Source organism: Theropithecus gelada, chromosome 13 (genome assembly GCF_003255815.1).
Source record: "Theropithecus gelada isolate Dixy chromosome 13, Tgel_1.0, whole genome shotgun sequence".
NCBI lineage: Eukaryota > Metazoa > Chordata > Mammalia > Primates > Cercopithecidae > Theropithecus > Theropithecus gelada.
In genome coordinates, this window is record NC_037681.1 from 66,918,229 (window position 1) to 66,990,317 (window position 72,089).

Genomic DNA, 72,089 nt, shown 5'->3' on the forward strand with positions numbered 1-72,089 from the left:
TAAAAGATAACAGCAGATGCCAAGTTTTCCTGTTATTGAAACCAGGGAGAATTTTCCCCCACCCCAATGTAGAAGGTTGGAATGCCTTCCACCTTCCGTAATGACCCTCAGTGAATACAATAGCAGGTTTCAGTTCCTCAGTGTAGACTAACAACAAACGTCAAAGTTCCCAAAATTCCGTTAATCAAATGAACTATTTGAAAGACCTAGGCAATTCAGTCCAGTCTGCCACCATCTGATGGTACCTCTTGACCCAAGGATAGCATGTAGCATATGGAAAAAGAAATGAACGGCTTATCCTTCAAGCAATCTTCTATGAATAATTATTTCTTTTTTAAAAAATGAGCTTCTGATAAGAATAGAGCTGCAGAGTTTGAAGTTATACTATCAGGCAAAAACTGGAGATTCACACAATGTATTGTTCTTGTCAAAGGAAGACTGGATATGCTTTGGCCATAAGCCAAGTAGAGGGTGGGGGCTAATGTCCTCTTTTGCCAGTTTAAGGAGTCTAATCAGGATTGGAACCAGCATGAAAATTCACTGAACCTCCACCAAGAAGGGGGCCAACAAGAGCAGCGATGATTCCCACAGGAGCTAGTTATGCATCTATTCCAACCTGTGGCAAAGTTCCAAATGCTGTATGTCATAGAGATCACCCTCTAGCATGTTAGCCTAGAAAATGTTCAAAGTAGCTATTACCAATTGCCCACTAAGACCACAAAACATTTAATAAAGCACCCAGGACATTCGAATCCTAATACCAGTTCACAGCTAAAAAATATTGTATGGCCTAACCAAAATGAGCTACACATGATTACCTTCATAAGTCATAAAATGAAAGTGCTATTGTGAGAGAGAAGGGGGAAGACTGTACTGATATTTTTAAAAGGTTTGGATATCACTATGAATTGTTATCATTGAAAATAGTTACTCATCCCCACAAAGTCTTCTGATGATGTGAAAAGAAAGTTCTAAGGAATTCTCATTTGTTTTTTTCCTTTTTGCCCCACTGTCTATAGCTCACTCAGCTTACCCATTGAACCCTGAGGGTCTGTTTCCCTTTTTCCTTCCCACACAAACATCACAGTAACAGTCTGGCCTTCCCAACCCACCACTGGAAACTTCAGCTGAACTGGTCATATATCAGTCAACTCTAGAAGACCAGCTCTGATCCCAAGAAACTGTGACATTGCCTCCATTGGAAGTTACAACCTTCACCTGCCAACCTGGACTCATCCCATAGGCAAGTGAAGGAACATTTCTCCTCTTATTCATCTCAAGCAACAAATCTGGGACAAAATTCAAATTAGCCTTAAGGTCCTTAAGTGGGAAGGATTAGTCTTATAAATTAGTTTATAAATTCCCCCATGACACATAATAGAGTACTGCATACACTAAAGGAGCTTAACAATAGTTGCTACCATTTGTCAAACACTTTCTTTATTCCAGGAGCTGTACCTGAAGCTCTACATAATTGTTTCATGCATACATTTTGTCATTCATTCTAACTCTCCTAGAAAGGTATTATCCCCATTTTTAAGATGGAGAAATGGAGGCTCTGGCAAATGCATTGACTCATCTAAGACAATACAGCTAGTAAGTAGCGGAGTAAACTTTGATCCAAAGACTGAACGGTGACAAAACCTAAACTCTTTCTACTCTATAGGCTGCCTCCCTATAAACATTTCATTCCTCCAGTGACCACTGTATCAATGATGGAAGTCATAGGTGGGTCAATGACTTCCGAATATATCACATAAACTACCTAACAAAATCCAGCAACAGTATGGATCTTGAAGTAGTGAATACCATCACAGAAACATCTTTCTGTCTGAGATATTATAGATAGGATCACTACTCTGATTGAAAAACTGGACTAGATGATCTCAATATCTAAAATAAAAAAGCAAAGACTGGAGTCATATTCTGATCAACAAGGCCAAAGTTAAATTCCAGGTTCCTTTCATTTCAGAAAATGCCCATTAAGTGCCTCATATATGAGATACTATGTTTCAGAAGACAGAGACAAAAGAAAAGACACAGTTACCAGTGTGGGAGAATTATTATTATTTAAGCTAGATATTGAAGAGAAATAAGCTTTTAGAAAATTGGGGTAGAAAAAAATGGAAAGTTATACCTAGTAGCAGATGAAGGGAATAGGGGTATTCAAACACAGGAAGGTGAGAAACTATAGAAAAAGTTTAGAGAAATAAAGATACTTCACAGAATGTAGTGGAAGGGAAGCACTGAAAGGTAAATTGAAGCCAGGCTATAGAGGACTTTGAATGACTAAAAAATCTGGATTTTAGTTGATTGCATTGGAAACCACTGAGACTTTAGAACAAGAGAGTGATTTGTTCATGGCTGTGGCTTAAGTAGATCAATCTGAATCTTCAATAAAATATTAACAAATAGAATCCAATGATGTATAAAAAGAATTATACACCATAACCAAGTGGAATTTATCCCAGGTATGCAAGGCTGGTTCAACATTTGAAAAATCAGTGTAATCCAAGGCATCAATAAGCGAAAGAAAAAAAAAGTCATATGATGATATCAATTGATTTAAAAAAAAAAAAAAGCAGTTGACAAAATCCAACACCCATTCATGATAAAACTCTCAGCAAATTAGAAATAGAGGGAAACATCATCAACTTCATGAAGAACATCCTCAAAGAACCTACAGCTAATATCATATTTAATAGTGAGACACTGGATGTTTTCTCCTAAGATCAGGAATAAGGCAAGGATGTTCAATCTCATCACTGTTTTTCAACATCGTACTGGAAGTCCTACCTACTGTAATAAGATAAGGAAATAAAGGGTATACAAATAGGAAGGGAAGAAATGAAACTGCTTTATTCACAGATGTAATGTAAATAGATCAATATGGCACCGAGTATAGGATAGTGTGTGGAACTAATAATTCCTTAAGCTCATGCTGGTGTAGAGACCTGCCAGAGCCCACATTAAAAAAATGAAAAACAAACCAACAAGTAAACAAAGCCAAACTCCCAATTTAAATAGCAACCTTGAGCTGAGTTGATGTGGATGCTGAGGCACCTGGGTAGAATGGACAGAATTGTGCTAGATGTCAGGGATCTATCTGTTGTGTTTAGGGCAATTTGATTGCACTCTCCCCACTCCTCAGTCACCCCAAATATTGATTTCTCTTCTGGGTATACGAGGGGGACATGACATGATAGCTGAAGTTGTGTAGTAGTAAGCTGCTTTATAATGGCAATGTATTGATTTTATCTTCTTCCTTGTCTTCTGGAAGGCTCAGCCCAAGCAACTAAGATAACACTAGAAACAAAAATGGCCATAATACAATCTGACGTTTCCATATTTCCTTGATGGTTTCCAAGTGAATTTGCCCTTCAATAGCCTTCAAACTAAAGCAGAAAGTTTCAGAGCAATTCAATTGATGAGAATGTAGTCGAGTGCCAATAATATGTAAAACCCAATAGAGAATAAAAGGAAGTTTAGACAAGTATAGTGTGGGGAAAGAGAAAAAGCAGAAGATTGAGAGTCAGGTGAAGCAATCTGAGTTTTGAGTCTTGCATCATTACCTTCAGTTGTGTGACAAGCAAGTCTCTTAAGCTCTGAGCTCTCAGCTTTCTTACTTTTGCAATGAGAATAATACTAACCTGAATGCTGTGGGGATGAAATCAGAAAATGCACATGAACTTGGTTGGCTGCAAATGGCTAAAGAGATGTTCAGTTTGTTTATCCAATTGGTTAAGGCCAGTTGGCAAAGTCTACACATGAAAGCATTAAATATCCAAAGGAGATGAAGAGTACAGGAAGTGTAAAGAGCAGAGGAAGAAGTCTGTGGGCTGGAATGAACAACAAAGGCATCCCAAAAGATTTGAGACTCCAGCCAAATCTTAAAGGATTCAGAGAATTCAGAAAGAGGAGGCAGGGAAGAGAGTCACTGTCATAATGGAGGCACTCAAAAATAGTTATTAAATGAGTGAGTGAATGAAAGCATACAGAAACAAAAGAACAAATTCGAATACCTAAGAAATAGTCTAGAGGCAGTATGTAGACCAGAGTATAAAATTAAAGATAGTCCTTGATGTTGCAGAAATTTTGTTTAAATGAATTTTCTACGAGTGCCCATATGAACACTAAGGTATTTTCTAAAGATGGGCATTTCTGTTCCAGTAATCTTAGATCACATTGTAGAAATCACACTGTGGCTGGTTTGACCCCTGTACTGTACTGTGCTATCTCTTTGACCTATCTATGACCTGCACATTTTGGTGAATACATTTCCTGTAGCCCCAGTGGGACAAGATAGCTCTTGCACCTCCTGACATATTTAGACACGTATTATCTTAACGGCCACTGTTCTTTCTTTATAACCACCATATCACCTAGATTGTTAAAGTCAGCTTCCTTCACAAACCACAGTGTAAAAGATTCTCATGGGAAAAAAAAAAAAAAGGTGCCAAGGTATCTTATGACTTTGGTGCTTGTGTTTTCAAAAGGAAGCTTTCAGGTAAGAATAGTAAAAGGGACTTAGGAGTAGGGGTTTCAGGGGAAATGCAGAGGGAGAGACAGAGCAGGCAGAAGAGGGGAGCAGCAGAAATTGATAGAAACAACCATACAGATCTGGACTCCAACTTAGGACCCTGTCGTTAAATCTCTCTGTGATCTTGGGCAGGTTGTGACGTCAGAAAGTTGATAGATGTGCGATCTCTAAGGATCTTGCCGGGTATTCTAGGACTGCAAGTAAAAGAGACGCTATTTTCTTTGCTAGGAAAAGGCAAGTCAAGCCCAACTCTTCTGGGGCTCTATTATCCTCCTCCCACCCCACCCCAATAACCCAGAGAAGCAGCTGGCCCCATCATTCAGAAGGCAATGGATAAATTTGGGTTGAATCAGTAGGTCTATTTTTTTTTTTTTCTGTTATTTTCACTCTCCCAAGCTTAAGTGGAATTTCTCAAGTTCTAACCCCAGAAACATCATTATGAGCACCACACTTTAAGCCAGACATTGACAAACCAGACTTCGTCCAGAGAAGACTAGCCAGAATGGCAAAGGTTTGAGAATTTTGTCTAATGAGAAATAAATTAGAAAATAAGATGTTCAGGCTAGGCAGGAACAGGCTTGGGAGAAGCCCAGCCTCGGCTATAAGCAGCTGAAGCATGGGCAGAGAAAAATCAGTATGTTTGGTGTTACTCCACAGGCAGAAGGAGGGCCACCAGAGGAAGCTCCAGAACAGCAGATGACACTGCCACTAGAAAAACTTGCCCACAATTAGAGCAACCAACGTAGCTCATGGGGCAGTGACCTCCCTGTCTCAGGAAAGGTTCTAGGTCAACAGGCTCCATGCCCATCTGCCAGGAGACCTCAGAAAGTATACAGTCAGCAGGACAAGGGATCGAAGTATCCTTTCCAAGGCCAAGATTCTAGGATTCCACCTCAGAGTGGACTGTGAAACTTGGCAAATGTTGGTCATTTTACTTTCTGTTTTGTTGCAACTTGCCTAAGTTATTGTAAACTGAATCCCGTGATGTGTGACTGTATGTTACTGCTTTTCCATGGATCTTCAAGGGAGCAGGGACATCAAAACCTTTGGTTTAAAGTTCCCGTAGTTTCTGTCTCCTCTCCCAAGCGGAAGTCCCACCAGTGTGATCAGGAATAAACCACTTCAGGCATGACATGATCATTATTCCAAAGTTCTGTGAAGCCCATTACTGGCTTTGCAAAGTGAAAAGTGCAACTTTGGATTTTTCTGATCAGAGTATTATAGAGAGGAGCCCACCCTTCTCTTACTATACAGAGAAGAGTAAAACACAGTCACCTTTCCATAGCATCTGAGTGGACCTAACACAGGGCAGTGAAAGTGACGCAGAACCATCTTCAAAGCCTCCAGAAGCACACGTGACCTCAGGTGAGACATCCAGGAGGTGGGGAACAACTCACAGTGGCCCGTTTTAACGGTTTCAAGTTTCTTTGCCCACTTTCTGAGTCCCTTAAATCCTGGCTTTTCTTCCTTAAATTGTTCCCTAATTTGTACCCACAACATTTCTCTTCAAGAAATCATTAAATTTAACATGAAAATACTGTTTCTAATAGGAAATGAACAGAAACAACCTAGCTCTCCGAAGAGGAGTATTTTATCCAACTCTGAACTGCTCACACATTATGCAACTGTGAACAAGGCTCATTTAAAAATCCATGAAGCTTCTTATGTTTTCACCACAAAATATATTAAGCATTGAGGTGCTGGATATGCTGACTAGTTTAATTATTCCACATTGTATTCATAAATCATAACATCATCTTATTCCCCATACAATTATACAATTGTCAACTTGCAGTTAAAACAATAAAATCCAGCCTGATGTGGTGGCTCACGTTTCTAATCCTAGCATTTCGGGAGGCTGACGTGGGAGGATTGCTTGAGCCCAGACATTTGAGACCAGCCTGGGCAACATAGCAAGACTCCATCTCTACAAAAAAATAAATAATTAGCCAGGCCTGGTGGCATGCACCTGTAGTCCCAGCTATGTGGGAGGCTGAGGTAGGTGAAGCACTTGAGCTTAGGAGGTCAAGGCTACAGTGAGCTGAGATTGCGCCACTGCACTCCAGCCTGGGTGACAGAGCAAGACTCTGTCTCAAATAAATAAGTAGATAATCAATCCATGAAGCTACTATATAAAAATGCCAAGGTGAAAATGGAAAGAGAACTATGCATATTATAGGGTTGTGACCCCATAAGATATGCATACATGTGTACAAATACATAAAAGGAAAAACATTTTAAAGACAAATGGTTAAAACAATATTAGGGGAAACTTATTTGAAGGACACCTTCCCTTTCTCCCCATAGACATCTATTTTAAATTTCCATTAAATTCTTAAAATTGTTTGCATAGCAAGTAATAATTTAAACAAATATTTGATTACTTCGCATTACGTTTTTTGTTTTTTGGTTTTTTGTTTTTTTTTTTTTTTGGCCAGCATTACCTTTTAGAAGCTGGTTTCCTTCCCCCAGAACACACTCATGTGTAAACTGGGGATGGTTTGGTTCATCTGATTTTTATTTGAAGTTGCCACAGCCTGTTCACTCTGAAGGTTACATACATGGGAGAAACTTCATAATAAAATGACAGTCAGCCTACTGCTTCATTTTCTTAGCCAAGAAAGGATCTAAACCCTTCCCATAACAGGAAGGGGCATGCCAGCCCAGGTACTTAAACCAACATTAGCATTCACCAAAAAATACTGGTGCACCGCACCCCCACTCTCCCAGTGCTGTGAGCTTAGGCTTCCTTTGGGATATAGCTAGTGTTCTGTTTCCTATTCAGACCTTCACATCCAGCAGACCCTGCACCCCAGTTCTGCGCCTGGAATGGGACTCCCAATTGCCATGTGCCCAGCTGAGTTCCAGTTAGAGTCAAGCTCCCTCGACCCCATCCCTGTCTTCTGGTGTCCACGATTCTAACAAGCAGGCACATGGCCATAGGCGGCCTTCAAGACAGCACTCCTCCTCAACAGTGTTCCTAAGTTATTGTCCCCCTAACTCATCCCACAATATGACAGTTGGTAACACCTTTAAGGAAACCTAAAGAACTTTTACCAATGACCTCAATATTGCAGATCAAGGCCAGGGCATACCTCCCTCTCCCCGACCTCCCTGGAGAAAACAGTGCCTAGAAATACACGTGCAGGGGCCCCAGGCTGTGCACATCCCCCGCAGGCCCGATGCCACCTGTTTGGTGTTCCCAAAAGCTTTTTCCAGATGGAGCCACAAAGGCCTTTCTAGTCCCTTAAACCCTAAACCTTAAACATTAACTTTAATTCACCTGGTTTATATATCGTATCAATTTTACTAGAGTTGTTGAACATTTTGTTATATGAAAAAAGCCACCTCGTGTTGGCCTAATAGACCATCCAGACTAATACTGGCCCTCTGATACCTGTCCCAGCTCTACTCAGCCTAAGACTGGTCCTTCCCCAAACTCCCACCCACACTGGTTCTGCCTCTGCACATGTCTGCTTCCTGTGGGTCACTCTCTGAGCAGCAGCCCTAAGTCTCTGATTTGTCTCTAATTAGCCTTGCTGTCTCCCCTTTACTAAACTGAAAGCTCCTTTTGGGAGGGCCTGGGTCAAGGACCAGAGAAACAGGCACTGGATAGGGGCACATAGCAGGTACTCACCAGGGACTTGTGGAATGAAACTGGAACAGAGACATTACCAAACACTCCAAAAGCCCTGAATAGTCTAATAGGAATGTCATCCCTGAACTCACATGGAACACCCAATTCAAGTAATTTGCAGTGTCTTCCCATTACTGGCTTCTGAAATGTGGCTGGTAGGCATAGTCCCCTCTGCCAGATCTTCTATGCATATCTGAAATATAGACAAGTCCTCTAACCACAGAGGAATGTTGAAAGTTGAAAATATTATATAGCACATGTTGGCTCTGCCTCTGCCCTCCAGTTACCCACAGCTCCTGGGCACCTACTGCCAGTTGAGCCCACATAATCCCAGAGGCACACACTTCCTGAAGGCCACTCTCATGTCTCCCCAGCTCATCCCAGTGTCTCCAGGTCTCCTGCTGCTTTAATAGCCAATGACCCCTTGAGTCTCCTTTCGGGCCTCTTCCTCCAACCATGGCCATGTTTTCTTGCTTACATATTTCTGAGCAAAAGAGGTAAGAACTCGTCCCAGCCTCCCTCCACATTCCAACAAATGACCATATAGAACTGAGGAGACCCTTAAGTTGATTTTCCCCTAATTAAAGTGGGACAGACTAAGATGTCCTAAATTCAAGTTGTTCAAGATTCTGGGGGAAACTGCCCCATGTGCATTACACTAGAGGCTCATCCCTCAGCTCTGAACCCCTTCCTGGGTGCAGAAGTGGGGATGGAGACCCAGGGAAGCGTGGGGCCTCCCAGTCACTCAGGTGACTCTGGCTCCACCCTTGTCATGTGCCTTGAAGGGCCCCCCACAATGCGGGCACTCACAGCAGCCCACTCCCATCTTTGCAAATATCTGGGAAGCACGTATTTCTAAACAAAGGAAATCCAGAGAGTCAGGCTTGAATATCTCCAGATGGACACTCATTCCTTGGAAACCTCCTCTCTGCACCTCAGCCTGAAAGGACAACTTTTCCCCTCAAGAACTTAGCATTCCTGAAAAGAAGTTTTCTTCAGAAACTTGAAAGCTAATTCAGTTGCAGAAAAATATGTCTGAAGTTTTCTGCATGTGAATACACAAACATGAAGGTACACACTCATTTGAAAAACTGGGAGGAAAGGCAGCCCAAAGAAAATCTGCATATTGTTAAAAATGTAAATCAAGGCCATCATGATGGCTCATGACTGTAATTCCAGCACTTTGGAAGGCTAAGGTGGAAGGATTGCTTGAGGCCAGAAGTTCAAGGTCAGCCTAGGCAACATAGCAAGACACCATCCCTACAAAAAAAAAGACGAAACTTCACCAGGCATGGTGGCATGCGCTAGTAGTCCCAGCTATGTGGGAGGATCGCTTGTGCCCAGGAATTCATGGCTACGGTGAGCTATGATTGTGCCATTGCACTCAAGCCTGGGTGACAGAGCAAGACCTTGTCTATTAAAAAAAAATGTAATTCCAATTTCTTCAGGTCTACTTAATATTCAAATTCAGTCTACTTAATATTCAGTGGTATGTATCTTTCAACAAGTTTGTCGCATTCTTCTAAATTGCCAAATTTACTGACATAAATTTGTTTATAATATCCCTTATTATCCCCTTAATAGTGATATCACCTCTCTCATACCTGATACTGATTATGTTTTAAGTTTGGCAAGAGGTTTATCATTTTTCTTGACCTCTCACAACCAGCTTTTGATTTTTTCTATTTATTGGTTCTATGTATTTTTTTCCCACAAATTTTCACTGTGATCTTTATAATTTCCATTCTTCTCACATTTTTGGGTTTTATTTGCTCTTTTTATTCTGCTTTTTTAAGGTGAAAGCTGAAGTCATGATTGGAGATCTTTTCTAATACAGGCATCTTTCATGCTGTAAATTTTCCCCTAAGTACAGCTTTAGCTGCAAAGCAAATCCTACATTATCATTTTCTGTTTTAAGTACTTTCTAATATATTTTTTCTTTGACCTATGTATTATTTAAAAGTGTATTATATAGTTTCCAAATATATATATATTTTTGAAGATTTTCCAGATCTCTTTATGGATTTTTAACTTAATTCCATTGTGGTCAGAGAACATACTTTGTAGGACTTGAATCCACCTAAATATATTGAGACTTGTTTTATGGCCCAGAATGTGTTCTAATCTTCATAAATTTTCTACATGAACTTGACAAAAATGTGCATTCAGTTGTTGTTGGGTGGAATGACCTAGAAAGTATCAATTTGGTCAAGTTGGTTTATACTGTTGTCCAAGTCTTCTATATTCTTACTGGTTTTCTATTTGTTTGGATTCTTCTATTCCTCCTTGAAGTTCTATCAGTTTTTGCCTCATATATTTCGAAGTGCTGTTATTAGATACATAAATGTTTAGGAATGTTGTCTTCTTGATGAATTGACTCCATTACTATGAAATGACTATCTCTGGTAATATTCATTATTCTGAAATCTATGTTTGACAATATTAGTCCTAAAGTTGGTATATTTTTTTCATCCTTTTAAACCCATTCATATCTTTATATTTAAAATATTTATATCAGTCTTTAAATATGCAGATTAAATATTTGTGGTTAAAATGGGTTTCTTGTGGGTAGTATGTAGTTAGTTGAGTTTTCCGTTTTTATGCAATGTGACAATATCTGTCTTTTTATTTGGGAACTTACACCATTTCCACTTAATGTGATTATTGATATGATTGAGTTTAAAGCTATTGTCATGATATTTTCTATTCATCCCATCTGTTTTCTTTTTCTGTCTTCTTTTGGATTATTTATGTTATCTCCTTTGATGGCTTTTTTGCTAGACTCCATGGTGGTTAGAGTTTATAGTATGTATGAAATAAAAAGAAATATGTACATATTAGTCTCTGACCCTGGTTTCTGATGTGGGAACTCCTAAAACCCTTGTAATGTCTTAAGCAATAGGAGTGCTAAGAGCATCTTTTGTTCTAATATTTGGTCTTTGACCCAGGTTCCTGACACAGAGATCCTAAATCCCTTGGAATTTCCTGGGCAATAGGGGCATCTTTTGTTCTAATGAGGTGACCCTTGGTGGGCTCCTGGATGGGGGTTGGTCACCAGAAAGACCACACCAAGATTAGAAACCTGGAACTCTCAGCCCCATCCCCCATCCTCAGGGAGGGGAGAAGAGTTGAAGATTGAGTGAATAATTAATCATGCCTATGTGATGAAGCCTCCATATAAAGTACAGGCTTTGGAGAGTTCTGGAATAGTGAACATATCCACTTGCTAGAAGAGTGGCACACCCCAACCCCACAGAGACAGAAACTCCTTCACTTGTGACCCTTCCAGACCTCGCCTTATGTATCTCTTCATCTGGCTGTTCTTCTGTATCTGTTGCAATGCCCTTCGTACACATTTGTAAATGTATTTTCCTGAGTTCTGTGAGTCATCCTAGCAAATGATAAAACCTGAGGAGGGGATCATGGGAATATCCCTTCTGTCTGTAGCCAAGCCAGACAGAAGTTGTGAGTAACCTGGGACCCACTACTTGTGATGGGCATCTGAAGTCAGAGGCAGCATTGTGGGATTGAGACCTCTAACTTCAGGCAGACACTGTCATAATTTAATTGAATTATAAGACAGCCAGTTGGTGTCCAAGGGGAATTGGAGAAATGCCTGGTGTGGCTGTGATTAAAATGGGTTTCTTGTGGGCAGAAACCCATACACACACACATCTGGTGTTAGAAGTGTTATGACTATACAGAAGGAAACATTTGTTTTTACTATGCAGTATGCTTCTTCACTTTCAAGGGTTGATATACTACTTCACATATAGTAAAAGAACCCTACAACAGCATACTTATATTTCTTCCCTTCCTCCCTCCTGTCCTTTGTGCTATTGACATGCATTTCACGTCTACGGATGTTATAAAACACACTATACTTAATTTTTGCTTTAAAAGTCTACTGCCTTTCAAAGAAATCTAAGTAAGAAAGAAAAAGTCTATACATTTACCCATGTAGTTACTGTTTCTGCCACTCTTTATTCCTTTCTGTAGATCCAGGATTACTCTGGTATCATTTACATCCTGCTTGAAGAATTTCCTTTTAACATTTCTTACAGTGCAGGTATGTTGATGAATTTTTTCATCTTTTTGAGGTCTGATAATATCTTTATTTTGCAAGTTTTTTTGAAGAATATTGTTACTGGGTAAAGAGTTGTAGGTTATAGGTCCGCATTTTTTTTTTCATTACTTTAAAGATGTTGCTCCACTGTCTTCTCATTTACGTTGTTTTCAATGAGCATTCTGTTATTCTTATCTTTATCTTTTTTCCCTGGTTGCCCAGTTGATTTTCCCTTTATCAGGAGTGTTAAGCAATTTTATTATAATGAGCATTGGCTTAGTTTTGTGTTTGTTGTTCTTTGTTCATTGGGTTTCAGTGGATTTATAGTTTTTATCAAATTTGGAAATTTTTTAGTTATAATGTCTTTTATTTTTTATGTTCCTCCCTCTCTCCTCTCCTTTGGGATACCAAAAGCATGTATAATTGATCACTTGAAGTTGTCTCAAGTTCACTGGTGCTCTGTTCATTTTTCCTGTTTCCTTTTTTTTTTTTTTTGAGAAACAGGGTCTCACCATGTTGCCCACGCTGGAGTGTAGTGGTTATTCACAGGTATGGTGCCACTACTCATTAGCATAGGAGTCTTGACCTTCTCCATTTCCAACCTGGGCCACTTCACCCCTTCTTAGGCAAACTAATGGTCCCCCACTTCTGGGAGGTTACCATATCAACGCCAATCTTAGTGCAAACACCGAGTCGGCATAGTGTAGCCCAGAACTCCTGGGCTCAAGTGATCCTCCCACCTCAGCCTCCCTAGTAGCTGGGACTACCGGTACTGTGCTCGCTCTCTGTTTCATTTTAAATTGTTTCTATTACTGTGCCTCAGAAGTTCATTAATCTGTTCTGCTGCAATTTACAATTTGCCATTATTTCCATCTAGTTTTTTTTTTATTTCAGACATTATAGTTTTTACTTCTATAAGTTCAACTTAGGTCTTCCATTTCTCTACTTATTATGCTCAATCTTTCCTCCAGCCTTTTGAACATATGAGATATAGTTACAGTAATTGTTTTAACCTTTGTCTTCTAATTATCATCTCAGTCATTTCTTGGTTAGTTTCAATTGTCTGACCTTTCTCCTCATTTGGGTTGTATTTTTGTTTCTTTACATGCCTTGGAATTTTGAATGGATGCCAGACATTGTGAATTTTCTTTTGTTGAGTGCTGAATATTTTTACATTTCTATAAGTATCCTTAAGCATTTCTCTTTTTTCTTTTTTTTTGAATACCATTATTTGGAAACCCTGATTCTTCCAGATCTTGCTTTTATACGTAAGAGCAGCATTTAGTCTGGGGTTCATTTTCCCCATTAGCAAGGAAAGACCCTTCTCAGTCTACCCAATACTTTGCATGTTTTGAGGACTTCCAGGCTGGTATTGGGATTGAGCACTTTGCTCATCTCTGTGTGATCTCGGGCCACGGTTCCCTCTTGTCCTTTCAGGTGCCCTGGGTAGTAGTTTCTCACGTGCATGCACTGAGCAGTACTTAGTAGAACACTTGAGGATGACCCTCTGTGGATATCTAGAGTTCTGTCTGTATAACTGTCTCCTCTTCCATTCTCCATTCTGCAAAGTCCAGCCATCTTAGCTTCCCCAGACTCCTAACTCCACCTACTTCACTCAGGAAGGCTTGTGGTCAGTTCCTGAGCTCCCCCTTCCTAATCGGCAGCCTGAAATTTCTCTCCAGACAGTAAAGTATGGAAACTGTAGGACTCCTCTTGCTTTTTTTTGTCTTTCAGGGATTACTTTCCTTTGTCGCCTCATACCCAAAGTCTTGAGAGCCATTGTTTCATACACTTTGTCTGTTTCTTTGTGTGTGGTGGTGGTGGTGGTGTTTCAGGTAAGAGGATCGATCAGTTCAGTCCCTGTTATTTCATATTGAGCAGAAGCGGAAGTCAGGACTATTGATATCATTTTAATATCTGTGATAGTGGCAGCCATACCAGAGTGAAAAATATAGAGGAGAAATAAAACAAGATTTTATTTGCTCCTTAATCAGATGATAAAATTGATTTGTAAGGGTATAAAGAGCCAGGAGCAAAATACATGTAAATATTAATACCTTAGAAAGTCAAAGAAATAGAAACTTTAACTGAAAGAGTAGCAGAGTTTGTTGTAATATTGGTGAGGTAATAGACAGTTACCAAAATTCAGGCAATGTGTAACCTAATACTGACTATAGAAGTGGGGCTTACAGTGCCTATTTGGAGGTCAGAGACCTGAGCCTGCTGCAGTGTCTTGGGCAAGAGTCAGGCTTTGTGCCCTGGCCAGGATCTTCCTGGTTAATAAATTCAGAACATTTTTGTCAAAAGTCCCAAGTCACTCAAGTTGAGACGACACAGTTGTTTTCTTATTGAGTAAGTCCCTTTCTAATCCTAAGAGATTTACATTTAAGTATAGAAATGATAAATCTATCTAAAAGTAACATGTTAAATTTTAAGAATACATATAAATTTAATATTTGAACCCATATCATGTTTAAGAGATTTTTCAAATTAGACAAACAAATTAGACTTGTGGTTCTAATCTAGGATTTCTATTACTTTTAGTCTTATACTTTTAAATTAAAAATTACAGGCTGGGAGTGGTGGCTTACACCTGTAATCCCAGCACTTTGGGAGGCCAAGGCAGGTGGATCACGAGGCCAGGAGCCTGGCGAAGATGGTGAAATCCCGTCTCTACTAAAAATACAAAAACAATTAGCTGGGAGTGGTGGCATGAGCCTGTAGTCCCAGCTACTCTGGAGGCTGAGGCAGAGAATTGCTTAAACCTGGAGGGGCGGAGCTTGCAGTGAGCCAAGATCGTGCCACTGCACTCCAGCCTGGGCGACAGAGCGAGACTTTGTCTCAAAAAAAAAAAAAAAAAAAAAAAAATTACAATAGCCTTTAGGTTTACAAAGAATACTGAAAGCTGGCCAAGTGTGGTGTCTCACACCTTTAATCCCAGCATTTTGGGAGTCCGAGGCAAGAAGATTGCTTGAGCCCAGCAGTTCAAGACCAACTTGGGCAACATCACAAGACCAAGTCTCTAAAAAAACCATTTTTTTAAAAAGTTAGCTGAGCGTGGTCCCAGCTACTCAGGAGGCTGAGGTGGGAAAACCACTTGAGCCCAGGGGGTTGAGGCTGCAATGAAATGTGATTGCACCACTATACTCCAGCCTGGGTGACAGGGCAAGACTCTGTCTCAAAACAAAAAAAAGAACAACAAAAGAATACTGAAAGTTTCTCTCTCTCTCTCTTTCTATACACACACACACACACACACACACACACATACATATACATATATACACACAAATATATGTTTCATATATTTTTGAAAATTATGAAATAGTTTAGAAGATAATGTTGATTAATTACACAGTTGGAACTCATAAAAATTAGGATACATGGAATTTCAAAGGCAGTTTGTACGTTTTAGGGGCCCCTTTAACATGATTCTAAATATTCGCTAGATTAAAAAATAGAATGAAATCTGCGGGTTAAACTTAAAAGCTTAAGCCATATGCAGTAGTGTGCACCTGTAGTCCAGCTCCCTGCCCCTCCAGCTACTTGGGAGGCTGAGGTGGGAGGATCACCTGAGCACAGGAGTTGGAGGCCAGCATGGGCAACATAGTGAGACCCCCATCTCTAAAAATACATATTAATAAATAATTTTTAAAGGATGTGTAACTTTTGAAAAGCTTAAGGGAAAATTAGTTTTCAATTTAAAACATTCACATAAAATTTAAAACGAAAGTAGAACCTGAATAGTCTTTTATATGTCAGTGCTCCCCTGCTTTCCTCAGAATACCAAAAACTGCTCACTGACAGAAAGAGTCCCAGGCCTCTAAGCACAATGTGAAACCGATTGCTCTAAGCTGTGGTCAGTCACTGAAAGGTAACTCTGAACCAGGCACTGTCGTTTGCAGATTTGCTCACTGAATTATCACAACAGCTCTCTGCCGCAGGGATTAGTTTTAGTCCTAGTTTTACCAGTGAAGCAACTAAGGCTCCCAGCCAGGTCGTGGCAAAGCCTTAGTTCACTTAAAGCGAAGTTCACTCCATGAACTTCTTGGAGTTCACGAAGTCCATGCTCTTAGTCACTATGCCATGTGCAGTGTAATCCCTCTGCATTTCGTTTTTTTCACTTTGTTTTCAAAGAGTATTACAGCAACAACATAGAGGATGGATTGATGAGAAGATAGAGCCAGGAGACCAGGTGGGAACAGTGGCCCTGTCCATGTGATGTAAGAAGGGCATGGTCTATGGCTATTGCTGGAGTTGGAGAAAGAGGACAGGCCTGATAAGAAAGTTGGGAGAGGGCTATTTGGGAGGTGGCCATTAGACTAGCTGAGAGAGAACCGCGACTCTAGGTTACTCCAGGGAGTTGGGTGGGGGCCCTGCAGAGGGCAGTGGGGGCTTAGGTGGAGAGAAGGGGAAGGTTTAGGAGGAGGAGGGTTGGGGGTTGAATCTGAGTGCCTGCAGAAGCAGTCAGGGAGCAGCTAGACATGGGAGTCTGAAGGTTAGGACAAAGATTGGTTTTCAAAAACTGGAGAGGCAAAATATGTATTGGCACTCATAGCACTATGAAAAGAATGTTGTTAATCCAATTCAAGCCATAACTAGTTTTTGGCTAAAGGTAAGATTTGGTTTTGGATTTGTTTGCTAATTTTTACATATCTAAGTCTCTAACGGCTAACATGGAATCAATGTGTGAACTAAAGCTGCCTTTTACAAACACACCAAAGAGAAAACACCAGAGGCAACTACTGTATATACAACTGTATCCAAAAAGCAGCAAGGCCTCATTACTCAGGGGACAGAAACAGAGCATTCCCCAAACCAACTGTGGGCAATGCCTATGCTATGTGCAAGAGGAGACCAAAGAGAGACCTAGTACCTGCCTTCAAGGGGCTACCAACATCCCTTTGTTCCTGGCATTCAGGTATCTACCATCCACAAGCAGGCTAAGTAGGTCAGTCCAATCTGTATTAATGAGTTCTGAAGTATCTTCCATAATTTAGGATCTGGTCTTGCCTTGAAGTTGCCAGCTTCTAGAAACTTTGTTATTTCTACTTTTGTTCACATGGATCATCAAAGGGATAGAACACATAATCATTTTTCCATTGTATTAGCAGGACACATCCCAGTTGCTGAGAAGTAGTAATTGAGTTTATCAAATACAATTACCTCCACTCAGCCCACCTTTTCCTCAGTTTGCCTTTCTTAATCAGGGAGAACGAACTCTACCTCTCACAAAGGACCCTTGCATATTTGAATGGCTTCCCAGGAGTCTTTGAGTGGCATATAATTACACTTAATTTAATTTTTTGGTCATTAGTCCCAGAGGCTTTGATCCAAGGTCTCTGTTATTCTGATATAAGGAAAATAAAGCTCCACCTAAAATTAAATATTTGCCTTTGCATTCGGTTTGCTGTTCATTGTACAAGTAATCTTCTGTTAGAATCTTTGGTTTCCAGCGGCCATTTCTGGGCTTGGCATATTCTCCAGTTTCTTGTGTTTCCCCCTCAGTTGTCAGGTCACCAGGAGCCTGAGCAAACTCAGGTTTCTTGAAAACTTCTAGATCAAGGTCTCAGGAGGTGACAAAGAAGGGACTCTTACATCTCTCTTGTTTTCCATGCAAGGCCAGAAATCCTCAGAGCATTGGGAATGGGGTGCTTCTGTTGAAGATGCAAATTGGTAGAGAAAAAATAAAGCTCTTGCCCATTTGGTTTCAGGCAATGTACCCAAAGTAAATCACAATCCGGCCCACCTTCCATTTGTAAACCAATGTTCATTAGGTATTTACAGCGTGAGAGCATAGTGTACCTGTCCTGAAGGACCTAACAGTATTATAGAAGAAAGAAACTAGTAAAAAAGTCAGTAATAGTAGGAGGTCAAATAGAATACAGACTGTCAGAGATGCAAAAAAATACACAGAGGGGCTTCAGAAAGAGAAACAAACTTACCAGACCATTCCTCTTCAGTTTTTGGGCAAAACCCCTCTTTCCTTGGTGGCAAAACCAAGAATCACATTGTCCTCGACTCTTCATTGTCACTTTTCTTTAGGGACTGCCTAGACTTTCCAAACTTAGATTGACGGGTTTATTATCCAGACCAACGGACTTCTTTTTCACCCTAATTCCTGGCACCATTTTGGGAGAATTGTTTATCATGTAAATGATACTGAACATCCTAGTCTCCAGGTTCTTAACAGTCTCAACTCCAGTGACTCCTGCCTTTACTATACTGGGCTGCCCATCCTCCTGGTCATACCTTCTATCTCAACACCAACAAGAACTACCCCATCATTCAAGTCTTCACCTCAATTGCACACCAGATCAGAGCCTCTCATCCCTTCAGCTCTCACTCATGTCCTCCCACTAGATTTAATCTCTGGCCTCACACCTTGACCTCTGAGCTCCTGACTCTACCTGGCTCTCCATATTTACCTGCACATCCTGACTTCACTTCCTCATCCAGCCAAGACCCTACCGAGTTTCACTTTAATTGTTCTATTGGCAGCCACCTTGGCACTGTCATCTTCTTGTCTTTCTATCATATCTACCCCCAATAAACTCCGAATCCTGGATTGATCTAAATATCCTCCCTCCCACTTTTTGGCTGCTGGAGAAAATTTCACCACAGGGAAGAATGATGTCCCACAGAATTTATGGCATCAGCTGTACCATCAACACTCCTGGCTGCTCCTCAATTGTCTCCTCAGGGACTCTTCTAAACATTATGTTTTTCCTCAAGTTTCCCAACCCAATTTCCCTTCTCTTAGTTGTCCCTAATTCTTACTTTACAGAAACGTAAATAAAAATCTCCCAACTCCCTGCCCCTCCACCACCCGCCCCCTAGAAATCTTAACTCCATATGTCCTTCAACGTACCCCTCCTCAGAGGAAGGGACATCTGGATGTTCAGATGTATCTGTTGTCACTGACTCCTCAAGGACCTGGCTCCCTCAGGAACAAGTTCTCTTCAATGACTGTCAACCTCTGGATTCCCACTGGATTATTCACTTCTTCCTATAAACAAGCTCATGCCTCTTCTTTCTTTAAAAAGTCTTGGCCAGGCACAGTAGCCCAATGTCTGTAATCCCAGCATTTTGAGAGGCCAAGACAGGAGGATTTCTTGAGCCCAGGAATTTGAGACCAGCCTGAGCAACATGATGAAACCCCATCTCTACAAAAAAAAAATACAAATATTCGCCAGGTGTGGTGGTGCATGCCTGTAGTCTCAGCTACTCAGGAGGCTGAGGTGGGAGGATCATATGAGCCCAGGAGGTTAAGGCTGCAGTGACCTATTATTGTACCACTACACTGCAGCCTGGGTAATGGAGTGAGACCCTGCCCCCGCCCAAAAAAAAAAAAGAAAAAAAAAGGTCTCCTTCAACCCACCGTCTTTTCCTGCTGTCACCATAGAGCACACCCTTCTTTCACAGCCAAGCTCATGGGACACATGGTCTACAGTTTCAGCCTCCACTTTCTCACCTACATTTCCTCCCCAAGGTGAGCACCACCAATGCAGCTTCTACTCCTCTCAGCTACCAAAAGTGCCTGGTCCACATCTACATTTAGATGTCTAATGGATGGCTCAAACTCAACATGTCCAAATCTAAACTTCTGATCTTTGAACCCAAACCTTTTTCACCCATAGTCTTCACCACTTTCGTTGAGGACAAAGCCATCCTTCTAGTTGCTCATGCTAAGGAAGACAAAATAATACTTTTCTTCTTTTTTTTGGCCCTCCCCGTCCCAATCTATCAGGAATTCTTATGGTTCTGCCTTCAAAGTATAACCAAAATTTGACCACTTCTACGTGCTCAGCACACAGAGTTGCTGAAATCAAATTTGGCCACCTCCCTGCCACCACCCTGACCCAAGCTGCCTGGATTCCTACAGCAGCAGGTCTCCCTGTGTGACCCCACCCTCCCCCTACAGCCTATTTTCAACACAGTAGCCAGACCATAGTTTAGACCATGTCATTCCTTGACTCAAAACTCTCCAGAGGCCCCCCAAAGCCAAATTCCTTCCATAGCCTACCAGGTCCTGGAATATTTGCCTCTACTTTGCCCTTACCTCCCTGAGTTTATCTCCTGCTACTCTCCCTCGCTCACTCCACCCCAGCTGGCTTCCTCTGTAGAGTTTTTAGAACATGCCAGGCATAGCTCACCTTAAGGCCTTTTTAATGGCTATGCTTTCTCTAAAATGCTTTTTCCAGATATTTACATGGTCAATCCCTCACCATTTTCAAGTATTTGCTCAAATGTAACCTCATGACCACCATATTTAAAATTGAAACCCCTGCCCAACATTCCTGATTTCCCTCGAGTGTGTTCTACATTTTTTAATCTGTAGCTCTTACCTATAGATAAATATAGTATAAATGTGCATCTAACATGCTATACGTATACTTGTTTGTTGCATTCATTCTTTGTTAGCTATCTTCCCCCTCTAGAATGGAATTATTCACTTCAATAGCCTAAGCTCCAAGAACAGTGCCTGGCATATAGTAGATATATATATAGCACTTATATATATATATATGTGCTGTGTATAGTATATATTATATATGCATATAGTAGGCACTTTATATAGTAGGCACTCATATATACATACTATATATATATATGGAAAATAAATCAAATTGCCAAGGTCCCCAGTGACCTGCTGAACCCAAAAGAAACTTTCCAGTCCTCACCTTACTGGATATCCCTGCAATTCTGACACTGCTAACCACTGCATCTTCCTTGAACTTCTCTCCTCCTTTAATTTTCTTTCTCTGTCTCAGGCCACTCCTCCCTTGTCTCTTTTGTAGGTCTCTTTAAGTATTGAGTACCGTCAGCTACATCTTAAATCCTCCCTTGTTCTTCACATTCTAAAAACAAAACACAACAACAAAAAGACAAAAAAAAAACCCCATACCCAAGGTGTCATTGCCACCTGAACACTGAGCAACTCTAAAATAGATGCCTCCACACAGACCTCTCTCAAGTGTCAGACCTAGCCAACCAGCTGATTACCAGACAATCGCAAATTTAACATAGCCAAGCCAGCTCCTCGTCCAGAGCTTGCTTTTTCAGCGAGCACCGTTCACCCAGTTGGCCAAGCCAGAAACCCAGGAGTGGTCCTCGGCCATTTCCTCTCTCTGACCCTCCACATCTGATTGATCACCAATCCCCTCATCACTGCCACCTCCTGATCACCTTTTATCTGAACTGCCATCACAGCCTCCTCCAGTTTCTCTGCTTCTGATCTCACCCTTGAAGGCCGTCCTACAGGTGTTTCAACTCCCTTGCCTCTCAGTCATCTACAGGGAAAATCTAAACTCCCCTTGGGCAGGGATGCCAGGCCCTTCAAGTCAGCCTCATCTCCAGCCACTGCCCTTCCTCCTCCAAGAGTCCTGGACCATGTGCCCTCTCTCCTGAGGGTGCCTCCATGCCCTTGTGGGTGCTTCTCCCTCTGATGGTCAAGTCCCTTCAGTGCCTGTTTGTCTCTACATATCTCACCCTTCAAAGCTCAGATGCCATGTCCTCTAAAGCCACGTCCAACTTTTTCAAGTCACCCGAAGCATCCCACCTAGGCGCCCACCACATTTTGTGCATACCTCCACCATGGCAACGACCATGTGGTCTTCTAATTTTAATAAACCTTCTCTATTGGCTCCCCATGTTGGCTGTGATGGTCAAGTATTAATAAGGAAAAGGGCTTCATAAGCTGTAAAACCTCAAACAGATGTTTGTCACTGAGGGAAGCAGGAACCAATAGGGAGACATACAAAGAAACAATTATAATGAGGTTATTACTTTTATGAAGCGATAGATATGGAAATTGAGGCTCAGAGACCCTATGCAACTTCAACAAGAAGCCAGGAACAAGCAGCAAGACTTGGACCTAAGCATCCTGGTGACTAAGGAGTATCACAGTCAGGGTTCAAGTTCAGAAAGTAGAATCTACTCTTGTTTGTTGACTTTTTAAGCTAAAAGGCCATAACAGAGAATTTGATGCCTACAGAATGAGTTATGAACATGGCAGGAGAAGAGGGCTCTAGACTGGGCCGTCAGAAGTGACATTCAGAACGGTGCCACCTAACTCACCCACCAGGGGAGATGCCCTTTGCCATAATCAAGAAGGCAGAGAATCAAAGCTCAGCACACAGAATTTGAAATCAAGAACACACTGCTAAATTTCCAATCCCAGGGTCAGGGAGGCATTCCACCCCTGTTGATGTGCCATGACACCTATGAAGCTAACGGCTGGACATGGAATCGCCACTGCAACATCGTTCATACCTCAGAGCTGTGCTGGCCACCAGCAAGAGCCAGCATAGCATGAAGATGGCCTCTGCTCCAAGCCCACCTTCTAGAGATCTCATTGGTGCATCTGTTGGTGGAAATTGATTTAAATCCAGAATACTAGGAGCAAGGGACTCTAGGAAATGCTGTTTTCAATTTTCTAGCCTCTCAGATACAAGAAGACATAAGAGCTTGAAATGGATGCCAAGTGTGGGTCCACAGCAGTCCCATGCAGCACCAGATGGAAATACCCTAAGTGACGTGCATCTTACCACGGCAACATACCCCTAGCAGAAGGCAAAAGTTTTATGTATTGTTTTAGAACAAAGAGCTAAGAGACATTTCAGTTCCTGGGGAAAAGATAAAGATTTTCCTAATATGAATTGCTGAAAAATTTCTTACGGAGGTGCGGAGGACCTTCCATAGTGGACATTGTGTAACACTCAATGAAACACCCATTGTTTATCTTCAACGTAAGTTTCATAGCAGAAGGAGAATTTGCACACTGGTTCTTGAAGTGACTTTTAAAAAGGCAACAGCATAATATGGACCTGGAATCAGGGACCTCACTTGTCCCCATATCTGCCATTAGTTTGACTCCTGGGTTGGTCATGTTCAAACTGCGCCGCTTCGAGTCTGTGGGCTCCATGAGGGAGCGGGGGGGTTGGGCAGGTGAGAAGAGGGCATGCTGAGCCGTCCTCTAGGCCCCTTCTACCAAAACAGCCAGAGCTATATCTGTTTTATCTGAAGTCCACATAAATTTTCCTTTTAAAAACAGGGCTTCATTGCCTTTCAAAATATTTGAAAATTATTTGACCATCTCTCTTTTTTGATATAAGATCCCATGGCAGCATGTGGAGATTATGATCTTAAAAGTCTTTTTTTTTTTTTGGTAGAGACAGAATCTCACTACCATTTCCCAGGCTGGTCTTCAACTTCTGGCCTCAAACGATCCTCCCTGCTCAGCCTCCCAAAGTAATGGGATTACAGGTGTGAGCCACTGTACCTGGCCTAAGTCATTTATTAAAACTAGCTCTGGTCGGCCTGGTAGGCCAGCATGAAACCTGGTAGGAGCTACAGAACAGTGTGAGGTTCTACACTGGCCTACAAGATCAGAATTCTGTTCAGCTGATCCAGACTGATCTAAAAACTTATGAGTGGCTCAAAATAGCCAGTTCTACGGCTGCCTTGTCCAGACAGCAAATTCTGTGCTTTTTTTCTCCACCATATCCCACAAAACCCAGCTCCAGGCTGGGACCATGGCACAAAATCAATCAGAATGCCAGGATACAAAAGAAGCTTAGAGATCCTCTGGCCCAGTATTTTCATTTCACAGGTGAGAAAACTGAAGTCTGGAGGGAGCAGGGGACTCAGCAGCAGAGCTGGGACCTCTCCCCGACTCCCAACTCTTCTGTAGGCTCTTATACCTATCTTCTCTTGCCAGTTCCATATTTAATCAACATCTCGCCTGCACCTGCATCTCCCTTAGAATTAAAATGCACACCTCATAATGCCAGCAGTGTTCTCCTGAGGGGTGCTGAGCACTGACGAGAGATTGGTGATTCCAGCAAATAAATATCTCCATCGATCACAGGAGCAGCTGTCTGAAAGGCCCGAACTGAAGGGAAGAAACTTGCTGCCTTTTGTTCTTCCCAGAAAATTTCCTACCGTCTTTGTTTTCTGTCTCCCCTCCTCCTTGAGCAGAATTTCTGGTCTCTACTCCCCAAATGAAGCCTGCCAAATGGGGCTAAGTTCTCGACCTACCCTCAAAACAGCTGAGTCCTGGCTTTGCAGGGAGAAGAATGGCAGCCCCTAGTGAGGCAAAATCCAGCCAAAGACACAGCTCATTCTGGCCAGGGATCTTTCTACATAGGCCAGGGTCAGAGCTCAGCAGAGAGCCAGGCCAGCTGGCCCATTTATGAAACTGATCGACAGCTAGAGGCTGAGTCGGGATGCAGGGTCAGGGTGAAGACCGCCTTCTGAGAGCACGAGGAGACCAGAATGGTGAGGAGCATTTGTCGGAGGATTCCTATCTGACTGTGGGCTCCACTCTCCTTCCCACCTGTCACTGCTTATGTGTGGCCAAATGAACACAGTCACCCCATGTCGAATACTTTTGAAGCTAAACTTTCTGCCCAGACCTGGCCGCCTTCTGTGGTCTTCCCCGATTCTCCATGGTACCACCATGTCCCTAGTCTCTGAGGCCTGAAGTCAGGCAAGCCCTGTTGATTCTTCTACAGGAGAGTTTTACATCTGTCCCCTGGGCACCATCTCAGTCTCACACATCTTCCTCTCTGGCCCAGAACTTACAACCATCTCCTAAACGGGCCCCTGCAGCCTGACATACACAAAAGCCACAGTAATCTTCCTAACGCGACTTTGCATGTGATCCTTCCTCATAACTTTGCAATGTTCCACAAAATAATGAGCTGGGACTTCAAGGCCTTATATAATTGGATCTTTTACCAAGTTTCCAGGCTCATGTCCCCATTACGAGTGCACTTATGCATGTGTGTACACATTCACAGCTTTTGATTAAGCCAGAGTGATGTATCCACTGTCCCTTAGAAATGTTCTGTGGATTCCTGTCATTGTGCTGTTGTTCTCACCATTTCTCCACTTGGCACAGTCTCCCCCATAATGTGACATGTCTAAATCCCTCCTGTCCTTTCCACCTCCCTCCCCCTCCTTCCACCTTCCAGGCCCACAGAGAGTCCTGTCCACCTTGAATGCACACCCCATTTGTCATCTGCACCATGTGTGTGAGCATGGCCTCCAGATGACTGGTAAGTTAGATGGGGCATGTGTTACTATCCCCATTTTACAGAAGCAGAAACCATGCCTCAGGAGCCGAAAGATCTGTCTCCCCACGGTGGCACAGCAATGGGTAGCTTCAGCAGGACTCGCCATGGTATCCAGCCCAGCCCAGTCATTTCTCATTCTTTCTGCAATGCCAGAGGCAGAAGAGCCAGGGCTGGAGAGGAGGAGGTGGCAGCAGCAGGGGGAGGGGACAACAGGCCATCGTTGAGGACGTCACTCACTCACGGTCCAAAGACCCTGAGGAAAAGCAGTGAGTAGTACTTGGCTCCCCAGTCAGCCAGAAAAAATAGGACAAGCTCAGCTTGAGGAAGGATTCAGCCCAGCTCCCACCACGTGGTCAGCCAGACTTGAGGCGGAGGAGTGGCTCCTCCTATAAGCAACCCCACTGCCATGTGGTAGAAACTTGAGGGGCAGTGTTTCTGGAACAGTGTTCCTGGAAACTTGAGGGGCAGTGTTTCCTGGAAGGTCAGACTGAGGCAACTGCCATCGTTGTATATTTCTGTTATCACGTTGACTCGGGGGAGTCCAACACCATTTGTCAGATGGTGCAGGAAGACACAGTAGCCAGGCCTTCAAAACAGGGCGCCTTTGTCCACTACTGACACTCTGGCTGGGAGCCCAGCTCAGCTTCAGGGGAGGATTTAGGTCAGAAGAAAAACGGGAGGGGTGGGGGCGGCTGCAGCCTTAGAATCTGTTTCAGCACAAGAGCTAGGCGTTTTACCTCTTCCCACGGCCACACCTATGCCCCCCAGGCCAGGGGGTAGGAAAGGCTGGCCTTACCTTCGTCATTACTACTGGCTTTGGGGGGAAAGTCTTGGTGGGCCCCGCGAGAGAGCTATCTGGCAAATTCCTGTCTGCTGGAAAGGCCCCAGGCCATTTTTATCAAGCTGTCACCTCTTTCCCGTCAGCTCAAGTCAGAAAGTCTTTACTGACCTCAGGGCGAGCACAGACCTGTGCACAGAGGGATGTGGCTCCTTTGGAAACTTCCATACACCTGGGGAATGGGGAGGAGGATCCCTCAGGGCCACAGAGTGAGGAGCGATTTCCAAAGCAAAGGAGCATTGCCAGGCAAGGAGGAGGTTGTCCTGGATCATTTGGAGTGTGAGGGCTTCCTATTGACTTCCTTCTGCTTGGTGTTTCAAGGGACACTACTCAAAGGGGGTTTATGAAAAGCAGCTTCTTCACGACTTGCTGTTACAACTTCTCTTCAAACATCCTTTCGAAGAGACTCCTTTTCACTGGGGTCAGCCAGAGAACCTTCCTCCAAGCCCACCTCTTACTCTCAATGTGCATTTACAAGGTTACAAAGAGGTTCCTGCATTTTGTGAAACATATTAGTGACCTGCTCTGACCTGTCTCTGGCTGCTGACTGCCACCTTCCTGCTGGCCTCGCCTGCCATCTCGTGGACAAAGGCAGTACTGCTGCCAGAGAGATGATCTTGAGCTCAAGTTTCTAGAGCAGACTTGAAAATCAACCAGGGGAGGGCCATGAAGAAAATTACTCTTGAATGGCAAGAAATCAATAATGATAGGTTTCACTTTCTCCAGCCAAGATGCACTTCTTTGCCATTTCCAGCATGTCTTATCTCACTTATCATCCAACAAGTATGCAGGTGAGCACCTACTGTGTCTTAGGTGCCATGCTAGGCACTCGGGTAGACATGAATCAAACAGTCCCTGTCCCAGAAAAGCCTGCAGTCTGGAAGTACAGAAACATGTGAGCCAATAGAAGCATGTGAATGTGACTGGTGCATTAAAGAAATGTACCACAGGCTGCAAGGCTCCCAAATAGGAAGTCTGCTTGGGACAAAAAAGGGAAATGGTCCAAGGGGAACAGAAGGTAACATCTGACCAATGACGAGCAGCAAAAATCAAAAATTGAGGGCAGAGAAGTTTCAATTAAGTGTTGTCAAATCGAAACTTCCACCACTTTCTTCATCCCTGAGTCAGCAGTGTTGTTAGTAGGATACTGGTCACGTGTAAGCTTGCAGGGTGCCTTAAAGGGGGAGAGGTAAAGGGTTATGGGATCTTTTTCAAGGCAGTTTGTAGGGGCCTATATATCAGTCCACATGTGTGTGATGGTACCAAGTCCAAGAAGAAGGAAAACAAGACAGACTCTGGAGTAAAACGAACCTGGGTTTGGATCTCAACTTTACTGCTTAAGAGTTGTGTGATATGCATGAGCAAATTGCTTAATGTTTCTGAACCACAGTTTCTTCACACATAAATAGAGGTGATAATCACAATACCCCAAGAAAGGAATGAAACAAAGCTGTTCATGTGGACCCCTAGCCCAAGGCCTGACACGTACGTGCCCTCATAAATGACTGGTGGTAGCATTAGGGCACGATGCCATGGGCCCAGCACAGTTCTCCCCTAGACCTCTCAGGGTCCACCTGTTCCCAGAGGCTTCCCCATACCTCTCAGGCATCTTTCACATAAGTTTGCCAGATCCCGCCTGGGATATACTTACATGAAAACGTTATTTATCTGAAATGTAGCTGGTCCTCCTCTATTTTTAGCTGCTAACTCTGGCAATCCTACTTCCAATCTCATGTTGCAGGTATATGACCCAAGGCAGTCAAGGGAGATTATAGGAGTGGATTGGGGCTGTCGTGGAAGCCCCTTTGAAGTTGCAGGTAGTGCACACCAAGGTCAGGGGCTTTCTGTCAGCTAGGTCAAAGTTTCATTGGATCCGCTCTCTTATATCACTAAAGCAGGTTCCCCATGAGTTCTGTGGGAAACTAGTTCTGAAGGAATGGAAACACAGAGCACACCAGGGGTAATGAGCCTAGAGTCAAATAAACTTGGGAAAGTCTGCATTAAACAAAAGTACAGCGGTTCCCTTCAATGCCAGATGTCTCAAGACGCTTCATCACAACCATGTGAATCATGAATTTCTAGCAGGCGGGTATGGTGTACAGAACTTCCCAAACTTCCCCGTCGTGGAAACTTGATCTTCATGGTCCATCCCTTGGGACTGGCTTCCTGAGAAATACTCTCTGGGAAACACTGCCCAAATTGTTGACCTCTGAAAGCAAAACCATGTTCCTAAAACTCCCCTAAACCTCAGACGAAACCCAGGTGCTGATTCAGTCCCTGTAAAACGAGCCATTTTTGAACCTGCCAGCAGCAGACAGCCAACACAGTCACAGCCACAGCCTGTGTTTGAGTTTTTAAGGAGGGACCTACATTAAGTACTTGTGTTTTAAGCTGATAGGTATTCATCATCTTGTGGCACAAGAAAGGGGTCTGAGAAGCCTTCCCCTAACTCCCAGCCATCTCTCTCATTAATCTGCCTCTACACCTAAAACTTCATCGTTGGGTGAAGAGGCCTCGATACAAAGGCAAATATGCCTGGGAAGAGTGGCACGTCACCACGTGTGACCCGTCACAACGAGTTAGCTTGAGTCCATAGATGGGATTCCTCTCAGAGTCGCAGCTCCGATTTCCTGGCAAGGAAGTTACACTGGGGCTCAGATCAGGCTCTAGCAGTGCCAGGTTAGGGAAGGGGCAGGGCCTGAGCTGTCTGGGGTGGGTGCAGGCTCTGCTGGGGTTGGCAGAGAAGAAACAAGCCAAGTGTTCCAGAATTTGCCAAACTCAGATCTCATACGGAATCTTATAAAGATCTAAACACGGGTTTGGAGTGACCATCCATCACATGCAGCCGGGGCACTGACTCCTTTCCCATAGGTCTGGCTCACCTCTGGGGACTCTGGTCAACCCAGGGGCCTCTCAGTCACCTGAGGAAATACCCAGTGCCTATGGTGCAGGCCAGCCTTGGACCACACCTGCCCTAACCTAACCCCCAAATCTGGTAACTGAGTCCCACCCACTACTGCAGTTCTAGACTCAAATGCCTAGTCTTGGCCCCTCACCTTATTTCCTCAGCCTTGAATTTGACTCCCTGCCAGACCGCCCCGGCCCCCCCGCCCCCCCCCCCCCCCTCCCCCCCCACCCCCTGCCCCCCCCACCCCACGCCCACCCTCCCGCCCCCCGACCCCACCTCAGTCTTCTACCTGTCATTTCCACTTCAGGTCCCCCAGCTCTTAACCCAACATCCCTTCAAGAGTCTGAAGTCCTACCCCAAGCCACAGGACGAACCCAGCTCCTTACTGCCACAGCTTTGCCCATGCCTCCTGCCTGCTGGAAGGAACCTCAGGCCATGCTGCATCTGCCTGCTGGGATGGCTGCTTACTGCCTCCTGCTAGGCGTCCCGAACGCCGAATGCCCCCCTACTTCTGGCTCCTTCCATGGTCCGTGTCATTCCCACGGTTCTGTCTGGGTCCAGCTCCCAGGTATTCCTTTGTTTATGACATCCACCTCCCACCTTCATCTCCTCCCTGGAACACAGACCTCCACAAAGCCAGTGCTACTGACTGGGTTGCCCCCGGCCATTCTCTGAAGCTGAAACCCCTCACAAGGGTCTTGTTGGTTCAGCTTTTCTGGGGTGACCTGATAATTCTGCAATGGGGCAGGAGCAGGAATCCCCGGACAAACTAAGCTGAAAGCCTCCCACCAAGGTTAAGCGGGGACCACAAGGGGGCAGCATTGGTCAATGCTTGATTCACAGAGCTACACACGGGTTACCCTCTTATTGTTGCTGAGGGGAGTGGGAGGATAGGGCAGTGCAAACAGGAGAGTTCTTTAGAGGAATAAGCTTATTTTGTGTTAATTTATGCAAAATGAAAAAAGGGTGTCAGATGAAACATTCAAGGAGGCTTTATTGAGGGAGACTCCAATGATGTCATAAGGGAGACCCTCTACTATCTTTCAGCTGAGCCAGTTTGTGCTCTGGTAATTAAGAAAGGAAAGCAAATTCTAAAGGGCCGCTTGGGAGCAGCACCAACAGTAGGTGCATGGCTACGCTCCAAGCCCACATGTTGTAAGATGGAAACAATAACAGCCCCATGAAAGGCAGAACAGGCAACATTGCCCTCATTTTTAGATGCAGCAGCTGCACCCCCAGAGGATTTCAATAACTTGCCAAGGTCTTGGCTTGGCTAATGGCAGAGCTGGGGCCAGAACCCCAGGACTCCTGTTGCCCCCGCAGAATGTCTTCCACTACACTCCACCGGGTCTCTCCTCTGATCCCAAATGAATCAATCAGTAAGCTGTTACTGATAGCTACCATGGGCCCAGGCTGGATGGTTTCCAGGGCCCCTTCCAGCTCTGAATAATGAAAGCCCCCAGATTTCAGCCTAACACAGACTTCCTTGGAACATTCCTTTCTTCTGCAGCTCCAAACTGCTTAAGAGTCCAAGAACACCTTTATTCAGGTTTATCTGAGGTCACCATAAGTGGGCTTTGATTTACCAAACCTAGTACATGAATGACTATTGGGTTCCCATGAATTATAAACGGAGGGAAAGCAGTTTGTTCAATCATGCATGAAGTTCTTTTAGACAGCATAGTTCCCACACCTGTCACCCTGCTACCCAAGCATTTAAAATAGAATTGAACTTATAAGACTTTGATTTACATCCAACCTTGTGGGAATTCATCTACTGCTGATCCACCCACATCAAGGTAGAGAAATAAAAGGAAAGTGGTCAGGAAGTAAGGCTTCTGGTTCTGCTGGGTGTGTGTGAACACAAAAAGGAGAAGGTGGCCAGGCACGGTGGCTCACGCCTGTAGTCCCAGCACTTTGGGAGGCCAAGGCAGGCAGATCACAAGGTCAGGAGTTTGAGACCAGCCTGGCCAATATGGTGAAACCCTGTCTCTACTAAAAATACAAAAATCAGCCGGGCATGGTGGCATACACTTTTAGTCCCAGCTACTCAGGAGGCTGAGGCAGAAGAATCACTTGAACCCAGGAGGCAGAGGTTACAGTGAGCTGAGATCGTGCCACCACACTCCAGCCTGGGTGACAGACTCCATCACAAAAAAAGAGAGAGAGAGAGAGAGAGAGAAGGTATAACTCTTTGATCCTCTGGTCCACCAGCCTTTTTCATACTCGCCCATCAGAAGGGAGCCACTCCCTCCTGGCCGGGGCCATTGGCTAAACTGAATCTTTAATGGCACCTACAGTGAGCAAGGTAGTATGCTCCATCCTCAGCCAGCCTCTAATCTAGTGGGAGAGATGACACAAGGCCAGACCATTTTATCACCAGGCAGCCAGAGACGTGAAGCACGGGTGGTAGTAGCTGGAGACTGGGGAGTATGTTCACAGGTGGAAATAAGAGGGTTTTTTAGGCCAAGGAAACTGCCAGCAAAGACAGGAAGGCAGGCAAGCATAGGGTGTATTTAGAGAACATTAAGATATATTCCCTCTCTCCAACTTGATTATAAATTCCAGAAAGGAAGGAATTGCATATGACGATCCTTGGTGTTTCCTCAGAGTGCCTAGCACAGGGTCATGAACGTGGAAGGGGCTTGCAAAATACTGTTTTTGGGTGAACTTCTCAAGTCAGGACATTTCCCCAGGGCAATGAGGCATGTGTGTTGAAAGGAAACTGACTTGCTAGTAAGTACACACTATGCCAGTTTGCCATGTATTGCCTCTCTGCTGTACATCCTCACTTACTTTCCCTGCTTGTGATAACTGAAGCTGAACCTATTAACATTTCCCTTGTTAGCTGGCACGATATTAAGCTTTGTCAGTAGATAGCGCTGGAGAGAGGTCACTGGAGGAAGGGGCTTCTCTTCCTGGTTCTGGAGCGCCTCCCTTTTTCCTACTCTGGCAAAGCTCTAATGCTTGGCCCACATGTAGAACACCTAGTGACTGTCACCCCCAGAAAACTTCAGTAGCTCCTTGGGGCAGCTCCCCAAAAAGTTTCCCAGCTAAGGTTCTCTTCAGTAACTTCCTGGCAGATTCAATGGCAGGAAGCTTCCCAGTGAGTTTTGTTCACACCCGGCACTTACCAGGGTTGACCTGTTTGACCTTGACCTCAGCACACTTTTATGCCATTCAGTGCCTCAGCCACACGGTCTCCAAAGAGGGGCATCTCTTCTAAGTTTATTCTAGTCTAGATATATTAGAGTTCTCTTTTACCCTCTAAGTAGTAGCCAATCCCCTGTTCCTAGTTAATAATTATTTATATTCTACCTTCCCTGTTGGAATAATTGTGTGGTTTCTGTCTCCTGACTAGGCCCTGACTGATACAACACTTATACACGTGCATTCACCCACATCCCTGCATACTCCCCGCTCCCTCCTCAGTCTGATTTCTCCAGTGAATCCTTGGAGCACCTTGAGTCAACTCTTTCTCTTGGATAGTACTTATGTCAGCCAGGGTTCAGCCAGGAAAACAGAATCCACACTAAGTATTTCAAGCAGGAAAGGACTGAATATGGGGACTTTAGTACCGAAATCCTAGCTTCACCTCTTCCTAGCCGTCTAACTGTGGGCAGGTAACTTCTCTCTGCAACTCAGTTTCCACTTCTCTAAAGATAAAAGTAAGAATGGTACCTAACTCATAGTTTGCTCTGAAAATTAAGTAAAATAATCCAGGAAAAATTCTCAGTGCCTGGTACGTGGTTAGTGCCCAGTAAATGTAAGCTAGTATTACTGTTACTATTATAATCTTCTAAACACTTGAAGACATCTGAGGAAAGTGTTCAAAGCCACAACAGAGTCTGAGGCTGAGGCAGTTAGAAAAGGAAGAGGACATTTTTGCAGTAAGATGTCCAGCTCTGGTTGAAGTAAGACTACCCTGGATTGGAGGTAGGGGGAGGTGGCAAGGATATGACCAAGTGGCTCAAAGATACCTGCCTGTCCTCAACTTGAACAAGCTATACATACTAAACTTTCTTCACCTATGCTGAGCAAAGGTCTCTCCTCCAGACGTCTTTTTACGTTTTTAGTTGAAAACATAGGCCAGATGCAGTGGCTTACACTTATAAATCCCAGCACTTTGGGAGGCTGAGTTGGGAGGATGACTTGCATCCAGGAGTTGGAGACCAGCCTGGGCAACACAGCCAGATCCCATCTCTTGGATCAAAAATCAAAAATTAGCCAGGCATGATGGCATGCGCCTGCAGACGCAGCTACTTGGGAGGCTGAGATTGGATGATTGCTTGGACTGGGAGAGGTCAAAGCTACAGTGAGCCATAATCTCACCACTGCACTCCAGCCTGGGTGACAGAGGGAGACTGTCTCAAAAAAAATTATATATATAAAATATATATGCATATATATGATGCATATAAATTATATATGTGTATATTATGCACATGGTTAAAAAAAGTCAAAGAGTACAAAATGGTATTATAGTTAAGAATCAGTCTCCTTCCCACCCCCAACCCCTCAGCAATCCGACCACAGACAGCCACCATGAAGCAGTTTCTTGTATCTTTTCAGACATATTCTACTATATTTTCATATTTTAATACATATGGGAGAACTGTTCTTGCTTTCCTAGTAAATAACATATCTTGGGGCCGAGCACAGTGGCTTACACCTTAATTCCAGCAGTTTGGAAGGCTGAGGCAGGAGGATCTCTTGAGCCCAGGAGGTCAAGGTGGCAATAAAGCCATGATGGTGCCACTGCACTCCAGCCTAAGTGATGGAGTGAGACCGTCTTGAAAAAAAGAAAAAATCCTGAAGAACAAGGCATTTGCACTGATGAAGCTACTGTATTCTCATTTTTTCTTTCGTCGTCTTCTTTTTAGCATCTGTATGGTATTGATAAGGATGCAGCACTAATTGTTTAACGAGATCCCTTCTGGTGGAAATTTGTTTCCAGTCTTGCTGTTATAAATAATGCTGTAATACACCTCTATGGATATGCTAATTTTTATGAGGCAGAAAATCCTCTCACCTCTTAAGACCTACAGGCCCCAAAGACCATCTTTGTAATCTTGTATAAAGACACAGGAGAAGGAGATGGGAAGCCTGCATTCCAGTCCTGGAATGCTCAACCACTAACATCCTTTACATGCAGACACGCATCACCTCATCTGTCCGAGTGACTCCATTTTCTTGTTTATCAGGCAGCATCACTGTACCTGCTTTAAATGGCCTCACAAGGGCATTCTGAGAATCAAATGAGATAATGTACATGAAAGCCTGGGCGTGCTGTACTAATACACAAGTCTCTCATCTGGTTGTCAAACCTAGAATTGATATACTGCTCTGTGAATGTGCCCATCAATCTTCAACATGGTGCCTGCTATACCCACTGCCCCTTCTGAGGGAAACTAGCCGTCTGCAGCTCCTGCTGATAGACAATCCGAGGCTGCTCTGCACTGTGCCCTATCACCCTGCCCTCTCCATCCTTCGACTTCCCCAGACTGAACTGGGCTGGGCACCTTCCCCATCTGATGATGATCCTCATCATCTGCTGCCTCTACTTTTCCTCTGTGCCCTTCCTCTAGGAGGCAGACCTCCATGAAACTGCATTAATTCATTAAGCAAAGCAATGCAAAGCAACACAGAGTCTAGCATTCCCATTTCCCTGTCTCTAGATACCACTCCTTTAGGGAATTTCCCAGAAGTTGAGAAGACTGGTTGCATGAGCCTTGGGTTGATTTGGCACTGGTGACAGTGTGAAAAGAGCCTCCGCCTCCTCTGCTGAGCTCAGAGAAAGGTTTATAGTAAAGCCATTTGCAGGGGTAAGGGAGACAGGATCACATGGTAGCCCAGCAACAGGCTGCCCTAGAATGAAAAGCTCTGCCCCAGTAGAGATACAGCCAGGTTATTCCGATTCCTGCCCTTGGAAAGGTCTACCAGGAAATCATGAGTGACTCACGTAGGACAAGCAACACGGAAGGCATACAGAGAGGCCATACAGTTGGGGCTATGAAGAGCCATTAGAAGCTGAAGTTATGAGTAAGCTGAAGTCGGGAGGAAGCAGGAACCTTGCCTACAGTGAAGCAGGAGGTTGGAGGTTGGGGGTTGGCAGGGCAGGGGTGAGGAAGGCTGTTGGTGGGAAGTGAGGGGATACGGAGAAGCAGAAACACCGGAATCAGGCAAGTTATACCAATGACAAGGCACATGTGAAGGTGCACCAACTCTGGCTGCTGGTCCCAAAATTGCCCTGAATCCAGCACAGTCCCTGCTAAGCCAGCTCATCCCTCATCCCTGTTGCTGGGCTCCCACGTGTTCTTGTCTCCTTTACCCTTGCATATGGCTTTACTATACAATTCCTTTCTCTGAGCTCAACAGAGGAAGCAGAAACTCTTTTCACACTGTCACCAGTGCCAAACTGACCCAAGGCTCATAAGACCCGTTTCCTCAACTGCTGGGAAGTTCCCTAAAGGACAGGGGTCTAGAGACAGGGAAATGAGAATGCTAGACTGTGTGTTGCTTTGGAATACATTGCTTTGCTTAATGAATTAGTGCACTTTCATGGAGGTCTGCCTCCTAGGGGAAGGGCAGAGAGCAGAAACAGAAGGCAACAGATGATGAGGATCAACTGACACTTTGCTCATGCTGATCCTTTCCTCTCACCCAAATCCCACCCACCCTTCATGTTCCCTCTTCCACCAAACCTTTCTCAGCTACTCCAACCACATCAGCACTGATCTTTTTTTTTTTTTTTTTTTTTTTAGTCAGTCCGACTCTGTCACCCAGGCTGAACTGCAGTGGCAAGATCACGGCTCACTTAAGTGGGCTCAAGTGATCCTCGCACCTCTGCCTTTCAAGTAGCTAGGACCCTAGATACATGCTACCATTCCCAGCTAATTTTGTGTGTGCGTGTGTGCGCGCGTGTGGTAGAGATGGATTCCCACTGCTGCCCAGGCTGGTCTTGAACTCCTGGGCTCAAGTGATCTTCTAGACTCAGCCTCACAAAGTACTGGGATTACAGGCATGAGACCCTGACCCCTGACCTCTTAACTCCTATGGTACATTGCCCGATTGGCCCCAATTCTTCATCCCCTATATCCAGACCCTTTGTCTTTCTTTATGGTTCCTCCCACTAACTGGGCAGAGTACATTTCACCATCCTTTGACTTTGAGTTTGTCCATACAACTGGCTTTCTCCAATAACATAAGATGGAAGTGATGGTGTGCCAGCTCCAAGGCCTCTTGTACTTCTTCCATCCCCGAGCGAAGGGTATGCCCAGGCTACCCCACTATTCCCAAGAGGAAGATAAGAGATACATGAAACAAAGCTGCCTTGGCCAAGCTCCCCCAGTTGAATCCAGCCTAAATCAGCCCACCTTTAAATGTCTGAGCTAAGGAAATGTTTATTGTTGTAGGCCACTGACCATTTAGAGTTGTTTGATCTATAGCTGACAACTACCCATAGTACTTATTGTGCATTTCCATACTTGGTGATTTAACAGCAGTAGATTATTTGTACATATGTCATTGTGTCTTTGAGCAGATCTCTCCTGGTTAAGATTGCCAGGTTTCACAAATAAAGATACAGGATGCCCAGTTAAATTTGAATTTCAGACAAATAATTTTTTAGTAGAAATGTGTCCTGTGCAATTTTTAGAACATATTTATACTAAAAATTATTTATCTAAAATTCAAATTTAACTGGGAATCCTGTATTTATCTGGTAATCCTACTCCCAGGAGTGCTTGAGACAGTATAGATATCTTACACAACAGCTGTGAGATCATTTACATGGTCACCACCATAATGTTGGGAGGGGAAAGCCATGGTTCAGTTAAAGATTTGCAAAGACAGAAAGTGAACCTTGAGCATGCTCCTCTCCCCAGTGGCAAATCTACTCTGCATAATAATGGCGATCATGGTTATCTTTTGCCTAGTCCCTGTATGGGCAGTGCGTGGGCTAAACACCCTATCTAATTTTTATTATACTTTAAGTTCTAGGGTACATGCGCACAACATGCAGGTTTGTTACATATGTATACATGTGCCATGTTGGTGTGCTGTACCCAATAACTCGTCATTTACATTAGGTATATCTCCTAATGATATCCATCCCCCCTCCCCCGACCCCACGACAGGCCCCAGTGTGTGATGTTCCCCACTCTGAGTCCAAGTGTTCTCATTGTTCAATTCCCACCTATGAGTGAGAACATGCAGTGTTTGGTTTTCTGTTCTTGTGATAGTTTGCTACACTGGTTATTGTATTTAGCCACTCATCCAATCCTTTTTCAAGGTTTTTAGCTTGTGATGGGTTCGAACATCTTCCTTTAGCTTGGAGAAGTTTGATCATCTGAATCCTTCTTCTCTCAACACGTCAAAGTCATTCTCCATCCAGCTTTGTTCCATTGCTGGCGAGGGGCTGCATTCCTTTGGAGACGACGTGCTCTGATTTTTAGAATTTTCAGCTTTTCTGCTCTGGTTTCTCCCCATCTTTGTGGTTTTATCTACCTTTGGTCTTTGATGATGGTGACGTACAGATGGGGTTTTGGTGTGGATGTCCTTCCTGTTTGTTAGTTTTCCTTCTAACAGTCAGGACCCTCAGCTGCAGGTCTGTTGGAGTTTGCTGGAGGTTCACTCCAGCCCGATCCTTCCTCTGGAAGCTTAGTCTCAGAGGAGCACCCGGCGTATGAGGTGTCAGTCGGCCCCTACTGGGAGGTACCTCCCAGTTGCACTACTCAGGAGTCAGGGACCCAGTTGAGGAGGCAATCTGTCCATTCTCAGATCTCAAACTCCACGCTGGTAGAACCACTACTCTCTTCAAAGCTGTCAGACAGGGACGTTTAAGTCTGCAGAAGTTTCTGCTGCCTTTTGTTCAGCTATGCCCTGCCCCCAGATGTGGAGTCTACAGAGGCAGGCAGGCCTCCTTGAGCTGCAGTGGGCTCCACCCAATTTGAGCTTCCTAGCTGCTTTGTTTACCTACTCAAGCCTTAGCAATGGCGGACACCCCTTCCCCAGCCTCGCTGCCACCTTGCAATTCGATCTCAGACTGCTGTGCTAGCAGTGAGCAAGGCTCCGTGGGTGCAGGATATAATCTCCTGGTGTGCCATTTGCTAAGACCATTGGAAAAGCGCAGTATTAGGGTGGGAATGTTCCGATTTTCCAGGTACCGTCTGTCACAGCTTCCTTTGGCTAGGAAAGGGAATTCCCCAACCCCTTGCACTTCCCGGGTGAGGTGATGCCCCGCCCTGCTTCGGCTCACGCCCCGTGGGCTGTACCCACTGTCTGACAAGCCCCAGTGAGATGAACCCAGTACCTCAGCTGGAAATGCAGAAATCACCTGTCTTCTGCATCACTCACGCTGGGAGCTGTAGACTGGAGCTGTTCCTATTTGGCCATCTTGGAACCCCCCGCCTCCTACCCTATGTAATTTTCACATCGGTGCTGCAACCTAGGGAAGTGGCTAAATCTTTTTAGCCATTTACAAATGACTACACTTTCCCTTGGTCACACAGCTGGAGAAAGTAGCAGAGCCGGAATTCAAATGCAGCCCTTTATCTTTCCATATTGCAATCCTGCTTTCAGCTACCAACGATGTTTTGCTGCTGTTTTCACAAAATGGAAGATGACAAAATATATTCCCCAGCCCTCCATTCTACCCACGTGGGAGCATGAATGACAGGTTGTATTAGTGTCCTAGGTTTGCTGTAACAAAGAACCACAGACTGGTTGGTATAAGTGACAGAAATTTATTTTCTCACAATCTTGGAGACTCAACATCAGAGATCAAGGTGCCAGCAGGGTTGGTTCCTTCTGAGCACTGGTAGAGAATGATCTGTTCCAGGTCCGTGATGGTTAATTTTATGTGTCGACGTCACTGAGCCATTGGATGGCCAGATCTTTGATTAAATGTTATTTCTGGGTGTTTCTGGAAGAGATTAACATTTGAATTGGTGGACTGAGTAAAGCAGTCTGCTAAAGCAGTCTGCCCTCCTCAGTGTGGGTGGGCATCATCCAATCCACGGAGGGCCTAAACAGAATAAGGCAGACTGCTGTTAAATTGGTGCTCTCAATTCAATTGCCTGACTACATGAGGTGATTCGTCAGTCTCCTCCTGCCCTTGGACTGGGACTTCCACCATCAATGCTCCTGATTCTCAGGCCTTTGCACTCACTGGAATTTATACCACCCGCTTTCTGGGGGCACCAGCTTGCAGATGGGAGATCATAAAACTCCTCAGCCTCCATAATTGCATGAGCCAATTCTGTGTAACAAATGTCATTTTGTGTTCTGTTTCTTTGAAGAACCCTAATACAATGCGTCTCTCCTTGGTTTGTAGATGGCCATTTTCTCCCTTGTCTTCACATCATCATCTTCTTACAGGGACACCAGTCATACTGGATTAGGATCCCATCCTAATGATCTCAATTTCACTTAATCACCTCTATAAAGACCCTGTCTCCAAATAAGGTCACATTCTGAGGTACTGGGGGCTGGGAGTTAGGACTTCAACATAGGAATTTTGGGAAAAGAGGGGGACCTGGTTTAGCCCATAACAGGGTTTGTGGAGCTGAGACTTATCCCAACACAATCTTCATTTTAAAAAGGAACCCAAGGGAACAGATTTCAAATGGTGGAATTCTGAGTTTCACAAGGTGGAACTCTAGTTTTTAAAGCAATCCTTATGGGCAGGAAAGGCCCATCTTGCAGTTCTTAATGTTAGCATGTTAGCACCTCAAAAGTGTCACACCCTCCACCAAAGGGGCCCTAGCAACTTGTAGAATGTAGGTTATTATGAGGACACGGGATTGTGATGGTGGCCAGGCTGTGGAATCTGGTGAGGCCAAATGTCAGCACCTCAAATGATGTCTTGTGACCCCACCTGGCAGCGTTCTGGTTTTCTGGATGGCAGCAGAGGACAGGGAGATGATGGAAGCCCGGGGTGCGGGAGAAAGTTGCCCAACCTTCCCCAAGATGGTGCCTGGTGACTCCAAGTCTGAAGGGAAGCCAAGGGCTTGTCTGGTAAGGGGGCTGCTGTGTCTCACTGACCCCGCCTATTCCGTCAGGGGGAGCAAGAATACTGTAGGAACACATGATAGGAGCTGAGTACTTTGAGGTTCCAGACAGCTGCCAAGAACATCAGGTGACAGGTACCCCACCCCTGTAACTGGCACCCAGCTGTCACCAGGGACTAGGTAGCCCTCCATAAGATTGTGAAGTCACATGAAGATGGCTTTGGTCTCCTCCATCTACCTCCCCACTTGGGGCCCTCCCCTTGCTGGGTGGATAGGACCTGGCTCCCCACCATAGCCCTCTTCCTGGTCCCCAAATATTTAGGTTCTCTCAACTCAGACTCTAGGTTTCTTTCTCCCTCTGACTGATCTCAAAGTCAGGTAGAGTTGAGGATGGGCCCGGAAGTTGCCTCTTTGGTGATCTGAAAAATAAATGGACATCCATCTACTCAACTCCCAGTGCCTCCACTTGCAACTTTAGGGCACCATTACTTGGTGCTAGTTTGTCCTCTCCTTCTTGACCCTCAGGTCCTGACAACTCCGGGTAAGAGCACTTCTAATAAGAATTCAGCCTAGATCTTTTCAATTCCTGGGGCTGCGGGAGTTCCATGGGGTCGGGGACAGCCCCATCCTGACTCCTCATAGTACCTCCCCTCCCTGCTTCCCCTGCCCCAGGAGGCAGAGTCCCAGAAGCCAGACTCCTCCTATGACTACTTGGAAGAGATGGAAGCTTGTGAGGACGGCGGCTGCCAAGGGCCGCTTAAATCGCTGTCCCCCAAGTCCTGCCCTGCCACCAAAGGCCAGGCAGGCGACGGACCCAAACCCGCAGAGCTGCCCCCGGCCCCTGGGACTGAGCGCAATCCCGAGATGGAGCTGGAGAAGGTGCGCATGGAGTTTGAGCTCACACGGCTCAAGTACCTGCATGAGGAGAACGAGCGGCAGCGGCAGCACGAGGTGGTGATGGGGCAGCTGCAGAGGGAGCGGCAGCACGAGGTGGTGATGGAGCAGCTGCAGCAAGAGGCAGCACCCCGCCTGGTGGGTGACAAGGAATGGGGCCCTGGGAGGAGGGAGGCCTGGAGCTGCGGTCCCGTGGGGCCTAGAGCAGGCGCCCACCTTCCCTGGTTTGCACGGCATCCCACCCTGCAGATCCTGGATCTCGGCTGAAAGGGGCTGAGCATCCACATGGGCGGTCTCCAGCCCTCTCTGTCTTGGCTCACTTCCAGAGATGGCGGCTCACTGACTTAAAGCTCACTACTCTACCTGGCCAGCTCTGTTAAACAGAGCGTCCACGGGAAGCTGAGATGTGATTCTCTAAGGAGAGCTGAGGCTGGGAGGGGCCCCAGAACCACATCGCCCACCCAACAGCATTTTTGGTAGCTTCAAGGAAAAGTCTTCAACGTTTCCTCCCTCTTCTACCGCTCACAAGTCCTCTCTGCATCTCTTAAAATTTGGTGCCTGGAGGCTAGATCTAGAATCCCCACTGCAGCCTAGCCAGTGGATTTTGACAGAACCATCACCTCCCCGATCAGGGCTGTTTATTCTGTTGGATCATACTGCCTTGTAGTCAACTGAAACAGCCATCTTTTCACAAGAAGTACACCACTCTTCCCTAATCTGTATTAAAGGGGGATAAGAATGCCCGACTTGAGATTAAATGGGACGTGAAGAGCTTAGCACAGTGGTTAGGCTATCTTAAGCATTCAATAGTGGAAGATGTTTAAAGCAGTGTTTCCTGGGCTTTAAAGTCAGAAAGTCCTGGGTTAAAATACCAGGTATAAACTCCCTGACATTGGGCAAATTACTGATTTCTTTTAGCTTTGGCTTGCTCATCCATGAAGTAGTACCTACTTCATAGGGTTGTTGTGAGGATTCAGTAAGAGAACACATGCAAGGCACTTTGCAATTAGCCCAGCACATTAAGTAAGCACTCAATAAATGTTAGCTATTACCATTTTTATGTACTCATGCAATTCACTTCTTGACCCAAATGCAACAACATACATTTATCATTTTTCAGTTTTATTGGGATGTGAGGTATTAGCTGTGCTTCCCAGCTCTGAGTCATCCTCAGTTCTGAGAACGTGCCTTCTGCCTTTATCCAAGTCAGTCACTGCTGTAATTGTTGAGGAGGATATGACCTAAAGTAAATACCACTAAATGTCTCTCTATAGGTTGGCAATGTCTCATCAATCATCACCCTTGAGTTACATTTTATCCTGCTAACATTTCTCCACCTTATCCAAAAAATGGAGACGCACTGTCAAATGGTTTCCCAAAATTAAGATATTATATCACCTATAGCATTTCCCCAATTGACTAGTCCCGTTTTTGTTTTTTTAAGAAGTAAGGTTGGTTTTGCATCATTTGTTCTCAATGAACACATGCTGGCTTCCTAAACAATGATCTTTTTTTCTGTTCACAAAATACCTGCTTCATTATACGTGAAATGATTTCACTGAACTCAGTCAAGCTTACCGAAGTGGGATTTCCAGAATCTTCCCCTGCCCCCACCCCCTTTTTGAAAAGTCTAGAAAATATTTGCCTATTGCTTGGACTTTAGCGCACTTCCTAATATTCTTGAATTCTAAGTTCCATTTCCAAACTTGTGACTTTTCTCAGTAGCCTGGGATAAAATCTGTCACAAAGTGGAGCCTGAAACTATTTAAAGCAGATATGATATTGTAACTATGCCTTTGGCCTGTGTCTCCTTCCAACCATATTTATTTTCCCCCCTTTTTAGTTTGAAAATCTTTCTCCTCCCGGGATGAGATGAAAATCTTTGGTATATAGTCCTATCTCTATCTCTCTTCTGCTCAAAAAATAGAACATTGAAAGTATTTTGAAAAGTCTAAAGGGTTTCACAAGCACATTTTTTTAATGAAAGTCATAATGATCACCTATCAGCATTTCAGACTGAAACACGCGCAGACTGCAGAGAGCAGTGGCAAAGTCCAGGGATCCAGAGCCATACTGAGCCTGCAGAGAACCGTTGGGTCAGGCCCGCCCTCCACTCCCATTAGAACACTGGATTGCTTTCTCTGGTCTCCAACTTTCCTAGCTATTGATTTTAGAGGCAGCATCACCAGAGTCATTTTCTGTCCCCTCAGTTTGGTCTAGTTGCCCTCACATTTTATGTAGCTGTTTCAATAGTAATGTGTCCTCATCCCCCAGCCTTTGGCAATAGTTTACAAAAGTGTTTACTTTTTGTGCATTTACTAAAAATTGGAGAGTTGACTTGATGTTGAAGCTTCCCCTCTTCTCTTTTTCTGGGAGGGTAAATAGATGGACAGACAGAGTTTATTGAATTAAAAATACCTCTTTGAGTGTGTTTCTAGCTAGTTTAGGGCATCTCGCTCCCTGCCACCTGGTGCTTTCCAAAAAATATGGCATGATTTTTACAAATATTTTTTAAAATAATGCATGGGTTATGCCCTCTTAACTATGGATCAACATAGTATCAGCTTTTGCCTTACTTATACATTGACGCTTTCTACAGTTAAAATGAAGACTGTTGGGCCCCAATTATATAGATTCAAGAAAAGAGCAACCCGCAGGCAGAATTAGCCAGACAACTCAAGCTGCTTTCCCCCAGCCCAAATATTCTGAGGGTTTAGGGAGACCCCATCACCAATCTCTCAGCACCTGCCTCCAGGAAAGACCAAACTCTGGACTGAATGACCATGGACTGACGCACGTGATATGTGTCAGGACCCAGGGAGTCGGAAACGGTCATTTATATGCAACGGACACTGTGTTATTGGGCCACTGTCCAGGAAACTAGGTTGAATGTCAGGGCACTGTGAGAGAACACTCCCAAGACCCAAGATCCAGATGTGAGGCTCTTGGAGTCAGAGAGAGAAGGCCCACGTGTGTGGCTCCAATGGGCAGTACAGACCATAAAGAGAAAGGAAGGTGGTGGCCTGGTGCCCCAGTCAGGAGGGATAAGGGCAGCTCAAAAAGTGAAAAATGATGAGTTCCTTCTGTGTGCTAGTTGCCTGACTAGGAATGTTTCATTATCTCAGTTTTCCTCCTGTGATCTTTTATTTATTTATTTTTTAGAAATAGGATCTTGCTGTCTCACCTAGGCTGAAGTTAGTGGCATGAGCTTAGCTCACTATAACCCTGAACTCTTGGGCTCAAGTGATCCTTCCACCTCAGCCTCCCAATAGCTGGGACTATAGGCACACATCACCACATTTGGCTAATTTTTAAATTTTTTTATAGAGACAGGGGTCTCACTACATTGCCCAGGCTGGTCTCAAACTCCTGGCTTCAAGCAATCCTCCCACCTTGGCCTCCCCAAGTACTGGGATTATAGGTATGAGCCACCTTGCCCAGCCCTCATGATTTTGGAAATAGGCACTATTACCCCTTCCTTAGGTGAAGATGATGACCTGAGGTCACATACAGGCAGGGACAGAGCAGGACTGAACCTAGATCTGCCTGGCACCAACAGTGGCATCACCATCTCCACCGTCTTCTCTCCCCCACAGTTTTCAGGAGGCCTCCAGAACCTCCTGCTGCCCCAGAACCAGTTTGCCATGTTCCTGTACTGCTTCATCTTCATTCATATCATCTATGTCACCAAGGAGATGGTCTTCTTTCTCTTCGCCAAGCACTACCTGTTCTGCATCGCGGCCATTTTGCTTTGTTTGATTAAAACTTTCTGGTCATACTTCCAAGTGCTTTTGCTCTCTCCATCACTGGGAACCCTCGCCCCTGCCATGCTAGAGTGTTATCAGTGCATGATCCCAGCCTCCCGGGCACCGCATTTGTTCACTTTGTGCCCTATTCAGTCAGAATCCACTCTTAGGAAGAGCCCTGCTGTCAGTCATTTACACCCGAGAGTGAAGAAACATGTTCCTGCCCCCTTATACAGAGCCTGAGTTCTCACCGTGGACACGATGCTTTATCCCAAGAGGAAGATATCAGATGTTAGCAGGTCAGGGAGGTATCTGCAGGGAAGGAGTGTTTAGAACACCTTTCCAGAACCCTAGAAGTACATCATGACCAAGCTGGCTTGGGTTTCAGCACATCTGCTCGTGTTCATAGACCTCTGAGGGGTGGGAAGCCTGTGATCGGCTTGGGAGCGGCCCCCGCCCCCATCTTCTGCAAAGATGTCCATGTCCTAATCCCCATGAATAGTTCATATGGCAAAAAGAGGCTGAGATGTGATTGCGTTAAGGACCTTGCAGTGGGGAAATGATCCCAGATTATCCAGGTCGGCCCGTGGTAGTCACAAGGGCCCTTGTAAAAGGGAGGCAGGAGGGTGTGAGTCAGAAAGGAGACATGACCGTGGAAGCAGGGGCCGGAATGACTCGGGGCTGTGGGTCAGGAAATGTGGGAAGCCTCTAGAAACCAGAAAAGGCAATAGAAGGATTCTCTGCTAGAGCCTCTGGAGGGAGCCCAGCCCTGCCACCCCATGTTAGGCTCCTGACCTCCAGAACTGTAAGAGAGTAAGTCTGTGTTATTTTAAGTCATTAAGTTTGTAGCAGTTTGTTACAGCAGCCACAGGAAACTAATACAGGAGCCAAGACTCCCAAGCTCCCTCCAGCTGTGCCAACATGGCAGGATACCATCACCAGGCCACTGGCCAGGCCTCATTTAGCACTGGGCCTGAGCAGACTTGTACACAGCTGGCCTTCAGACAGCATATGGTTAAAAAGGAGAGGCAGTGAAGCTCCAGGGAGCCCGGCACAGGCCTAGCTGAACCTGGTGGACAAGGAGTATCCCTATCACTGAGCTATGTGTCCCCTGGATGAGGCATGTGGCAAAATAAGGGCATACTCCTAGGGGACATAAGGAAGGAGGAATTAAATGCCTGATTAGACCCAGAGGACGTCATTAATTCTACTCTATTGGAAAGCTGGACATAAGGAAAAAAAAAAAAGTTGGCACACACCCCTACCCCTGTACCCACCTACTAATCCAAGCACACAGACTCACAAAAATGCAGAAAAGCTAACCAAGGAACAAATACACTGATACAGAGATACAAAACAAGCATACAGTTGTCCACAGTAGAGAGGTTCACAGCCCCTCAAACAGACAACCACCCGAAGGAATAGACTCTGAACACCAGAGGGCTCACGGTCAGGCACAAAGTGAAGCTGCCCCACATGTCCGCAACAAAGAAAAGGGGTTCAACTCCCCCAGTCACCAGCCTCTCAGCCCTTCAACACACAAACACTCCTTGCAGACTGTCAGCTGCTCTGAGCCCAGCAGCCCAGCCACGATGGCTGGCTGTGCCACAGGATACTTTAGTGATAATGTGGCAAACTGACAAGGCCGGACACAGCTGTGCAATTAATCAAGTCTTTATTGACCCCTTCTCTCCTCTGGCATAGGGCTCTGCCTTCAGAGGGACAAGAGAATAAGTTTCTGTCTCATTGGCTCTTGAGCGACTCTCAGTAAAATCACGTGAAAAAATGCCTTGGGACTTCAGTGTCAGTACACATTATCATGCCGTTTAAGTCCATGGTGACTTCTCATTTCCCACCCGGCGCCATATATCCATCCCCATTGACAGCTGCATGTGACAGGCACTTAATTTGGAAGTGACAGAAGTGTCATTTCTCATTAAACTTTCAAGGATGGGCCATTGTGGTGTGGGTCACTTCTTCCGATTTTATTTGATCTGGGTTTCTGCCCCATGGGGTTGAGGTGAGAGAGATGGAGATAAGGATAGCAAAAAGTTTAAGGTCCACCTGTTTACCTTCTTAGAGCAGACAGAACTGGGCATTTATAAAACACACACACACGCACAAACCAAAAAAACACAAGTGCTATAAGGTCATTTAATCCATCCATCTGTTGCCAGGTAAAACTAGACTTAAATACATTCAATTTTCTTAATCTTCAGAGAAAGTAAACTCCCCTGAGCAGTTAAGTGAGCATCTCATCCCACCTCTTTAGCCACAGGCATGAAATCTACTCTTCCCTATTGTGTTTGAATACTGAAGCCACTAGCCTTAGATCTGCCCTCTAGGAAAATGAGAACTACTCATGGTCACTCCCCAAACTTAAAACAGATCTTCTGGTTCAAATGCAAAGCAGAAAATCAGAAGAGAGAGGGTGGCAAAGGATAGGAAAAAGGCCCAGCTAAGCAGTTACCAGCCGGGTAACAAGCCAATGTACAAGCGCCTCTTCAGCACCAATGCGAACACGTCTTGCGCCCTAAGTCCCTAAGGAGGCTATCATCACCAAAACCCTGTAGGTAGAAATGTATATCATCTCCGCTTCACAGCCAAGGATACCGAGGTTCAGAGAGGTTAGACTTAACCGAGATCATCCCAGGGCACATGTTCTTTCTAGGTTACCCTGCTCCCAAGATCCTGCCTTGGGAGGATCTCACAACCTTGCTGGGGAGATGAGTTTAACACACGTGACTATGTAAAGCAGCTATCAGTATACAGACCTCAGCTATAAATGAGGTCATAGAGGAGCTCCCTGGAGCCCAGGGTGATAGAGGAAGTCTTCTTGAAAGACGAGCTCGTAAGGCTAGGTAAGTCCGAACAGGTGGAAATCAGGTGGGATGCCTCACACAACTGAAGATGAGGCTGGGAGTGTGTAACGTGTATCCAGGAGAGAAGGGTCACACTTGCTCCAGGGAATGGTGTGAAAGGTAACAGGCCTGGAAAATTGGTTTGGGGCTAAGTTTTAGAGAGCCTTGAACATTGGTCTGAGGAATATAAACTTAATCCCTTGGGAAATAGGGAATACACTAAAGATTATAGAGTGGAATAGTAATTCAAAACAGATAAATAAAAGCCTTTCTCCTGTTCCTTTAATTCCTGGGGACCACCTTCTTGCCTGGACCTTCCCATTTCCAGACCAGAAACTTTCTGAGGTCCTGAGTTTGAGGATTACATTCAGCTGTAAAATAAATCCAGCCACAATGGCTTCACCAAATAGAGGTTTATGTTGCTCACATACCAGGAAGTCCCAGGTAGGCCGTCCACGGCTGGTGAAACTGCTCTCGAAGTCACAGAGTACCCAGGTGGCGCCTTCCTCCACCACCACAGGGCTCTTATCCTCAGCCCATGGCGTCCAGCCTCGTAGTGTCAAGTTGGCCGAAGCAGCTCCAGGTACCGGGTCCACTACTCCAGGTCAGAAAAGGAGCTGCCTTTTAAAAGCTTCCGAGGAAGCCCCACCCAGAGATTTCTGCTTACATGCCATTGGCCAAACTAAGGTCACGTGGCTGCACCTAGCTGTAGGGTGTCTGAGGTAGTAAGTTTTTTGCGTGGACACTCTTGCAGCCTCAAACAAAATTAGAATTCTGATAGTATGAGTGGAGGGGGGAGACACTGAATTAAGCAAATAACTGGTGTATCATCCCTAATTCCTTAGGCCCAGCTCCCACTCCCTTCCTGAGCTGCTGAGCCAGAAAGCCTTGGTTGGGTTGAAACCATCGGGTGGAGCACAGCCGTAGCCAATCTGGGCCTGGCCACTGCTGCACTCGGCTTTAAGGAAGAGTACTGCATACCACAACAGGGAGGTCATGGGTTTCCCTGGCCACACACCTGGAGCCACTCTGCCTTCATCTTCCTGACCGCTGCCTGAGGCCCCATGACCTGACACAACCAGGGCAGCAGACTGGGAAGGGCACTCCTCTCTGTGCCGGGTGCCCTCAGCAAAGCTGCAAGGGGAGGCAAGTTGGACTCCAGAGCCCTTCCCCTTCCTGATCCCAGATCCCACAGAACAGAGCCTGGAGCCAGTCAGGGGACTATGGTCAGCCCACGGACACTAAGCTGCTAAAGTCTATGTATAAGAGATTGCACTCATTGCAAAGGACCACTAAGCTTCAGCCTAAATAATGAAGCACTAATAGTAAAGTTTCAAGCAGGCTTAGGGAGAAAAAGATGGGCGAATCTTTCCTGCTCCCTAAATGGAATATTGTAGGTTGCCACCCTGAGCCCAAGGACTACAGTTGGAGAGACTCAGGTTGGAGGGTTAAAGCTTGATTCCAAAGGCCACTTTCCTGCCATATATATTTCTAGTCACAAGTTAGCAGATGACTGTAAGCAAGTCAGTTAAGTTTTCTAGACTTCATTTGGGTGACCTCTAAATTATTTAGACTCTAACTCAGAAAAAAGAAGGACCAAAGTCTAGAGATTGTTTGAGAAATTCTGATTTAATTGATCTGAGATGGCATCCAGAGGTGATTTGTCAGCCTTACAAGTGCCCCAGTTGATTCTAATATGCAATCAGGGTTGAAAGACCTAAATCCTTGCCCTTCAACATGTGATCTGTGGATCGGCAGCATCTGCGTGTTAGAAATGCAGCATCCCAGACCCTGCCCCAGACCCACTGAAGCAGATGCGGTTTGACAGTATCCCCCAGCCCCCAGCAATTCATATGCATCTTAAAATCTGGAAAGCCTGCTATAGGTGCTGAGACTCAATTTAATCTGTCCTGGTCTGTCCTGGGCTAGTGCGGTGGCTCACGTCTGTAATCTCGGCAATTTGGGAGGCTGAGGCAGAAGCCCAAGAGCTCAAGACCAGCGAAGGCAACATAGGGAGATCCCATCTCTCAAAAAAAAAAAAAAAAGCCAGGTCCGGTGGCATGCACCTGCTGTGTTGTCCCAGCTACTCAGGAGGCTGAGATGTGAGCCTGGAAGGTTGAGGCTACAGTGAGCTGTGATTGTGCCACTGCACTCCAGCCTGGGGGACAGAGCAAGACCCTATCAGAAAAAAAAAAAAAAAAAAAAAATCGGTTCTCTTTTTGAAGACAATGCTGTTGGCCAGAAGGGTCTTCTAGGGGGAATGAGAGGGAGAACAACTGAGTGCATGGCCCTTCAGAAGTGCTATGGGGTCTCCATTAACCTCTGCCGCAGGCTAGGGGTGGCAGGAGCTTGCTGTGCCACATCAGGAAGCTGCGCCTGTGGGTAGCACATCTGCCCCTCCCTCCTTTCACCAGTTCATGCTCTGAGCTTCTGGAGAACCAAATGACTTCACCCTGCAGGCCAGGACTCAACAGAAAGTTCCAAAATCCCCCCCAGGCCTGTGTCTGCCTCTGTCCCTTTTTTGATCTGACTCCCATGTGTAGCTTTGGGGAAATCTTGCTAATATACATTCATTCATTATTTAAAGGTTGCCGCTGTTCTTCAGGAAGGTTAAGCATGATTAAAAGATGGGATTTTTCCACAGGGCACAGCAGAAAAGCTAGGGCTCCCACATTTTTAAGCTGTTTTGGCCAAGCCTTGTTGCATAATTCAAAGTCTGTGACTTACTTAGATTTAATTAGCCAAAGGAGCAGCAGCTGCAAGTTCATTAGTCAGTATTTATTAAGCACCCTCAGAGGGCTTTGTAGGCTCTTAAGAGTGAAGTGGAGGATGGGTTTCAGACTTGCAAATTTCTTACACTTAAGTAGGAGGGGATTACAGATAGCCAGGAGGTAGGCATTTTTGTTCCTCAAAGAGAGCAAAGGGGTGGCATCAAAAGGCCTGGGCTCATGGGGCAAATCCTACAAAGGGCCACGAGTCAGAGAGGTGTCAGCCCCTCACAGCCCCTCACCGGTGACCCCTCACAGGTGTCACAGGGTTATAGTGACAATTAGTGAGATAATGAGGTGGAGGCTGGTGGGGAATGAGAAGCTACACAGATGAGAGGTATCAGCCAGAGCAGGGAAGGGAAGTGACCGCTAACCAGAATGTCAAGAACTGGGAGAGGTGGGGAGGTCGGGCTCCTGAATTTGTGGGCCCAGTGCAAGAGGACAGTGCAGTTTCCCTTATTCAAAAACATCAAGAATTCCACAACGGTGACAGCAGAGCATTAAGCCATGTGCAGAGCCCCCGCTGAGTGTGCAGCCCTGTGCCACTGCCCTGGCGGTGGATGATGGAGACCCCAGGGGTAAGGGGCTTTTGTGGTGCCTCTCAAATCTCACCCAGAGAGTGACTATCCTTGGCCTGTACTCCCATCAACAGGAGAGAGGGAGGGAGCAGGCTCTCTGCATTTTGCAGGGGCAGGGACCGTTGGAGCAGGCCATTGGAGGAAGCGAGTCTGGTAGCCCCCAGGGCAAGTGGCCCCTGCATGCCTTCCAGCTCTTGGCAGAGTCTGGCTGCTGAGGTGCCTCTTCACAAGCAGGTCACGCTCTAGGCTTCCAGCTGCTAATCACAGGGGCTCTCCAGCTTGGGGGCATTTCCTCTCTCTGCTCCTGGCTTCCGCCCCAGCCCCATTCAGCTGATCATTCTCCTTTGGGCTAGAAAATCCAAAAATAGAAGAAAGCGACACTTTTTACCCCCTTGAGCCTCTTGTATCAAATGACACAGTCACTTTGCCTCAAACTTTTCATCAAAGCAGCCTTTGTAAGGTCCTGGGGCAGAAAGCAGGCCTTGGAAGACAGCCACCAGGAAGCCGTGCAGAAAGTGCTGAGCAGAGGGACCCTTGGTGGAGGCGGTGGGGAAAGCAGGGTTTCGGGAGCTTCCCTCTGCCCCAGAAAGAGTCAGTGACAGACTTGCTACCACGGGGCAGCTCTTCTCTGAGCCCCAGCTCTAGCTTCAGGTCTTGGAAGTGCAAGATCAGCAAACAGTGTGGCTGCACTGACCACCCATTGCCAGGGACCAACAACCAGACCACAGAGCTCAATCAGCAATTAAGGAACAATGATTCATCAATCAAATAAACAGAAGGAGTGTAAGAGACAATCTGAGAAAGGCTCTGCGAGCTAAAGCATTCTGTGACTGCTTCTTGAAAAGGAAGCTCACCCTTACTGAACACCTAGGATGTATTGTACCCTGTCCATCGCACTTCATGTCATCTATTTTATCCCACAGCCCTTCATGAAGGAGCACTGGTACGCACTAGATTAATCTGCCCAGGCTGCTCTAACAAAACACCACAGACTGGGTGGCTTTAACAACAGATGCTCATTTGCCCATAGTTCTGGAAGCTGAAAGTCCAAGATCAAGGTGTTGGCAGGTTTGGTTTCCTCTAGGGCCTCTCTCGGCTTGCAGATGGCTGCTGCCTTCTCCCTGCGTCCCCGTGTGGTCTTTACTCTCTGTGTGCATCGCTGGTGTCTCTCTGAAAGCCCAAATTTCCTCTTCTAAGGACACCAGTCAGATTGGATTAAGCCCTCATTTTAACACCATGACTTCTTTTTTAAATTTCAATAGTTTTGGGGGTACAGGTGGTTTTTGATCACAGGGATAAATTCTATAGTGGTGATCTCTGAGATCTGGGTGCACCCATCACCCGAGCAGTGTACACTGTACCCAGTATGTAGTCTAAAGCCCCATCTCCATATAAGATGACATTCTGAGGTATTGGGGGTTAGGACTTCAACATGTGAATTCTGAGGGGAGAGAATTCAGCCTATGACATCCACTTCGCAGATGAGAAATCAGACTCCGAGAGGTTCAGGAATGGCCCAAGCTTGCTCAGCCAGGAGGCGGCAGAGACCAAGTGTGGCAAGGAGCTGAAAGATACTTGGAAGAAAACAAAGAACCGTCCTGTGTCTTGTTCATTTAGGTTTGTGAACAACGGTGCCGAGCTGGTTTGATAACATGGGAAGAGAACTGCTACTCCATTTCAGATGGCATTGTGTGGCCCCCTGTGTATCTCTCTAGACATGTGTAACTGGGGGTAGCGGCTCCAAAGTTTTCCTGCTTATGAATCTACCCTTTTATTCTAACCGTTCCCATGTTTCTTTTTTGTTTGTTTTGTTCTGTTTTTCTGAGACAGGGTCTCACTCTATTGCCGGAGCTGGAGTGCAGTGGCACAATCTCAGTTCACTGCAGCCTTGCCGTCCTGTGTTCCCACACTTCTCTCGCCAAGCACTAAGGGGAAAAATGTCTTTGAGAGGGGACAGATGTAAGGCCTCACTCATGGGCCCACCTGACCCACACACCTGCCATTCCATGAGTGGCAGCAGATCTATACTCAAAGGCCTGGGTAGCTCCCTCTGCACCCCACCCCATGTCCTCTCCTAGGTCCCCCAAGACGGGAGAGTGAGTCTGTTACTGGCAGCCTGGGGTCCTTCCTCTTGAATCTGCTCCGCCTGGCTCTTTTTCTGAAGACCAGGCTGGTACGTCCACTCTGAGACAGGAGTAGGTATATGAAAGAAGAGGGAGGTGGCTGGGCTAACAGAGAAACCCTACACAGTTCACCGTGCCTGACTTCACTTCTGAGCAATTTCCACTGCCTCACATACACAAAGCCCATAATATTTGAGCTAGCCTGAGTGGGTTCCGAGAAAACAATGATTGGAAGACTCTGGAAGCACAGTAGTTGGTAGAAAGCTCACCTGCTCTCAGGTATCAGGCTAACTTCAAAGGAACTCCAGATGACTGCCCCTAAGCAAACTCCACGCACTGTGGGAGAATCCTGGTTCTCAAAACAGATCAGTTAGGAGGCCAGGCATGGTGGCTCATGCCTGTAATCCCAGCACTTCGGGAGGCCAGGGCGGGCGGATCACCTGAGATCAGGAGATCAAGACCAGCCTGACCAACATGGCAAAACCTTGTCTCTACTAAAAATACAAAATTGGCCTGGCATGCTGGCGTGCGCCTGTAATCCCAGCTACTTGGGAGGCTGGGGCAGGAGAATTGCTTGAACCTGGGAGGTGGAGGTTGCAGTGAGCCGAGATTGTGCCGCTGCACTCCAGCCGGGGCGACAGAGAAAGACTCCATCTCAAAAACAAACACAAACAAACAAACAAACAAAAAACATCAATTAGGGCCAGGGTCAGAAGCTCAGATGCCAGGAGGACCCAGGTGGGCCAGGTGAAAGTGGGAAACTGGCCAGGCATAGCTGACAGGAGAGGAAGAACCCATAAAGCAGGAAGCCTCTACTCCTTCTTCCCTCCTTCCCATCTTCACCATGTGGAGATACACGCCCCATGTCCAACTCAAGGGCAGCCAGAAATCCAGACTTTTGTGATACCTGCTGATTTTCAAATGTTTGTTCAATTTTCTTTAGCCACTCTACAGACCTAACAAAAGTCCATGGGGCCAACAGCTCACAATCTCTGAACTTGAAGTGTTAGTTCCTTTATGATAAAGTCTCTGTTTCACTCAGAGACACGCTGGGGGATTTTGTTAAACAGAAGACACTCCTAGTACAAAAATAGAATGTGATTCACTCTCTAACAATGTTTAAGCACAGAAGCCGCAGTAAGGGATGCTTCTTCCCTTCACAAATTGCCTCACCTTGAGGTGTTTCAAGAGACAGATCTCTTAATGCATTTCAAATCAGGTTAGAGTGGCAAAAATCTAATTTTCATCCAACTTCTTGAAGAAAGATGGTAATTTCACTAAAGCCTGGATCAAGATTAAGGAAGGCATGAAGGAGAAGCCTGGGAGCAGGAAAATGAGGCGGGAGAGGGTGGTGGGGTGTAGGGTGAAAAGAAGGTGAAGCTGCATGCCCAGGCTGAGTGTTTGCAGAGAAGCTGGCAGCCGCGGTGTGAAGCCAGTCAGACAAAGAGCAGTGGGGCCTGGGGACCAGAGTGAGCAGAGAGGGGAAGAGGAGGAGGGAGCATCATTGGTTGCCATGGTGACAAAGGAACAGGGATGGGAAGAAAGAGTGAGGGGGATGTCAGAGAAGAGCTATGTTGTGCTGCTGCCTACAACAAGGTCTTCTTTACCGGGGTACCCTTGTCTGTGATTTCTTGGCCCCTCTGCTACTTCCCCCATCCAGATTCTCTGCTCATTCCTGGCATGAATAAATTACTGTGAAATTAAGGATATTCAGATCCTAAACATGGATGTGATGGATGAATGGGTAACTACTTATTGAGTCTCTGGGTCTCCAAAAGGCCTCTTGGAATCAAAATATTTTCTCCAATGTGCTTCCATAAAGTCCATGATTCCACCATTAGGGCAACATTGCTTATACTAAGGCTTTGTTCGTGTTCAATGATAAACCCTTATTAAGAGGGGGAATATCTTGGCTATCAATTTCTAGGGTCTTATGAGGAATTGATTTATTACATGTAATGACATGTATGTAACGATAACGTATCTAACGGGATCTCGGCTTCAGCCTAAGAATGTCCACTACTAGGGCTCAGGCCTATCTGGATATGCGTGATAAACTGGTGGGGCAGACCCCAGACAGGACAGTTCATAGGACGGGTCCAGTAACATCTGCTGCGTGTGTCCAGCAGTTATTTCCCCTTGATTTTCTTTTGGGCCACTCCCTCTTCCTCAATCTTAGTCCATGAAGTTCAGGTAAACTGACTTCTAGTCAAGGGGTAGGCCCAGGACCCAGATCTGGCCAACCAGGGCATTCCATCTTCTGGCCAAAATGATTGGTTCATATGCGGACACATGACCCAAGCCTGACCAATGAGTTTCAAACCTGGATGTTTTGCTGAAACTCTTGGAAAGATGAGCTCTTATGCCATTGGCTACTAAGCTGGTAGACTGTGTGTCCAGAGATGCTGTTGGTTATATTGTTCCACTTGGGGAAGGCCTACCTGAGAATAAAACCGATATAGAGAAAAGCAGAGCCAAGATATGGGAATACAGATGGAGAAGGAGGGAGAGAGAAAGTGATTTCTTGATGACATGATTTGGGTCCCTGGATCCACCTGAGATAAGAGATATCCCTAGACCTTTCGACTTCCATTTTTGCTTTAACTGATTTGAATTGGGTTTCTCTCACTTACACCCAAGAGTTCGGAATCCTGCAAGGGCTTTCTCATATGAGTTGGCACCCAGGCTCAGCAACAGCTAACATAGGAGATACCATGGCATCTGTTCCCAGCCTGTTCTATAAAGAAAGATGTGTTCATGAACCTAACCAAGGGAGTCTGAAGGAGCTGTAGAGAAGCAGAGCCACTGGAACATATGTAAGCACGTGTGCCCGTCTGCAGGGAAGGAGCCATTTCACCACTTCTTGAGAGAAAACAGCCCTGCTCTAGCACCACGAAGGGCTTGATGACAGTGCCAAAGGAAGTGGAAGCAGGGCCTGGCTGAGAGGGGATGTCCAGCGGGAAACTCCACAGACAAGCATATGCTGTGTGCTGCCAACATACAGAGCACTGCGCTTGCAGGATGATGGTCCATGAAAGGTCTGGAAGCAGCCCAGGTGTCAATCAACCAGTGGGTAGATAAATAAAATGTGGGCTATCCATACAATATTTGGCAATAAAAAGGGATGAATTACAGATTCCTGCTACAACATGGATGAGCCTTAAATATGTTATGCTAAGAAGCTAGTCACAAAGAGTCACATGTATGATTTCACTTACATGGAATGTCCAGAATAGGCAAGTCTATAGACAGAAAGTAGATTCTTGGTTGCCTAGGGCTTGAGAAACAGAGGGATTTGGCAGTGACAACTAAAAGGTACAGGGTTTCTTTTGGGGTAAAGAGATGTTCTAAAATTGATTGTGCTAGTGGTTGGTTGTTCAGCTCTATGAACACAGTAAAAACCATTGAATCATATACTTTAGAGGGTGAATTGCATGGTACGTGAATTATCTCAGTAAAATGGTTACCAATAAAAACAAGGTTTTTGAGATATCTGCCCAGTTGGGGTGTGATGGGGGTGAGAGCAGGGGATTGGCCTCCAGAAGGCAAGGGCATATCACATAGCTGCTGTCACTCTGGGCAGTACTGCCCTCAGACCTGGACAAGAGGGACATTGCTCTGGGCGGGCACTTTTAAGAGGCCTCTACTCTGGCTCTCCTCTGGCTTGACTCTTCTCTGTGGGGTAAGGAGTCTCCAGGACCCAGTGGCTGTCTCCACGCATGCTCATACTTCCTTCTTCCTAGACCATACTTTGGGTATACAGGACCCTGGAGTTACTTGCCCAAAAGGCCCCAGATCTGTCTCTAGAAACTGCAGGCCATGGCCAGGCTCAGTGGCTCATACCTGTAATCCCACCACTTTGGGAGACGGAGGCAGGCAGATCACCAGAGGTCAGGAGTTCGAGACCAGCCCTGCCAACATGGTGAAATCCCTCCAGGAGTGCTGGTGGGTGCCTGTAGTCCCAGCTACTTGAGAGACTGAGGCAAGAAAATCGCTTGAACCCGGGAGGCGGAGGTTGCAGTGAGACAAGATCGCGCCACTGCACTCCAGCCTGGGCGACAAGAGTGAGACACCATCTCAAAAAAAAAAAAAAAAAGAAAAAAGGAAACTGTAGGCCATAAGAGGTATGATTGGAACTTGGATATGGAGTCTGGAATGCCCATATCAGACTCCCCAAAGATTGAGGCAGAGCACAGTGTGACAGGAGGAGGGCAGGCCATGGACTGTGAGTTGCAGGGTCCAGGGTCAGGGATGGGGAAGGCCTGCAGCAAGCTGTCCCCATAACCACAATGTTCCAGCATGGCTATCTCAGGACAATGAGATTCTAATTCAGACTTGACCTTCCAGGTCATTATGAAGGTTTGTCAAGATAGGGGGCTACAGCATTTGACAGTTTGCTATTACGAGATGATAGTTAAACATATATCAACACAAGGTTTGTGGATCTCCTTTTGTCCTCTTGTCCTAGGTCCCCACAAATGTTAGGCACTGACTTGCTGGGGGGTGCTGTATTTAAGACAGAAATCTATCAGAGCTTTTCTTTATAGTGAATTGCAGTGTGGGGTTTTCTCAGGGTGCATTTATGGATTTGGGAAATGCAATTCATAGACTCCTTGCTCCAGGCTTAAAAAAAAAAAAATAGATAACACATGGCTGCCTGCAACCTTGAAGTTTAATGATTTCTCTCAACGACATCTTCTCAGCTGAGCCCAAGGATTGAGGCATGTGCTGAGGCTGGAGACTGGGGTAGTTCTATGAGCCATGCTAAGGAATTCCATGTTGGTCTGACTCTCTTTACTTTGTTTTTTTAAGGTATAATGTAATAGAGTCCATTTGGCAGGGAATTCCAGCAGAAGCATATGAGAAACATCTCAGAGCAGGGCTGGGGGCAGGCCGGAGTATCCGTTCATCCTTCTACATCTATCCTGAATGTCCCCAAACCCCCCTGGTTAGGCAGCTGTGCAATGCCAAAAGGTGCCCAGCTGCGGGGACATGTGGGAGCTGAAATTCAGCCCACCCTCCCCTGGCCAAGTCACGCCCCTTGGCACTAGGGCTGCATCAGTTGAGAAGAAGGGGAGCTTTTTTCTTAGTACAAAGGTGTCCTGTCCTCCCCACCCCATGGGCTCATGGTGCTACATCTGCCCAAAAGAGGGTCTTTTTCTAAGGACACAAAGGCACCATGAATGAGCATGCCCTGGTTGGTGAGGAGAGAGAAGCTAGCAAAGGAGGTCAGTGCTATGTCCGGGTCCGACAGGACTCTAGCTCTCCCTCACCTTGGCTGACCCCACAATGCTACCCTCTACTCTGATGGGTCTGTGGCAGACACCACCCTGCCCTTGAGAGGTACCCCATGGAGGAATGAGAAGTAGGTTCTTTCAAGAGCTCAAATCAGGTTGAACCAAAAAGAGAAGGAAGGCTCTGAGAGAAGAGTCTCGGTCTGGAGAGACAGCAGCTGGCAGGCCTGGGGTTCAGATCAGTTTTGCTTTTGCCTCCTCCCAAGAAAGGCTCTGCAGAAAGAAGGTCACCGTTCAGGGAGGTCAGCCCTTGGGAAAGTACCTTCTCTCCTGCAAATAAACCTTCAGAACTTGCAGGAACCCCTCACCCCATCGCCTTTCTTTCCTTTGCTCACCCATTCAGGAATGGGCCAGTACAAACTAAGAGGCAGGTACTCTTAAGGATATGAAGACTTTCCAAAGGATACACATTTTGGTGTGGGTCATTTAAAGAGACTCGCAGGACCAAATCTTCAACTTCTGCTTGGCTGTCTTCTCCAGGTGACCTGTCTGAGCACAGGCCGGCAGATGTTGCTGCTGCTGGTTCTCCCTCTTGCCTCCCCTTTCTCCCATTTCCCCAAGAAAAAAAGAGCATACCTCTTATCTACCCCACATCTTACCATGATGCATTGACCAGGGAAAATGTCCAGTGCAATGAAGGGAGAATCTAAATCCTGGTATCCACGTTGAGAAAATGAACAGGAGCAATTCTAATGACCAAGCAAATCAACTAGCTTTCAATTCCCTGCCTTCATTCAAAGTGAAGGAGAATCAATTCTAGCTGTCAGCTGATAGATTTTTAATGATCTGCCCATATGATTTTTGGCATATAACTCGAAAGGAGTTTATACAGTTGAGTGACACTGCTACCACCAAAGTCCTTGCATTCCTTTGTCCTTATGTGAAAAAGGTTTCTGAGCTGAGCATCAATTTGTAAAAAAGAAAAACAGGAATAGAATTAATGCTGAACTCTGACCCTTTCTAGCAATAAGGATTATTCACCCATGAATACAGGAACTAACTGGGATGAGGAAGGAAGCTTCATTTCCTTAAAGGATGCATTTCCAGTTAATTATTCTTTATGCTTTCTTATTACCTATTACAATTTGTAAAGCATTTGTTTTGATTGTGTACTAGTCATCCTAGTACAAATAAAGGCAAAATGTTCTTTAACGCTGAGTATATGGTCACACAAAAATTTACAAATAAATTGTTTTATACGCATAGTTTTGTTGGGAAGAAATATGATAGAGTGAAGGATGATACATAAAAGACTGAATCATAAAAATATATTCTGCTAAAATTCTATAGGGGAAGTAGAAGAGAAATATAAGTTCAAGGAGAAAAAAATGAAATTTGTTCAACTTGTTCATGTATTTTTAAAAGGGATGATGGTGGTATCCAATCACAACAGCATTACATTTAGAAACATTTTTCAGAGTACTGTGACAGTTTCATTTTAAAATGTCAAATATTTGCAATACACCAGAAAGTAGACTCTATGTAATTATTTAAACTTATGAAAAAAATTTAAATGTTTGCACCTAAAAATGTGCAAGGGGTACACAGATTTTCAAAATTCTTTTAGGAGTCTGCAAGGAAAATGTTTAGAGAACCAGGGTCACGGAACTGGCGCTTCCCTGCAAGAGGAGTGTACTTACACGCAAAACCAAGGGCTTTGGGGATGGGAGGGCATCCTCAAAGTTAGAGGGTGAACTCTCACTGGGGCTGGGTTGGGCCCTCCCCCTTCATCCTAGCAATCCGTTCCTCTGGTCTTTTGTTTTCTTGTTTTATTTTCAGCGTTCCTCTAAAATCCCATTATCTCCACTACAGATGCTCTGCCAAGTTAGGGTGCGTTCTGTTCTGCGTTTTTCCATCCTGCCTAAACGCTTCCTTTCATTAGGGAAAGCCTCCCAGCCAGCCGCGCCCACACCCCACACCGGCCCAGTTCTGGCTCCCCGAGTCCAACACGGTTTTGCTAGCTAGGCATGCGCCGCTTCCTCCCATTGACTGTGACTTTGGGCCAGTCCTCCCTCCCCAGCTGGTTCCTAAGTTTTCTCATCGGTGTCTGCAAGTCTGTTTCCTCGGCAGTGAGATGTCGATAATCAGAATGAAGTAAGATGAAACCTGGCACGGAGCTTGGCCTGCAGCCAGAACAGGGCACCTAGTTGCATTTAGCAAACGTTTGCTAATTGTGAGGCTAAATCGTCTCGCTTCCCAGCGATTAGAAAAGCCTGGGCTTCCCAGTGCCCAGGAAACTAAGGAGAGTTCCCAAACCCTCGGGTTTCCTTTGAGTAGCTTGCCAACTTGGGGTGATGAAAACGCACTCCCCTCCTCCCGCCGCCGCTGGGTCGGGCTCTGAACGCACGAGCCTCGGAGCTATGAGGTCATACGCGGGTCATGTGACCGCTGCCGCATCTGTCAACTGTGATACAATTACTAGACTGTCGGGGCGCCTATGACATTCAAACCTGCCCTCTCCTCCTCCTCCTCCCTCTCGGGTGCGCCGGCTCTTTTCACACCAAGGCACCGTCTCAAAAGTCTAGGCTCCAAATGCTACAATTTAAGAAAGGAGAAAGAGGGAGGAAAAAAGTCCAAGATTGCACTTCTGGTTGCTGCCGTTTGAAACCATGCTTAAGCCCCGTTCTTTAAAATCCTTTCTGCCAAAGCAAGTTGGCATATGTATTAAGAGCCTTTTAGAAATCGTCATACTCTTTAACTCATTAATTCCTGTTCTAGGATGCTTGCATATGGAAATAGTCCAAACTAGAGCAAAGGTTTAGGTACACAAAATTCACTCCCTTATTATTAAACCAACTATATATGATGATAATGAATAAATCAAGGTATAAAAGAACAATATAAGGAAGTCACTTAAAATGCTGATTTTTAAGAATTTTTCATGACATGGAACATGCACCCAAAAAATGACAATAGCAAGTATTTGTCGTGTGCCAAACGTTCTGCTAAATGCTTTATATGGATTGACTCTTACAACCTTAAGAGACAGATCATCTAATTCTTTCTTTCTTTTTCCTTTTCTTTCTTTCTCTTTTTTTTTTTGTTTTTTTGTTTTTTTTGTTTTTTTGTTTTTAAGATGGGGTCTTACTCTGTCCCACAGACTAGAGTGGCGCAATCATGGCTCGTATGGCCTCGATTTCCCTGGCTCAAGCAATTCTCCAACCCAGCTTCCCAAGTAGCTGGGACTACAGGCACTCGCCAACACGCCCAGCTATTTTTTAAATTTTTTGTAGAGAAGGGGTCTCATTATGTTGCCTGGACTGGTCTCTAACTCCTAAACTCAAGCAATCTGCCCACCTTGGCCTCCCAAAGTGTTAGGGTTACAGATGAGAGCCACTGCTGCTGCTGCTTCTTCTTCGAAAAACTGGCCTAGACCCAAAAAAAAAAAAAAAAATGCCTAAGGTTGACTAGCTAATAAAGTGTGAAAAATTGAGGGTTACGGTTTATCCAAAGCGATGAACTCTGATCTAGGTTAATTTGAGTCTAGAGCCCAGCCTCTTAGCCTCCACACTCTGAACTGTCTGCCACAATAGTAACGAGTAAGAAATAAGAATACAACATTGCATATACACCATCAGGCCAGTGATGTGTATATATGTGTATACATTTGCCACTACACACAATGTATGCAGAGGAAAAGGATGGGAAGACAGACTCCCACATTTTCACTATGGTATCTCTCAGTGGTACAATCACCAGTGATTTAGATTCTTTTAAATTTTCTATAATGTGTGTGTATTAATTTAACAGTTAGACAAAATGTTATGTACAGATCGATTTCACTAAAAAGCCAGGTGCTGATTACAGCAGTATTCATTGTAATAAAAACTTGAAAGTAGCTCAAATATCAATTATTATTGGATTCGTTAAGTGAATTATAAAATATATATCTATTGCAATAGTTTGCAGGCATTGAAAATGAAGATTACAAAGACCAAGTGATACCATTATGTGAAAATAAAAAATGCTAGGCATACTATGCATAATTATTTGAGGATATCATTGTAAAATCTATAAGGAGAGAGGAAATGGTAACTGCAACAGGATGGTAAAATTAAATTTAATTAAAAGAATTTTTTTGAACTTCTACAACATTTTTCTATTTCTTGTTTAGTAATAAAACTAGTTTCATTGATTTAAGGTTTAGTATCAAAATTAGCATGGAACACATAGATATTTCTTTTGCCTTTTAGAATGCTTTCTGTTTTATCTCATTTTATTGCCAAAACATCCCAATGCAAATAGGCATTTTCTCTCCCACGTTAATGATAGGACAGTTACAGCCAAGAAAAAGTGAGCAAGTTGCTTGAGGTAAACTAGCGATGAATGGCAGCCCTACACTAGAACCCTAGGCTTGCAAGCTCCCGCCCCAAGGCTCTGGCCTATAAAAGCACATTGATTCTCTCACAGAGAAGGCTGCAAAGCCCTGCTTAGACAATACAAACTGCCATTATTAAGACCCCAAACCATAACAGACAAACAGAGAGCCAAATCATGAGTGAACTCCCATTCACAATTGCTTCAAATAGAATAAAATACCTAGGACTCCAACTTACAAGGCATGTGAAGGACCTCTTCAAGGAGAACTACAAACCACTGCTCAATAAATAAGAGAGGACACAAACAAATGGAAGAACGTTCCATGCTCAAGGATGGGAAGAATCAATATCATGAAAATGGCCATACCGCCCAGAGTAATTTATACATTCAATGCCATCCCCATTAAGCTACCAATGACTTTCTTCACAGAATTGGAAAAAAATACTTTAAAGTTCATATGGAACCAAAAAACAGCCCGCATTGCCAAGACAATCTTAAGCCAAAAGAACAAAGCTGGAGGCATCACGCTACCTGACTTCAAACTATACTACAAGGCTACGGTAACTAAAACAGCATGGTACTGGTACCAAAACAGAGATATAGACCAATGAAACAGAACAGAGCCCTCAGAAATAATACCACACATCTACAACCATCTGATTTTTGATAAACCTGACAAAAACAAGAAATGGGGAAAGGAGTCCCTATTTAATAAATGGTGCTGGGAAAACTGGCTAGCCATATGTAGAAAGCTGAAACTGGATCCCTTCCTTACACCTTATACAAAAATTAATTCAAGATGGATTATGGACTTAAATGTTAGACCTAAAACCATAAAAACCCTAGAAGAAAACCTAGGTAATACCACTCAGGACATAGGCATGGGCAAGGACTTCATGTCTAAAATGCCAAAAGCAATGGCAACAAAAGCCAAAATTGAAAAATGGGATCTAATTAAACTAAAGAGCTTCTGCACAGCAAAAGAAACTACCATCAGAGTGAACAGGCAACCTACAGAATGGGAGAAAAATTTTGCAATCTACTCATCTGACAAAGGGCTAATATCCAGAACCTACAAAGAACTCAAACAAATTTTCAAGAAAAAAACCAAACAACCCCATCAAAAAGTGGGCGAAGGATATGAACAGACACTTCTCAAAAGAAGACATTTATACAGCCAACAGACACATTAAAAAAATGCTCATCATCACTCGCCATCAGAGAAATGCAAATCAAAACCACAATGAGATACCATCTCACACCAGTTAGAATGGCAATCATTAAAAAGTCAGGAAGCAACAGGTGCTGGAGAGGATGTGGAGAAATAGGAACACTTTTACACTGTTGATGGGACTGCAAACTAGTTCAACCATTGTGGAAGACAGTGTGGCGATTCCTCAAGGATCTAGCACTGGAAATACCATTTGACCCAGCCATCCCATTACTGGGGATATACCAAAGAATTATAAATCATGCTGCTATAAAGACACATGCACACGTATGTTTATTGTGGCACTATTCACAATAGCAAAGACTTGGAACCAACCCAAATGTCCATCAGTGACAGACTGAATTAAGAAAATGTGGCACACATACACCGTGGAACACTATGCAGCCATAAAAAAGGATGAGTTCATGTCCTTTGTAGGGACACGGATGCAGCTGGAAACCATCATTCTGAGCAAACTATCGCAAGGACAGAAAACCAAACACTGCATGTTCTCACTCATAGGTGGGAATTGAACAATGAGATCACTTGGACACAGGAAGGGGAACATCACACACTGGGGCCTGTCATGGGGTCGGGGGAGGAGGGAGGGATAACATTAGGAGATACACCTAATGTAAATGACGAGTTAATGGCTGCAGCACACCAACATGGCACATGTATACATATGTAACAAACCTGCAGGTTGTGCACATGTACCCTGGACCTTAAAGTGTAATAAAAAATAAATAAATAAAAAAATAAAGAAAAGCTATAATCATAAAAAAAAAAAAGACCCCAAACCCAAGATCCAAGTGTAGGTTCTCTCTAGCGGGTAAACCTGGAGGCAGGAAACATGCCTATTAATGCTCTTTGTCTTCAGAGTGGGAAGTCAAAGGCGTAAAGCATTCTCCTGCGCTCTCCATACTCATCCACACACCCACTTCCCCGCAACCATACACACGCAGCCACGCTTGCCCCCAAAAGCAGTCTCCCTGGGAACATGCTCTGCTCTTGGATGGAGAGAGAGGCCAGTAGATTTGTACTTTATCCTCTTCTTGCAGTTTAAGGCACAACCTTGCCCACAATCCCTGTAAGAGAAGCAAAGATCCCCGAGACCAGAATGTGCCAAACACCAGTTGCAAACCAGGCTGGTATCAGTGAAATAAACCTGGAAAGAGAGAAGAGAAGAGGTCAAGGATCAGTGACAGCTGGTGAAGCCAGCACTAGGGTGGGGATTGGGGGCCTGGAGAGCCCCAGGAAAGTTGGTTATGGGCCCCTGGTCCCTCACTTAATAGAGATGTGACTTGCCAGGGTCACACAACAGCTAGAGAAAACGGGGAGTGAGTCCAATCTAAAGCTCAAAGGAATCCATCAAAGACAGCAGAGCCACAATTCCACAAAGCCAGGCTCTATTCATTCATTCAACATATACCCAGTACCCTTCTTGCTTACCATATCTTTCTGATTTTTATGGGGCCAGAGCCAGTACCCTAGCCCTCACCCTACTCCCCAGTCCCTTGGTGGGGCTGGTGAACCTCATGGCTCAAAGTGGGAAAAATCTGGGAAGTCACAGGTAAAGGGGTGGTCATCTCTCCAGGGCAACAAACCCAAACTCCAAAGAACGTGAAACAAACCAGTGGGCTGAGAGTCCAGGAGATGTCCGAGTCTAAGGATTCCACAGCACAGTGGGAACGTTTCTGGAAGGTAGAAGGAGGCAGGAAGAGGTGCCTCTCAACTCGTCGAGACATTTAAGCATACTTTAAAGAACTAAGAGAAAACGGAAAGGTATGGAGGTGTGGTAATGGCACAAACATTTAGAAGGGGGAGCTAAGCCTAGGTTTAGCAGTCCTGCTGGCAGATGAGCATCCCCAGTAAGGAGAAAGGGAGGTGACAGTGTGTGGATCAGGTGATGCTTCCTCAGCTGGCCTGAAGGATTTCTGTAAATAGTATGTGTGTTTGTTCCTGCCTTGCGGTGCGATTATCATAATGTTAGTCATTTCTGCTACTAAAGACATAGGTGAAGCGAATGGTACTCTTTGCGAGGAAAAGGGATATCATTGGCCCCAAAGGCTATTTACAGGGGGCTTTCCAGAAAAAAATGTTTGAAGTGTGCATTGGTCGGAGCTGGCTGACGACGGGGCGCTGGCTTTCCTACTTCTGTGGAGTTGTTGAGAGTTATTTTGAGCAAGGAAGGGGAGAGGCAAGTGCAAGAATCGGCACACAGTAAAATGAGGCCGTGCCCCTTACATACTTTGGAGCTCCCAGTGGCTTTCCACTCTAGTTAGGATAAATCCAAATTCCTTAAATGCCACCCACAAGACCCACAAAAGCCCTATCCTTTCTCTTTCTCCTCCACACACAGTGAAGCCCCATTGGTCTCCTTCCTGCTCCTTACACCAGCAGAGCTGTTTTCGCCTTGGTGCCCCTATAGTTCAAGTGTTGCTATGGTCTGCATGTCGATGTCCCCCTAAAATTCATATGTTGACACTTAATCCCCAATGTGATAGTGTCAAGAAGTGGGGCCTCTGGGAGGTGATTTAGACCGGGAGGGCTCTGCTCCTCATGAATGAGATTAGGTGCCTTGATCTTGGACTTCCCAGCCTCCAGACTGTGAGCAATGAATTTGTCTTCTTTATAAATTGCCCAGTCTAAGGTATTTTCTTGTAACAGCCCAAACAATCCAAGACAGATGTGACGTGCTCGCCATTCCCTCTGCTTAGAATGAACGCCCTTTCTATCTCCCCAGTTCCCTCCTCCCCTTCTTCTGTTTTTGTGGCTGGCTCCTTCCCTTCCTTTAGGTGCAAGGTAGATTTAGGAAGAGGCCTTCCTTGAGCCAGGGTCATGGAAGGCCATGCTGCCCATAACCCTTTACTTCTCATTAACACTTAAACCAATCCCAAGTCATCGCCTGCCTGCCGACTTGTTTAGGGTTTACCTGACCCCTCCCACTGTACCCACCCCTCCCCACTTCATTCACATTAGAATGTTCCTTTGTGAAGGCTGGGCCTTAACTGTCTTGTTCATTGCAAGGGATACAGTGCCTGGCAGAGTGCCTGACACTTGGTAACTACTCAATAAATATTTGTCAAATGAAATGAATGAATAAGAGGTCTACTGATTTGAATTTAACTGAATGAAAACCCAGGGTTCAATTTCCAAACAAGCAAAGAAAAAAATCTTCAAACCCTCCCTATTGTTCTCCTTCTACCAGTTGAACCCCAACCCATTTTGTTTCTACTCCCTCCCCTCCGCTTCCTTCCCTCTCTCCCTTCCTTTCTTTCTTCCTTCCAGTCTTTCCCTGGGCCCCTCAAGTCACATCCCTTGTGCATTCACCCACAGGCACCCCTTCTCTGTAGGCCTTCATTTTCACTGAGCCCTGAGGTCACAATACCCTGGGAAGGAGAAATGAAGGATTTTCCAAGTTCCCAGCTGTGGCCACGCACTTTCTGTCCTCTCTGTCCTGCTGGAAGCCAAAGTTCTTAAGCTTCTGTACAGCAAGTTTTTTGTAAAATGAATGATGACAACTTAGTCTTTTCAGGCTTTCTGTTTGCAGTCCCAGGAGGCTTCTTAGCTGGTGATGACCCTGGACTACTTCCTGGCTTCCTCTGGACTTTGGATTCAGACAAACATTTGGCTCTCAAGATCCCTTCATGCTCTAAACCTTCTGTAATCTCCAGGACATGAATCCACTCAGGTTTGGTAGGAACTAGGGTGAGTCAAACATCACCCTCTAAAGGCTCATTTCCCAGAGATGAAAGCACGTGCTGGGTGCTCTCACTCCAAGGATGTGCTGGAGGGTGTGGGGAACTGGGCTCAGGGCCTATCTGGACTGATCCCCTTTTGCTGCATCCACAGCAGGAAGCAGAGTAACTCAACTCCCAATGAAAGGAGTTAAGAAAAGAAACTTTATCTGAGGAATACAAGTCCTTTTAATGATCAGGCCCAGAGAGACACTAAAACGAGACAGCAATCATGTCCAACTGCCCCGCTCTGAACAATGTGTTCGTCTCTTGAAGCTGCTTGCTATCACCACAGTAGCTACAGATCAACCTAATAATGCCCTACCAGGCGCTATAACCCACGCTCTATAGCTTAACAATATACAGCCAATCAAATCAATGTTATTTATGTAAACCAATGAGAATTCCTGACAAACAACTTTATATCAACCCATGCCCTATGTTCTGCTTTTGCCTTTAAAAATCCGCTTGTAACTTCAGCTAATCAGAGTGTATATTTAGGGCAACTTGAATCTATGCTCACAGGTTGCAGTCCTCAAACTTGACCCAAATAAACTCTCTACTTCTATTAATTTTGTGTCTGCTTCTACCTTTTAGGTTGACATATTGCTGTTCTGTAAGGCAAGACCACCGGGTGAGCTGTGTGATTATGCAGGAAAGCAGGGGGCGCCAGGAAAGGTGAGGGTTTATCGTGCTTTAGGACTGCGCATAGGAAGGTGGGGGTGGGAGGTGAGACTAGAGTCCTTTCCCAGTGCTGTCAGTACCAGGTGTGATTTCAGAGATGAACTCGTGAATTGGAAGGGGTGTCTGGGTGGACTGGGGAGAGCATAGGATGGGGGCAAAGACTTGAGCAATGTTCCTGGGGAGCCCAGGAAGGGGCTGCAGTTGCTCCCTAGAGGTGATGGGGGGTGTGTGTGGTTGGGCCCAGAGTTGATCTGCTGACCCACTTCCAGGGGCCCTATGAGCCCAGGGTCAGAGATGAAGCCCTGCAGCATTTTCTGTTGGTTCCACTGCCTTCTCTGAGGTCCTGCCACACAGTCAAAGCATCCCCTCCATCTCTGGCTCTCCAGGCAGCTCAGGATCAGAACCAAATCCACACTCTCCCTTCACTAAGTTACTCTGCCTACCATCCTCAGGAGGCAGCTGGCCTCCTAGCATGTGGGGCAGGACCTCCTTGCTGTGTGTTCGGTTCCTCTAGCTCTTCCCCAGCAGGGAGTGAGTCTACAGCAGTCCCATCACCATAAGCAAAGCTTCTGCATCAGTAGCAGACAGCTTCTCTTGCGCCTGGGGAGGAAGTGTTAATGAGGAGAGGTGTGGGGAAGGGTTGTGCCTGCCTGCCGTTTTAACAGTTTGCTCCTTTTGGCTCACGGGACCGAGGAGCTTACACAAGGAACATGCCTTCTAGAGGGGAGAATGTTAATGCCAATAAAGCCTGCATGTTAGTTTGTACCGTTCACTCAACTAAGAGAATGCACCCAGTGCAAACCTTTCTAAGGTAAAGACCTCTACAGGGCCATAGTTGTCGGAGCTGAACAGGATGGTGACAAGTAGCCCACCCCAAAGGTCAAGTCTAGCCTTGATGGCCACATAGACATGAAGGCTAAGATGTGCCTCTCCCACGGCTGAGGCCCCCATGGAGGACACAGACCAGGCCCAGTCCCTCCAGAGCCTCCTGCCTCTGCACCCGGGTCCAAAGCAAAGCCCCTTCCATCTGTTTCCCATGGAGGGATGGGACTCAATAAACCCTCAGGCAAGCCCAGGAGTAACCAATCACTGGACTGAAGTGAGGCAGGGGGCACATCCTGCCTGAGTTTCAGGCTGTTCCCATCCACAGTCTTTCCCTGGGAGCAATAGGGGATTTTCTTGTCCAGAAGGATCCTTGGAATACAATGCACCACCTTTCCCCTGACCACCATCTCACATCCTTGCCCTTTTTTTATGGCCAAATCTATGGACTAGGAGAGGAGAGAGGCTCTGGAGTCCTCCATCCATAACCCAGAGCTAGGCCTGGAGAGAAGAATGTAACAATGATCAACACTTGTTCAGAACCTACTGTATTAGGCACTGAAGTAACACAGCAGCAGGGGATGCAAAAAAGAGAAAAGACACAGTCTCTGTCCATAAGGAGGTGTGTCTAAAAAGATGAGACACAGTAGATAAAGTTGCTGACAGTAAAGAAAAGCAGTGCATGAAAAGTCCTCAATGAGAGACACAGTCCCTACATCCAGAGACTGCGGGAGGCCAAGGTTTTTGTGTGGCTGAGGGGACATGGTGAGGAAAAGGCTGGAACCCACGGGGTTGAGGGATAATGCTGGGGGAGAAAGAGCTAATGTGTGGCAGCTCCAGCAGAGAGAAAAGCTGGAAAACATAGAGATGCTTAAATGCGACTTAGGGGAAAGTTTGTCCCATAGGTACGATGCAATGCTCTCCTCAACTTCCCACAAAACCTTTCATAAAACCTACGACTGCCCATTTTTGGGGGAGGTGAATTGATGTTGGGGGCAGCTAACAGATTGAGGGTGGCTCAGGGGGCCAGAGCTAGGGTAGGCCGAGGGGGTTCAGACACTCCAGGGTTACAGCAGGAAGTGGGGGCTGACTTCCCGGAAGGGGAGGGGCTGGGGGCTTGATGAGCTGGGAAGTGGGTGCTTTGCTGGGCCTGGAATGATGGTGAGGAGAGAGGGGGGAAAGCTCAGAGGGTAGGGAGACTCCCATAAGAAAAAACTGTAAGATGATATGAAACTGTAATAAAGCCTCAAGCCTGGACAAGTGAAAAAAATATATTGGGGTGGGGGAAGGGAGGAGGCATAGGACAGAAGTCACTGATTCTAATCTCTTCCACTTTTGTATCATGAAGTTCACCTGCCTCACGAAAGAGCGGGTAAGGTTATTTATCACCTCTCACTCAGGCTGATAAATAGCCCCCGTGCTCTCACGGGGAGCCCCCTGCCTCCAGTCTCTCCCCCGCATTAATGTGTCCTCCACCCACAGCGACACTGAAATAATCTTTCTGAAAGTCTAGCTGTCATTGTTTCATTCACTCTTTTTTTTTTTTTTTTGAGACGGAGTCTCGCTCTTTCGCGCAGGCTGGAGTGCCGTGCCGGATCTCAGCTCACTGCAAGCTCCGCCTCCCGGGTTTACGCCAGCCATTCTCCCGCCTCAGCCTCCGAGTAGCTGGGACTACAGACGCCCGCCACCTCGCCCGGCCAGTTTTTTGTATTTTTTAGTAGAGACGGGGTTTCACCGTGTTAGCCAGGATGGTCTCGATCTCCTGACCTCATGATCCGCCCGTCTCGGCCTCCCAAAGTGCTGGGATTACAGGCTTGAGCCACCGCGCCCGGCCTCATTCACTCTTAAAGTCCCTCAATGACCTCCTTATCACTCACCCACCAGAATTAAGTCAAAATGCCTGAGCAGGCCAGGTGTGGTGGCTCACGCCTATAATTCTAACACTTTGGGAGGCCAAGGCAGGAGGATTGCCTGAGCCCAGGAGGTCAAGACCAGCCTGGCCAACAGAGTGAGAACCGTCTCTACAAAGAATTAAAAAATTGGCCAGGTGTGGTGGTGCATGCCTGTAGTCCCAGCTACTCAGGGCTGGGGACCAAGCCCCCAGTCTATCCCCTTCTGGAAATTTGGCTCCCACTTCCTGCTGTAACCTGCTGAGGTGGGAGGAGCGCTTGAGCCTAGGAGCTTGAGGTTGCAGTGAGCCAAGATCACACAACTGCCCTTCAGTCTGGGCAACAGAGCAAGATCTTGTCTCAAAAACAAACAAAACAAAACAAACACACACACAGACACAGAAACAAAAACAAACAAACAACCCCCCCCCCCCCCAACCTCCAGAGCAACACCCTGTAATGAGGCCCATCTTTCCACCTTCATCCATGGTCTCTTCCTCCTCACCCCTCACATTCCATCACCCCAAACTACACAAAGCTCCTCTAATGTGCCCTGCATTTTCACACCTCAGGGCCTTGGCACATGCTTTCCTTCCTTTGCCTGGAGGGCTTTCCCCAGCTCAACTGCCAGCACCCAGGAACCCTTCTGTTACCCTCCCTTCCTGCCACCATCTTCCCACAGGGTTTCACATCAGCACTAGGCTGGCACTTGCCACATTGTATCATTATCATGATCATCATCTGTTTATGTGTCTGTGACTCCTTAAAGAACAGAACCAGATCATATTCTTCTTTGCAGCCCAGCATCCAGCACAGTGCCTGGCTCATCACTGGCATTTAGAAAATGTTCACTGAGGCCGGGTGCAGTGGCTCGCATCTGTAATCCCAGCACTTTGGGAGGCTGAGGCGGACAGATCATGAGGTCACGAGTTCGAGACCAGCCTGACCAATATGGTAAAACCCCATCTCTACTAAAAATACAAAAATTAGCCAGGTGTGGTGGCACACGCCTGCAGTCCCAGCTACTTGGGAGGCTGAGGCAGAAGAATCACTTGAACCCAGAAGGCGGAGGTTGCA

The 72,089-nt window shown here is 45.5% G+C and overlaps 1 protein-coding gene across 1 annotated transcript; it reads left to right on the top strand.

Annotated features, from left to right (window-relative positions):
* Nucleotides 1-39,958: 39,958 nt before the first annotated feature.
* On the top strand, nt 39,959-48,511 carry TMEM247 (transmembrane protein 247). The gene is made up of 4 exons (XM_025353522.1): nt 39,959-40,090; nt 40,756-41,115; nt 44,574-44,749; nt 48,430-48,511. Exons 1-4 carry the CDS (start codon nt 39,974-39,976, stop codon nt 48,509-48,511), a joined length of 735 nt encoding a protein of 244 aa, XP_025209307.1. The 5' UTR covers nt 39,959-39,973.
* Nucleotides 48,512-72,089: the final 23,578 nt, after the last annotated feature.

Bases quoted from the DNA above. Each gene is read 5' to 3' on its own strand.
- TMEM247 (XM_025353522.1), top strand. From the start codon at position 39,974: ATGGCAGCAGAGGACAGGGAGATGATGGAAGCCCGGGGTGCGGGAGAA. The intron at 41,116-44,573 runs GTGGGTGACAAG...TCTCCCCCACAG, and splicing joins AAGAGGCAGCACCCCGCCTG to TTTTCAGGAGGCCTCCAGAA. The intron at 44,750-48,429 runs GTCATACTTCCA...CTAATTCCTTAG, and splicing joins TGTTTGATTAAAACTTTCTG to GCCCAGCTCCCACTCCCTTC.